Source organism: Camelina sativa, chromosome 4 (assembly GCF_030686135.1).
Source record: "Camelina sativa cultivar CO46 ecotype springtype chromosome 4, ASM3068613v1".
In the NCBI taxonomy this organism is placed as follows: Eukaryota; Viridiplantae; Streptophyta; class Magnoliopsida; order Brassicales; family Brassicaceae; genus Camelina; species Camelina sativa.
The window spans coordinates 13,747,629-13,819,717 of record NC_141883.1 but is presented as its reverse complement, the minus strand read 5'-3'; the positions used below and the strand labels follow the sequence as shown (position 1 = coordinate 13,819,717).

Sequence of the window (72,089 nt, the reverse complement as noted above, 5' to 3'; positions counted from 1 at the left end):
GGTTCCGGTTCAGGTTTTCGAATCAGGATTTTTTGGATGTGTGTCTGTAGGCGTTGGTGTCGAACGACACTAGCCTAGAAATCATGGACAGAACCTCCGTTCAAGCTGCGAAAAACCCCTAAACCTTCACAACCATTGATTCCCTAATCAAATAAACACATAACAACACGACTTACCTGGATAATTGCTAGGAGATAGCCTCTTTGTCTCTCTCAATCGACGACCAAGTAATCACATCCTTCTCCACACACATATAGATGATGGATCTCCCATCTCCTTCTCTTAACCCACCTCAACGCACTCTTTTCTCTCAGCGTCAAAATCACCGTTTCTCCAGAAGCGACGACAACCCCCCCTCCAGAAAAGAGGTTGTCGAGCCTTTAAAAGACATAGGGTTTTCTCTCCAACCTAAACCAAGTTAAACCGAGTAATTTCTAAAAAAACCGAACAACCCCACTTTAGTGGTGTCGACCGACACCCTCCTTGGTGTTGATCGACACCCGCCCTAAATTTGGGTTTGGGATGTTACAATTCTCTCCCACTAACAAAGATTCATCCTCGAATCCCGCAATAACATCCATCTGCCAAAGACCTCCGTGCAACCGTCACCACGACCCGCATATCCTCCGACTACACTGAACACCGTCAACCATGGTTCTCCGTAACCAGGACACCACTGGTCCAAACCACCCTGACCCCACTGGTCATTCCATCCCGTGCTCATCGATCAATACCATTCCGACCCAACCGGTCCACACCATCCCGACCCCATTAGTCCACACAATCCTGACCCCACCAGTCAAACAAAGTCCTGATCCCATCGGTCAAACAAAGTTCTGATCCCACTGGTCAACACTATCCTGACCCCACTGGTCAAACAAAGTCCTAAAACCATTGGTCAACACTAAACCCCAGGATTGAACCACCATCAACCCCGTCATCTACATTTGGTCACTCTGCTTATTCACACGTCCTAGACATTATTTGCTCCCAACTCATCCACTCTCAGGTCAAAACCTTGAGTTATACGGATATGACTCTCGGACCACCGTCCTCGAGCCATACCATCTCACTCTAGGGTCGTCACCCTCAAGATCTCGGTACCAGGGGAACCACCATCCTCTCCGGAGAACCTATAACATCCGCAAACCAGAATCCCGGTTTAGAGGGTTCATCGATTGATGCACTATTTGCATCGGTTGATACAAGGTCGGTTTTGTGCGGACGAGTTTAAGTTAAACGTCGCATTTTGGGGTTAGGTAAACCCTAAAACCGCTTATAAAAGGGTTTTGTCGTGTTGTGGCCGAGGTTTTGGCCGCTTTTGAGAGATTAGAAAGGGAGAAAAAGGTTATTGAGCGTTCTTGTGGATTTTGGGAGGTTGGAAGCGTTTCTGTAGAGATCTGTAGATGGAATCGTTGTAGGAGCTTCCTAGGAGCGTGTTCTTGCTTGTTTGTGGTTCAAAATCTTCTGTGGCAAAGGTAAGTGAATGACCATGGCTTATCTAAGCTGGAGATTTCTCTGATATGCTTGGTTATGTGTTGTGTGGCTTGTTAGAATAATATTTGGACTTTGTGAGGATTTCTTGTGGCTTGGGATCAAGTTTTGATGTTTGTAGGAACAAAGATCCGACGAGAAGCTTCGGGGAAATCGATGCTCGGCAGGTGCGTCGGTCGATGCACTTTATGTGATGGTCGATGCAATGCGAGGACGGCGCGGATTGACCTAGGAGCATCGGTGATGCCATGTGGAGGCGTCGGTTGATGCAATTAGGGATTTCGCGTAATGTCGAGCATGCGTGGTCGATGTAGTGTGAATGTCGGTCGATGCAAGTGAACCTTGTGTCGGTCGATGCAACCCCAATAGGTGGCAGTCCATGCATGGTTGGTGTCGGTCGATGCAGAGTATTGGTTTGTTGTTGTTTGGTTATTGATTGTTGGTTGATGGTTATAGATGTCTCTATTGCTTGTGTGTATAGCCTAGTAGATGGGAGGATTGCTTTACTCCTAGTAGATGGGAGGATTGCCTTACTAAGTGTTTATTAAATACTCATACATTGTAATTTGTGTTTGTGGTGCAGGTAAATGCAAAATGTGAATGTGGAATCAAGGAAATGAAGAGGAGGATGTTCTAGTGACTCACTTGGTTGTTGTCTGGCTTGCTAGGTTGCTAGAGTTGAGTCATTAGAACATTGTTTAGGATTGCGGGTTCTTTGATTCTTGATGTTTGGATATTTATTATGTTTAATATTGATTGTTGATTATTGGTTAATTATTAAATATTGGTTGAGTTGGTTGTTCCGCTGTTGGTTGTTGTCGTTAGGTGGCTAGTGGGTATGGGATGACTAGTGTAGTTCACTATTATTATGACTATAATTATTATTTATTATTTATTAAAAACAACGGGTCGGGTCATTTTATAACCACCGTCTCCCAGGAGAACCACCATCTCCTCTGCCGCTCTCAGGGTCCACCACCCCTCAAGCTATCGGTATACAGGGGAACCACCATCCCCTCAGGAGAACCACCATCTCCTTATGATTTGTTCAGGTCTTGACGTCTCCATGCATTTTGCGACTAGAATCACCTCCCGTGGTCCGCGTAAAACATCGCAATGTCATACTAACCACCATATACTCCTTCCTGAGTACCACCATGACCACCACCAGGTCACACTGGAAACATCCCAAGCATTCGGGTGTTTACACACGTCCTTCCCAAAAATAGACAAGTCCTAACTATTCATAGAAATTTCTATTTGTTTGCAACCGCACTTTCCATAAATAGGCAAGCTTTAACTATTCATAAAACTCCCATTTTTAGAATCCGCATATTCTCTTAGCACTGTGACATCACCAATCAAAAATCCTTGAGAACTGATCATCTCATCTGTGACCACTCTTCAGGTCAACATCTAAACATTCCCGCCACTCCGGGCATCTCCATTGCCCTATCCAAAAATAGACAAGTTCTAACTATTCATAGAACTTTGCATTTTTATAACTTTTTATTTATGGAAACTTTTTATTTATGGAAACTTTCCATTTTTAGAACTTTCTATTTGTGGAAACTTTCCAATTTTAGAACTTTCTATTTATGGAAACTTTCCATTTTAAAAATCGCATAAACATTCAACCATTACGCATCAAGACACCATAAGAACTAGCATCTTATTAAATCCTCTCCCACCAGCATTGTAAAAATATATTTGCAATACGGTCCATTGGGCATGAGCAACCTGCTGCCACTCACAACACCTGTTGAAGTGGCATCCACACTAACCACACTCTCATACCCCTCTTGACCTGCATGCAAATTCCTGAATTGTTATCCTGTGGTACCCCAAGCCACTCCGATGAAGTAAGTTCCCAACTTAACTTCTCGAACACCAAACAATTTCTTTCCTTATTGACTCAAATATCTCAACAACACCTCTGTGTTCATTTTTTTCCGTAGCACTTATCACATCTAAACAACCTAGACAAGTTTATAACCATTATAGAGTTTGTCCTATAACCGTATACTCTATGATACCAAATTGAAACGACCGCACCCGGATTCCTAATCCTCACATATGATCCATGGGAAACGATCTCATTGGAACCCCATAATTCCAACGAGACAACCGGCGTAAAAATCGCTCCTTACAAACACTCTCACAAACATACCAAACCCCACCTCATCTAGTTACTGAGTCACACAACCAACCACCCCTAGAGACCGAGTAACAAGAGAGGTGGGATGGAATATTTGATTCCGTCCAGCCACGGACAATATTTCCCCACAAATACTCCAATTCACTATCAACTCCTCTAGTACCCCCGATGCCCACGACATCACTTCAGTCAATCTATTATCATTCAAACCTAACTCCAGCTATCCTCCTATGATCCAAACACATAACAACATGTTGGTGTCGACCGATACCATCTCGAACCACTCCTTGATGTGTGTCTGTAGGCGTTGGTGTGGACCGATACCACAGTGGTGTCGAACGACACTAGCCAAAAAATCACGAACAGAACCTCCGTTCAAGCTCTCTTTCGTGACAAACCCCTCAAAACCATTGATTCCCTAATCAAATAAACACCAAACAACACGACTTACCTGGATAATATCTAGGAGAGAGCCTCTTTGTCTCTCTCAATCCGCCACCAAGTAATCACATCCTTCTCCACACACATATAGATGTTGGATCTCTCATCTCCTTCTCTTAACCCACCTCAAGGCTCTGTTTGCTCTCAGCATCAAACTCACTATTTCTCCTTCTCTCTAGAAGCAACGACAACCCCCCTCTAGAAAAGAGGCTGTCGAGCCTTTAAAAGACATAAGGTTTTCTCTCCAAACCTAAACCAATTTAAACCGAACAATTTCAAAACAAACCGAACGACCCCAATTTAGTGGTGTCGATCGACACCCACCCTAAATTTGGGTTTGGGATGTTACACAGAGAGTATTTATCAATTGAGCTATCGACGCTTGGTAAGACAAGTGATATTAATAGAACTTTCACACCAAATCTCAAGAAAAGAGCTAAAACAAGTGATAGTAATTGAACAATATTGCAAATATAGATTTAAACATGGATGAGGCGAGTTCATCGATTGAAAAAAGCAGAATCCAAAACCTTATAAATGATCTACCAAAAGGATGATCAGCTGTCATTATAGCATTATGAAGACTCAATAAAACGTAAAATCTCTACTCCTTTGCTTAGTCTCTTCAAGGAGATCTCCGCACACAAAATCTCAAGACATCAATTAAAATCAAGGAATTATTAATTGGTTAACAAGAAGTAGTTACGATACAACCTCAAAACCAAGAAGAAACAATAGTGGAAGAAACAGAGATAAAATCTGAGGAAGAGGATCTGAGTGACTATCAATTGGTCAGAGATAAGAGGAAGAGAGCTATCAAGGTAAACAGAAAGTATCATGAATCTCATATGGTGGGTTTGGCTTACTACACTGAAGATGGAGGTAAAACAGAGCCATGGTCGTATAGAGAAGCTTTGTCAGATCCTGATTGGGAAAAATGGAATGCTGCTATGGGAGAGGAGATATTGTCCATGAAGAAGAACCATACATGGGATTTAGGAGATAAGCCTGCGAATGCAAAAGTGATAGGTTGTCGTTGGATTTACACTCGAAAACCAGATATTCCTGGAGTTGAGGCTCCCAGGTTTAAGGCGAGATTAGTTGCAAAGGGGTATTCTCAGAAATAGGGAATTGATTACTCTGAGATATTTTGCTCCTGTAGTAAAGCATGTATCTATCATGTATCTTCTTTCAATGGTAGTACATTTTGATATGGAGCTTCAACAGATGGATGTGACGACAGCTTTTCTACATGTTTTTGGATGAAGAGATAGTAATGGTACAACCAAAAGGGTTTGAAGATAAGAATCATCCTAACAAGGTATGTTTTCTGAAGAGGTCTTTGTATGGCCTTAAGCAATCTCCTAGTCAGTGGAATTTACGGTTTGATGTGTTCATAAACAAGATAGGTTATAACTAAAGTGCTTATGATAGTTGTGTATATTGGAGGAAACTTGAGGATGGTACTTACGTATATTTGTTGCTATATGGTGATGATATGTTGATTGCATCTACCAGTAAGTCTCATTTTCGAGAATTAAAGACGTTATTGAGTCAGGAGTTTGAGATGAAGGATATAGGTGATGCTAAAAAGATTTTGGGCATGGAGATTACTCGAGATCGAGTTGGGACTTTGGTTTTATCTCAAGTAAGTAATGTGAAGAATATTCTAAAGAAATTTCATATGGATCAATCGAAAGCAGCTGCAACTCCTTTGGGAGCTCACTTCAAGATAAGAGCACTACTGACCAAGAGTATGAAGAACAGTTTCATAGGATGAAGACAATTCCTTATGCGAACACTGTAGGGAGTATTATGTACGCAATGATAGGCACTCAGCCTGACCTTACTTATCTGGTTGGATTGATTAGTAGGTTCATGGGTAAGCCACTCAAAAGTCATTGGGAGGCGGCCAAGTGGATCTTGAGGTACATGAGAGGTTTTGAGAGAAGAAGCCTTTGTTATAAGAAGAATGATGATTTCTTGCTACGGGGATATTGTGATTCTGATTATGCAGGAGATGGAGATTCAAGGCGTTCAATCTCAGGTTATGTGTTTACAATGGGAGGCAATGCTATTAGTTGGAAGTCAAAACTATAGAAGGTTGTTGCCTTCTCATCAACTGAAGCAAAAAGTATATGGCTCTGACTGAAGTTGTTAAAGAAGTCGTTTGGCTTAAAGGTTTGGATGGGGAGCTTGGTCATTCTTAGAAGTACATGGAGGTTCATTCAGACTCGCAAAGTGCTATAGCATTGGCAAAAAAATCAGTTCACCACGAGAGGACCAAGCATATCGACATCAGACTACACTTTATCAGAGACATAATAAATGAAGGTGTGGTAAAAGTACTTAAGATTACAAGTGAATGCAATCCAGCTGATATTTTTACAAAAGTATTTCCAGTTGACAAGTTGAGTGGAGCACTGGAGATGCTCCGATTTACTGAACACTGAGTGCTGAAGCTCAGGGACCAGATGGAGTAATTCAAAGACTAGAACAGGAACATGCAAAAGATGAGAATCGGAGTCAAGGTGGAGAATTGAAGTTGTATGAATCAGATTCTACATAAGAGATGCCTAATTGTTGAGAAGACTCTCGGTGAATGAGGGGGTATACTTAAAAGCTCAAGTTCCAAGCACGTGAGGGCTGTTTAACGGATTTGATCAAGCTCGAGGTAGTTAGGATCGGGTTGATTTAATCTTCACTTGGATCCTATCTTCTAAGAAGGGGGTTTAGAGGTTGTTAGATCTTAATCGAATAAGGTAGAGAGAGGAGAGATTTGATCTAGAGTGAGAGAGAGGATTCAAGCTTTGTAACAGATTTTATTCTTCATAGTTCTAGTGGATTACCAAACTATTAACTCCGGCGAGACGTAAAGTTCCCGGTTTGGGACGTGAACTCGTTAAATTGCTTGTGTTCTTTCTCTATGCTTTTCGTATTTTGTTTGATATGAGGAATTTACAATAAGGATATGTTTCCAAGCTCGTTCACAGCTTCTTTCAGACAATCTAAACTTTATCCTCACTGATAAAGTTTTACTCAGTTATTCAAGAGTTGTTTCGTCGTTTAGGGAGGTACTTACGAGTTACGAAGACCCATAGAAATTAAGGTTAGAGTGAAGCTAGTTGTTGTACAGAAAGCTATTAGGTTTTACTTAAGAGTTTCTGTTTATGGAGACTTCTTTTCCCTTGAGTAGTAGTGTCGTTAGATTTACTGATATTGTTAGTAAAATCTGTTTCCCGGGGACATTTGTTCGAGTAGACACCGCTTGATCAATGGCATTATTACTGCAGTTTCTAGGCTTGTTTTTGTTTCCTCTTCTTCTTAGTTGAGTAAGCTATTATAGTGATCACAAAGCTTGCAACAGATCAAGACTTCTACGTTAAATGATGTATCAGATGGTTATGATCGAACGTCAGACTTGGAATAATATGGAACAACTTGGAGGAAACTTTGAGCCTCCCAAACAACACAAGTTCATCTCTCATGTTTGAGTATCTCAAGAGATGGGTGTTCAACATCAGAGATTACAAAGCCCCTCCTCCACATGGAGGTAGTAGTGATCTAGTGAGACAAGTTTTTGACAAGGAAATCGATAACCACTGTAGAGAGAAGCTTCTGTTCTTGCAGTTATGTTGTTACCATATACAGAAACTACCTATAACATTCGCGAACCAGAATCGCGGTTTAGGGGATGCATCGGTCGATGCACTATGTGCATCGGTCGATGCAAGGTTGGTTATGTGGGGACGAGTTTAAGTTAAACGTCGTGTTTTGGGGTTAGGGAAAACCCTGAGAATGTGTATAAAAGGGATTTGTCGCGTTGTGGCTGAGGTTTGGCCGTTTCTGAAGGGAAAGAAAGAGAGAAGGAGTTTGTGAGTGTACTTGAGAAGTTCTTGGAGTTTGAGGAGGTTTCTGTAGAGATCTGTAGCTGGGATCGTTGTAGGAGGTTCCTAGGAGCGTTTTCCTTCTTGTTTGTGGTTCAGAATCGTCTTGGCAAAGATAAGTACAGGACCATGGCTTATCTAAACTGGAGATTTCTCTGATCTGCTTGTTTATGTGTTGTGTGGCTTGTTAGAATGTTATTTGAGGCTTTTTGAGGCTTTCTTGTGGCTTGGGATCGAGTGTTATGGTTGTAGGAATGAAGATCCGGCGAGAAGCTTTGGGGGGAAGCGATGCTCGGCATGTGCGTAGGTCGATGCAATGGGAGGACGGCGCGGATTGACGTAGGAGCATTGGTCAATGCCATGTGGAGGCGTCGGTCGATGCAATTAGGGATTTCGCGTAATGTCGAGCATGCGTCGGACGATAGGGATTTTGTGTAATGTCGAGCATGCGTCGGTTGATGAAGTGTGAGTGTCGGTCGATGCAAGTGAACCTTGCGTCGGTCGATGCAAGCCTGTGTCGGTCGATGCAATCCCTGTTGGTGTCGGTCGATGCATGGGTCAGTGTTGGTCGATGCAGTGTCATGGTTTGTTGTTTGGTTATTGTTTGTTGGTTGATGGTTAGAGATGTCTCTATTGCTTGTGTGTATAGCCCAGTAGATGTGAGGACTGCTTTACTGAATGTTTATAAAATACTCATGCATCTCAATTTGTGTTTGTAGTGCAGGTAAAGACAAAGTGTGATCGTGGAATCAAGACAATGAAGAGGAGGATGTTCTAGTGATTCACTTGGTTGTTATCTGGCTTGTTAGGTTGCTAGAGTTGAGTCATTAGAACATTGTTTAAGATTGTTGGTTCTTTGATTCATGTTTTTTGGATATTTATTATGATTTAATATTGGTTATTGGTTATTGGTATTTGTTATGTTATCCGCTGTTGAGTGTTGTGGTTAGGTGACTAGTGAATGAGAAAATACTAATATAGTTTATTATTAATACTATTATTATATTTATTATTTATTACAAAAAATGGATCCGATTGTTTCAGTACCAAAACAAAGACTCGTCCTCGATACCACTACTCGGCTGAATGTGTATAATTCGTATATTTTTGTGCTTCTCCGAAACAAGATTATGACACTTGGGACGAAATTTGGGTCTACAGATTTTACTAGCGGCCGTTAGCATGCATTAAGCTTAGTAAATAAACACATAAGTTAACTTGTACAATGTGTATCATAGAGTTAAAACATTGTACTCTTGATATATACAAAAATACAGTGGTATATAATAATACTATGAGAGTTTCCCGCACTCTTGTGCGGGCAAAATATTTTTTTAAAACAATTATTGTCTAAATTTTTTTGTGGTCAAATATATCACTAATTTAATTCTTTTATTTGCTTGTGTGGCCAAATCTATTTTTAAATAATAATTCAATTAATTTAACAAACCAAAAAGTAAATTAATTTTAAGATTAAAAAGGATTTCAACAAAAATGTAGAAGGAAAACAATTAACCAAAAGAGAAACTATAATTTAATCTTCAATAATAAGTAACGAAAATTAATTTTCTTATCTAAACATAAAGTAACATAGTTAGGGGAGTTACCAGCGAGCATACGCAACCAAATGTTTAAGCTTAACAAATATGACTTCTAATGTTGTGATTGAGTGCTTCTATATTGATAGATTAGTATCCAAGTCAAACCTTTTTAATTATCTGTAGAAATTTAACATTTCTAACAATAAAATTTTCTCAAAAAAAATACTTACAAAATATTTTAGTATTTATTTTCCATTTTTTAATAGTTTTAAATGGGATACTATTATTTTTCCGATTTTTTCTAATTTTTGTTTAGAAAGAAAATAATTTGTTTTTAAAAAACTTTATTTTGAAAAGTGAAAGAAAAATTATTCTTTAAAATTGCTCGTTTTATTTTCAATATATATACATTATTAACTGTTTTATTTTTTTCATTCTCCTAATTATAATTGTCAGGACCTTTTGTCTTATTTAGAGTATTTGTTCCTCCTTTTAGTGATAGAGTATTCAGCCGGAAAAACATAGTTTTTCTGGAGATTTGCAGCAACCCTATGAAATTTTGTCGGGATCACAAAAGATTGTGCCATCTTCAAATTAAATGGATATTAGTAGTATATTCTCTTGAGATTTTCAGTTCCTTCTATCCAAATCAAACCGTCATAATTATCTATAGAAATTTAACATTTTAGAAATAGAAGTTTTCTTGTAACAAATATTTACAGTAGATTCTAGTATTTATTTTCTAATTTTTATAAAAATAAATGGGATATTAAAATTCGATTTCCTTTTTTAATTTTCGTTTAAAAAAAATTAAAGTGAAACAAATAGCATGTAGAAATTTAATATTTTTAAAAACAGGGTTATTCTCAAAGAAATAGGGGGATTTGCAATATATTCTAGTATTATATCTTCTATTACTTTTAAAGTTTAAATGAGATTTTAAATTTAGATTTCTGATTTTTTTATTAAACAAAATGGAAAATTTACAATTTATTATATATTATTTATCCATCTAAAGTAATTTCAAATAAAAAATAATTGTAAATTGTTAAAAAAAACTCTTCCTAATTTTCCATAATCTCTTTCTTTCTTGAGAAACCTTTGAGATATTGTAACATCCGTGAACCAATTATTGGTTTCTGGGATGGGTGTCGATCGACACCAGGTTGGTGTCGGTCGACACCAATGTTTTCTGGTTCGACCAGTTCGATTTATATATCGATTTTTGGTCGGTTTGGTTTGGAAGAACCATTAAACCGTGATATTTAAGTGGGAGAACGACCTAGGTTGTGCTGTGTTGTTGTCTAGCCGCTGAAAACAAAGAGAAAGAGGAGAAAATATTGTTCTTGAGTTTTTGGGAGTTTTTGTGAGATTTCAAGGTTTTGTGGGTGAGATTTTGCTGTGGGAGTGAGGATTCAAGGCTAGGATCGTGTGGGAAGCTTGTTGGGAGTGTGGATTCGTCCATTGTTGGTCAGAAACTTCTTGCTAAGAGGTGAGTGCATGATCATGGCTAATCTAAGCCCTTGATTTCAAGGCTTTTTCTTGCTTGTTTGTTGTTGTTTTGTGTGTTTTCTTGCTGGGGATTGGATTATATAGGTTCCTAATGATGTTTTCGGCATGGGTTTTGAGTATTGGATGGTTTGGAGGAGATTGGGAAGCGAGATTCGACTCTCGGCTTCGTGCGGATCGCAGTTGCAGGTGGAGTGTCGATCGACACCACTTGGTGTCGGTCAACACCAGCAAAATGGGCATCGATCGACACTGTGGGGTAGTGTCGGTCGACACCAATGCCAGTGGGTTTGTGTTTTTTGTTTGTTGATTGTTTGGAACATTGGAATCACTGTTGCTTGTGTGTATAGCCCAGTAGATGGGAGGATTGCCTCACTGATTGTTTATCAAATACTCATGCATCTCAATTTGTGTTTGTGGTGCAGGTAAAGGCAAAGTGTGATCGTGGAATCAAGGCAATGAAGAGGAGGATGTTCTAGGGACTCGATTGGTTGTTGTCTGACATTATTAGGTTGCTAGAGTTGGGTCTTTAGAACTTGCTAGATTGTCGGTTCCATGTTTCTTGTTGTTTGACATTGGAATGGTTATGTTTGGGATATTGGTTATTTATTATTATTGGATATTTATTGGATATTGGTATTTGTTATTCCGATGTTGGTTGTGATTGTGGTTAGGTGGCTAGTGGGTATGGGACCACTAGTTGTAGTTATTTATTACTTATTATTATTTATTTTATTATTTAAAAAAAAAAATGGGTCAGGTCGTTTCAGATATGTAGTCCTGAATTTAATTCATATTCATTTCTTCTTCTTTCTATCAATTTGAGAGAAACAAATACCAGTTACAATTATTCTATTTTTTTTTAAAAAAAAAGAATTATAATTGAAATTTCATCTTCTTTCTATTTATTCAAGAGGGGTAAATAATTTATTATGCACAAAGATTATATTATTATTCAAAAAACAGAATTATAATTTAAATCTATTTGTAAATAGAAAGAAATCCAATTTTTTAGAAAATTACTATAAATTTTTCATGAATAGAATCCACTATAATTTTTCTGCAACTATAACATTAGAAAAAAAACATTAGCATCAATATTAATTTTAAAAAATTAAGGATTCGGGTTAACAAAGTTTAATACCTGAATTTCATTTTATTCAGTTTCATAGATCTACAAGTATGATCATCCATGAATTTACCTGAAAAAAAAAAAAGATTATGATTTTATTTCAAATTACCAAAGAATAAAATAAAATATAGAAAACAACAAAACATACATGTTTTAAAAGATGGATAAATTGCTTGATCTTACAATTATGATCATCCATGAATTTACCTGAAACAAAATAAAAGATTATGAGTTTATTTCAAATTGCCAAACTATAAAACAAAATTTAGAGATCAACACAACATACATGTTTTAAAAGGTGGAGAAATTGTTTGATCTTGATTGCCAAACAACCACTACAAAAAGAACAAAAAGAGAAAATGAAAAATTAGAATACGATGAATCATAAAAAGGACCAAAATTATTATACAAAAAAAATTCGAGAACATGATAATAGTTTAGGATTATTTCTCTTGTTTTTGAGTTATGGAGTATGGTTAGGGTATCTAGTATTTATAATAATAAACAACCTACAATTTTAGGGTTTTGACTGAGACGGTGTATTCTTGACAGATTTTTTTTAATATAAAAACCCATTTAGATTTTTTGCTATTTTTATATAAATTTTGACTTTTAATTCCTATATTTTTGTAATTATTTTTTTTAATAATTTTTAAAATTATAAAAAGTGGAAAAAGTTTCAGAATGGATTTTCATTAATGGCAAAAGAGTAATCTCAAGTCTGAGAATAAATGTGGTGCGTTTCTGCAATTCAAATAGGGGAGAAAAGCTTCCGATTTTTCAAAAGGATATTTTTCATTAAAGGTAAAAGAAGTCAAATTTTGTGAGGATTAATGTGAGGTCTTTCGACTTTTCCTTTAATATATTAGATTTGATTTGACTACAATTGTTATGACATAAAAATATAATTTAAGAAACATATAAAATAGAAACATTAATGAATGCGTGCTAAAATATGAATTGGTTAACAATCACATTGGCATTCGAAGTAGATGAGTGTGATAAGTTATGGGTTAAAAGCATCACCAACTTATTTCTCTATTTGTTTACTCTTCAAAATAGATTAACTATATTTTGGATTTAGAGTAAAAGAAGTAAAAATCTCCAAATTGTAAAATAGAAATGGAGGTCTCCAAATATAAAGATCCTCATATAAAAAACAAATGTTGATTTATAGTGGTTTTTGGTCATTTAATTCCCTTGTGTCACTACGACTTACAAAGAACATGATTTATGTATCCATAACCATAATCCTTTCTTTACACTATACTTTTTTTTATCAAGAATAGTATAGTGTAAATTTCCTTTTTTAATTATATCGTTTTATGTAACCATTGATTATGTCGTTTTTTTGGTTTGTTTATGGATTTTAATAATTTCTTTGCAAACTCACTTTAAAAGTAATTAATGAAAGAGACGATATAAAGAGATTTTTTCATTTTTATAATTTTGAAACTTTTTCTATTACAAAATAAGAAACTTTTGTTATCATTCACATTTTAAATTTTTTTTTATTTATAATATTTGCTATCGTAATAGGATGAATTTCAATTGTTTAGTTTATTATCTAAGTAAAAATCATAAATATTAGAAGTTTAGAGTTTAGAAAAAGTTGCTAGTACTATCCTTCAAAATAATGATGAAGTCGAAGAAGATATTGCGATACCTTTAGAACCAGTTACTAAAGAAGCAATTATCGAATCTAAGACTTTCCATAATTTTTTTATGCGATTTGAAAAGACAACAAAGAAAAAGATTAGAGATGATCTCTAACAAGAAATGTAAATTAAAGAATAGCCAAACAACAATATAATCATATTTCACTATCTTTTTTTAGATATATATATTAGTTAATTTAATTGTTAATTTATGATATTGATGGGATCATATTTTTACATAGGATTTTCAAAAAAAAAATTATTTTATTATTTTATCGAAATGAATCATTTTTTACATCGGCCTAACTCGGGACCAGAAAAATTTATTAATTTATAGCGAGTATTAATTTATAGAGGTTCTACCGTACGAATCACACCTTCTTTCTCTTTCTAACCCTACTTCAAATCTTGGGTGTAAAGTTCTGTAACGAACCAACTTATTTAGTAAATGATTTGATGGGTTTTATGGTTAAACATAGATTCGCTATATCTGTTTAAGGGTTATTCTTAAATCTTAATGGTAGGTCAAGCTATATAGGGCAAGTCAGTAGAGAGAGTGAGAAACTAACAGAAAACTAAAAAAAAAAAAAAAAAATGGTTTGTTTACAATTGACACGTTTTTTTAAGTGAAGGGCAGAAAAAAAGTGTTTAGGATTGAAATGAACTAGACATGCGACTAGAAAAGGGTTATAGTAAGTCCTTGTTTATGTTGGATCGGAACTCGACTTTGGTCCAACTTGATTAGTATTTTTGGGTTTGTCATAAATCGTTTATGTTGTCAATCCAACTTGGTTTTGAATTATCTTTATATATTATGTGCTTAACTCGACTAGTATTTTTGGGTTTGTCATAAACCGGTTATGTTGTAATCCAAAGACTCTGATTTTAATGATAAATGTTATCAATCCAATTTGGTTTTGAATTGTCTTTATATATTTTTGCATCTATACTATTAAAAGGGAAACATTTTTAATAAAAAGACATAGAATTTGAAATTATTACAATACAATGCCACTGAATAAAGATATATATATAGATAAATCAGAGCCAAACAAATATTATATGTGATAAATTTAGCCAAAAAATCGGAACCAAACAAACTGATATTTAAGTGTATTATCTGTATCCAAACATATACTCCAATAGTTGGGATTTGCGTATAGGGATAACATAAAACTGAAAAAATAATTTAAGGAAGACAAAATTAATTTTCACTGAACACAAAAATAGGAACTACTATCTACACTATTAACAATGACAAGAGAATCCCTTAATCGGCGCCAACAATTTTAATGTGATTTTGTAAAGGTAACCATATATGGATACAATTTTATTTTATGAATCTATCATAAACTTTAAATTAAAAAAAAAACAATAATTAATTATATATTCTGCATATTTAGTATTTACCATAACAATAACAACTATAATGATATGTAATTCCCTAAATCTTTCATATCATATACTACGATTTTAAAAATCTAATCATATATAAAACCATTGAAATATTAATCACAAAGTCAAAATTCCAAACTTTAAAGAATATTAACTAATATGCATATCAAGATTGTATCATAATTCATATATACTTCGAATAACTTTATGAGATTCCTATTTTTGCTAAATCTATTAATTACTAATACGTTAATATCTAAAATTTGAAATTTTAAAATTGAGAAACTCTCCAAAGTAGTAATATTCAAATCATCGTAAATTTAGGAACTTACAAAATCTTTTTGTTAAGAATTTTATTCAGAAAATATATAGTTTCATTTTATAGAAAATTAGGTGAATGAATTTCAATGAATATTCTGGAACCGAAGAACCTATTCTATAAATATATTTATCGTGTGAGTTAATGATCTATATCACTCTCAGTTCACCAAAAACTATCATATCCCAATATCTCCAGAACCAAACAAGTACTCACAATAAAGATTTAATATAAAAAATAAAGTACCAATAACGAGCAGTAAAGTCGTCAAACATTTCAATACGTCCTCACGCGTTACAATAAAGATCCTCGATATGTAGAAACAATACACTACACAGTTAGGAGAACCCCTTCTACATTGTTCTTGATGATGAAACTGTAAGTCTCTATATATGATAAATTTTATTATCAATTGTATCTTTCTTATAACTTACTAGCGTTATATGTTTAAATGTTGTTTTTTATAGAGAACAAAAGTGAATAAGACAATTGAGTACAGCTTCTGAAGGTTACATTTATGCAATATCTTGCGAACCACCAAAAGATTTTTTGTTTTTTTTCATTATTCTTGTGATTTTAATTAGTTTTTGTTCTTTGTGTTTAGTTTATAACTCATCCATCATCATCGTTTTTGTTCATGGAACAAACTTTTCTATTTTGTTCTATTAAAAATTATAATTGGTTGTAAATTTTATATACTTATCATGTATAGGTCATGTAACTTAATTAGTGTCTATGGTAAGTCCTCAAAACATACAGATGAACAAAAAAAAAAGTTTAATATATGAAATATGGGTACTTTCTTGAATCATTAGACTGTTTTGGCATCATTCGAGATTAGGATTGATTGCTCAATCTTTTGGATAAACACTCCTTATTATAACTTAATCATGTCATATGATGTGTTTAAATCGGTGTCTCTCTTTTACGTGTAATATGTATGATATAATTTTCTGTATATAGCAATCCCAACTGTGGTAACAATATCTGAGATCTTGAAGAACAATCGATTGATGGACTCGCATCAGAAAAGAGTAAGTCAATTTACTCAATTCTCTCTTCTTAATTACCATCAATCTTTATGTAAACCATTTTATCTTTCTTTTTAAATCAAGAATTTGTTTCCTTTTTGGTGTTAAACAATAGAGGTGTTAACATCAACCGTTGCAATGAAAATTAAACCAACGGAAGGATGGTTTAATAGGTAAACGCAAGTTTTGTTATTTTAACATGAGGTTTCATTAAATCATATAAGTGACACCAAAGACCAACGACAAGACTCTGGAGAAGGAAGCTAATGAGGCACAAAGAGTTGTTGCCACCGAGGTCTAAGATGCAGCCGGTTCCTAGAGACCCGATGCCAATGAAGAAGAAAACGAATTCTCCTTTACTCTGTTTGGTTTTTTTTTGTTTGTGACATATCAAACATAATACTCTTAAATATGAAAGTAACTGTTTGTTTAGCTAAAAATAGAATTTTTCACTTTTGCACCATTTAGTAAGTTTGTGTGTTTTGAATCTCTTACATATTCCCATATCATTTTTTTGGACAAAATATATTTTCTTTATCTATTGGACTAAAATCTAGAATCTCAAATAGATAAATCTATACTATTAAAAGAGAAGCATTTTCAACTATATAGGCATAAAGTTATCTATTATTACATGTAATACCATTGAATATAGTTTTAGGAAAAAATTACAAAACGGCATTTTGTTCAATACAAAAAAAAACATAGCACAACCATTACGAGGCAAGTCTATCAATGTGGGTTTGCCACGCTATACAATTTAGGTCATCAAATTTAGGAATTTTAATCATTATGGCAGATTTTATCCAATTTGATAGATAATTTTGAGAAAAATAAAGAAAATTTGTATAATGCCACTAATTTGTAAAAATTACATATTCAAACAAAAAGTACATGAAATACGAGTATCCTATCTAAGTCTTCTACCTATTTCTTTATCTATTGGACTAAAATATACAATCTCAAATGGATAAAGTATTATTAAAATTACGGTCATGAAATAGAATAAACATGACATATATGGGACGTGACGGGTTTTTTTCCAGATATAAACATTCTATTTTTGTCTATTTTTTTTAATTATAGTTGTTTATATTGTTCGTCTAAAAAAACAAAACCTTATCAAATGCTATACTGATACGAGTTTGGATTAGAAATTTTACTAATATTCGTTAAAATATGTTTATAAACATTACCCCTCACATACGTACTATATTGCAAACCTGATAATAACCTTAATTTTTGAAATTAATCCTGCACGTACGTGCGGGTCCGAATCTAGTATATGTATAATGTATATTGAAGTGGATATGGTTAAATGGGGTAATGTATATTTAAGTGGGTATAGTTAAATGAGTTTCAAATATATATTAGTTTAAATGAATTTGAACTTAAATGGGATGGGGTTAAAATGGGATGGGTTAAAATGAGGTGGGTTTACCCAAATTAACATTTCTAGCTGAAGTATTAAGTTGACGGAGTCCAGATAGCGAAAGAGAGAACAAAATGTTTAGAGTTGGATGAAAAATCGATTTAAATGTTTATGCTTTTTATACATTTTGCAACATATGTTTTTCCAATTCGATATTAGCGTTAAATTACATCACCGTCGTTTTGTTTTGTGTTTGGCTACCGTCACTGTCATTTTGTGCTCTCGCATACAGTCACGAAGACAGGTAAAAAAAAAACCCCGTACAAAATGCAAAACCTTTTTTTTTTTATGAAACCTAACTTTTAGAATATAGATTATTAAACCAAAGAAAACTATGTATTTTTTATTATAAAATCTAGATCTCAGTTCGTAATCTCGAGTGATTTTGATTTTTTTGGTCGGTATTGAGGATTTTTTCTTTAGTTTCCGTTATCATGATTAACTATTATTATAAACAAGTGCTCAAGACTACTAAATAGTGAATACTGATAGGCCAAGGGGCCAAGGGGCCAAGAGACAATAGATAAATAGTAGAATAGGTGGATTTGGTTGTTTGCAACTTTGCACCCCTTTTCTTGAGCTAAGCATCTCATTTTAAGTGTTTTAATATTGTATAAATATTCCTATAATTATTGTTTTAACAGAAGATTCAAGATTTGGGTTGTGGCCAAAATCGGGCCATGTGATGTGCTGAAAAAGTTGTGGTCTACTGTTTACTCTTATTATAATCATTCTTTTTATTTACTTTCTAATTCGATCCATTGATAGAATGCTGTGTTTTTGAAATATTTTATAAAACTTTGTTCCAAACATAATGTTGATATCGTGGTATATACTATACGAATGTCTTCTATTCTTTTTTTAGGAAGCATCGATGTTTGGTAGGGGACACAAACAATAACAACAAACAACCCTCAAACAAGTTTTACATTATTAGTAATATGTTTCTTGAAAAAAGTATTTGAAGACTTAGAATTTCTCAAAATTTGGTCTAAACTTTATGTTACCATTATTTTCGGAAGAAAATAAAACTACTTATTATAATAACCGGTTAGTATCATATGATTTTGAGATTATAATGTTTTAATAGAATTACTTTTAAGCATGTTTTGTCAAAATGATTTATGCTTATGAATAATTAAAAATCATGGAGAAGTAGCTCTAGAAGTTCGCATTGACTCATGGACCTAGCTCTAATTACAAAAAGTTAAATTATAATGAAATTGTATGCAAACTTTTTTAAAATTCCACATAATTTAAATTATTAGGAAGATAATTTTAGTATGCTGTAAAAATATTATATATATATATATATATATATATATATCCATACAATAATATATATGCAAGTAAACCTTATATTTTAAGTTTGGGTTTCAGAACTGTTTTAAGATTTGTTTTTCATCGTCAAAAAAAGAAAACAGAAGAACTTTTTTAGTCAATTATGACAAAACCTTTCTTTACGCCGAACCTAACATGAGATTTTTAACAATCTAACAATATTTTTTTGAAGGCATTGCCTAGTTTGATGACTTTTGAGAGATTGTATCTTTATCGTAGACACCACTGTATTTGTTGTTAAAGGTATTTAAAACTCTGCAAAAGTAACTTTTGACCATATAATTCTTCTATATATACACCTCATTAGAGACCGATAATTATCACATTTCACAAATAAAACTGATTAGAATGGGAGTGAGTACATGAATTATAAAAGTTAATTCAACCAACTCATAAAACATGTTTGCAAATTATCATTGTTTGCCTTTAAATGGGTGTTGTAGGGTCCAAGATTAGTTACTTTTGCTTTGAAACAATTATAGTTAATTAGTTTGTCTTGGTGCCGTTGTCACATTTGAAATACACTCTTTATAATATCCAAAAATTTTAAACTTTAATCAAACATATCTCCATTATGCAAAAAAAAACTCTTATCTTATGCTATATTTTATTCGACACTTTCCCGTAATATTAGGACCGACGACCATAATTTTTTCTTAATTAGATAGATGTACTTCAAATTATATTTAATATGTGAGATAACATATACATCATAGATCATGATAATAATTTATTGAGTTAATAATATATGTATGATCTCATTGTTTAGATGGTAATGTGCTAATTTTATTGTACTAGACAAAGTAGAACACTAAGTTATTAACAACAAAAAGGGTTTATTATTTTTAATATAAAACTTATAAGTTTGGATGATTATGATCCAATGTACACTCATATGTTGCCTTGTGATTTGTGTGAAGCATCTTACCGATTTGTTTTTACTCGAAAACGAATGGGAAAAGAAGAGTAGCCAAGATTGCGTTGTGCCTACTACTTTGTTAAATTGGAAGTCACATGCAACTTTTCCTTCTCACCCTCTAGCCTTTCTTTTTCTCGAGTCGCCTCTCTTCAATCCCCTTTGTCAACTTCTTTTATCAGTTTATGGTTTGTTTCTATTTGAACATTACACTGATTGATCTCTGCATTATTTTTGTCGATATCCTAAACATGAGCAACATAAATTAGGACACACTTAACTGTGAGATCACTAACAGCAGCATGCTAAGAGAGAAAAAAAAGCAAACTTAAGAGTATGAAACTTCTCAACCTTCGCCATTTCGTGCTTTAAATTTTTCACCACCAGCGTTCTCTATGTTGGTTTAAAGCTCTGAAGCCTAACATAAGAAACCTCATCAATTTATATGCAGCAGTTCTATATTACAGGGTAAAAAAAAAACAAAGGAACAACACTAAACATGGCTGGTTAGACCAAAAACATATTGCCACATTTCAAAACAAAAACATAATTACTGATGCTACGCACATTATTCTAACGCCCATGTCCCGGATAATATTATTATAAAAAACAATTTACTTTCTCAGTTGCTTTTTAATCCATTTTTTAGTAAAAATATTTCAAAAATGTAGTTTTAAATTATCTACGCATTTTTTTACTAGTAGCTGATAATGAATTGCAAATTCAGAAAATAATACTTTTTATTGGTTTAGAGTTATAGAAAATTGTAAATCGTAAAAATGATATATTTAAAATCAAAATTTAATATGCTTTTTTTAACATGTATGAAAATTCAAGAATCTCACCAAGAATGATGGAATGTTCAGTAATTGTCTCTCTACTAAGAAAGACAAAAACATGTTTATTATTAAGGATAAAAACCAGATGATATTTTCGGATGTATATGATGTTTTCAGTACTAGATTCTCTTTGGAGCCATTGGAAAAAAACAATAAAGTTCAAGACCCAAAATCAAGTGAAGCAAATGTATTACCGTGATGGGAACATGTTGAGAAACGCTATCTAGAGACGTTTCCGCGTAAAGGGTCTAGAAGTGAAGTGATTTTTTTATTTTGGTAGATTGATGTGAAGTGTTTATCCAATGTAAATCGGACACTTTTTAACTCTTTTTTTTTAGCTAGCACTTGTTTATCAATTTGATTAGATTTTTTTTCTTTCACAATTTTACGACCCCTTCAACTGTCATATTAAAGATGACGGTACTGTCTGTGTTGATTGGACTGAATTCATGACCACCCTCTCTGTCATCAACGCATTGTTCATCAACTTCACCAACCTCGAAAATTATGAATCAGATCTATTAGAGAGAGATCAATCTCTCTTTGATTGATTTGATGATTTGGTGAAAAAATTTCTTACTCTGGTTTTGATAAGTTTAGTTGTTGAACAATAATATCATACTAGTGGAGTTACAACAAATTCAAATGATTTCCAAAATTAAAACATGGTTTGGAGAACTTGTATGACTTGAACGATGTTGAAGAAAAAAAATTGTTTTCGGATTTAATTGCGCTTAATAATGAAGAGGAACCATAAGAATGTGCATGACATGTCCAAAGTTATTTGATGCCTAAAGCAAATAAACAATTTTTTACCCATAACAAAATAACAGTATTTTTGTAACTGAGTTTGTTACCACGAGTTGAAGAAAAAAAATCAATGAGATATTAAAGAGTGAAGATAGAAGAGACATTTATTTTGTTTGAGAATACTAATTACTTTAGAATATTATAGTATTTTAATTTGTTTGATGTATATTACAGTTTATATTGTTTTGTTGGTTGTATTTGCATCATTATTTTTGTGGAATATTTAAAATATTAATTATAATATTGTAATTGTGAACAAATAAATTTTATTAATTTATCAACCGCATAAATTTAGTTTTACTAGCCCGCTGATGGGGAACATTAAAACACATATATTTTTCTTCATAGGTTCAGTAATAAAATTTCGTTTTAATAAATTCAAATCACAACACATGCAGAAAAAACTACTTATTTATTAATCATATGTATTATATGATAATTCAAAAAAATTGTAAATGAAATTAAAAAAAGATGATAGGAGAATCATAATTTAAAATTATTTAACAAAATCTTCCAAATATAGTTATTAAAAATAATCAAATTGTATACTTCGATATAAAATCTTACTTTTTAAAATTCTGAATGTTTTACAATTTCTTAAAATTAATTAGTAATTTTTTTCCATAATTAATTAGAGAGATAAAATATCTTTTTTTAATGGAAAATAATAATATTAAAAATATTTTATTAGTCTAATATTTAAATTACATTTTTATCCTTACTGAAAAATTAAACATTTACTTTAAATCTAATGGCCTGAAAATGTAATTTTTTACACTTTATAAGGTTATTCAATGTTTGTTTGACTTGTAAAATCCAGTTTGACTATGTACTACAATAGGAGAATTCGAATTTGATTTTTCAAATGAGCACAATTATATATATATATATAAAATCCTAATCACTAGAACTCAAGACCACATGTTCTTCTTCTACACTCTCATAGTCATAGACTCTCTAAAGTCTAATCTAAAGAATTAATCAAATCATAACTCGAAGATACATAAGTTTTCATCCTAACACAAAAGTGTAATTAACTCAAATTCTCAAATAGCTTTCTTACTTTCTTACTCTATAATTCTTGAGAGAAAAAAAAAAAAAAACCTTAAACGAAGATATGAGCCAATACTTTATAAGCCCATTAAAACTAAGCCCAGTTTTGTTTCAATTTTGTAACGGTTAGATTAATTTAGCTCTATAATTCGGCTTTAAAGTTTGATGTTTTCTTCAAAACCCAACGGAAAGGGACTACAGAACACATTATATGATTGTGTTTGTCCGGTTTCTAACTTGAGAAATTTGTCCCCTCGGAATTAGTGAAAGAAAAGGTTACTCCAAAACAGTGATCGGGCGATGTATGAACCCAAGGAGGCAGGATATGAAGGCGCTTCTTGTTATGTTTCCTCGTATTTGGCATCTAGAGGGGCGTGTTGTTGGTGCAGACCTCAGGATGGGGAAGTTCCAATTCGATTTTGATGAGGAATCAGACATCCCTGAGGTTATGAAGATGGCTCCATTTCATTTTGACCATTGGATGGTCTCTATAGTTCGTTGGAGTCCGACGGTGGACCCATCCTATCCGTTGTCTTTGACTTTCTGGGTTCGAGTTATGGGCCTGCCGTTTCAGTTCTGGGCTATTCCAACATTCAGGAGCATTGGGGAGGCATTGGGAACCGTTCAAGATATGGATATGGACGACGGGAGAGTTCAAGTAACGCTGAATGGTTTCAAGTGTCTATCATTTGAGACAGAAGTGGAGTTTTTTAACGGTGAGGAAACTATTGTTTTTCTCCGTTATGAAAGGTTTTTTGGTTTCTATGAGAAGTGCTTCAGTTTGTGCCACGATGAGGATCATTGTCCTCCACCGGAGGAGCCTACTGTGGAGCCAATAGTTTTGTCAAAGGAGGATGCTGATCGACGTCACCAGAGTTATAAAGGTGTGGTCCGATCGGAGAGGCAGCGAGGCTCTGGTTCGGAGGGTGGTGCTAAAGGAGGGTATCGAGGTAAACAAAGTGGTGAGGGGTCTCAGGCTGATGGGAAGAGGTCTTCTGAGGGGAAGGGTGATAAAGGTTTGAAGGGGCGGTCGACTCTTCCAGTTGGGGAGCCGGTGAAAAAGCATCGCTGTTATCAAACGTAAGTGCAATATAATGAAGACAGATATCGTCAGGAAGCAGCAAGAGACGCCAGGGCTCAACCTGAGATTACGGTGGAGAATGCTGGTGTTGCGGATTTAGTGGATGGTCCTCGTCCTAATAAGGTGGTTCGCAAGGCTTTGTTCCAGGAAAAAGCTTCGTCGGACGATGTGGATGGGGTGTTACCTTCTTCACATGCGGTTGAGGAGGAGAATGTTTCTGGTATTCTGTTGGGTTCAGAGGGATCTGCTATGGAGTCGCATATTGCAAGCACAGAGCTTCAAGGAGGCGTGTTTCAGTCTCAATCAAGTGGAGACGTTGGTACTGCGGTTGTGCAGGAGTTTGCTGCGCAGGATAATGCTGTGCAAGAATCTGTTTTGGAGGTTGCTATGGTTACAGGAATTGCTCAAGAGGTAGACGATACTGTTCCTGCAGTGGAGGAGACACTAGCTATGCAGGTTGATGCTACTTTGGCATTAGAGGAAGGGACTGAAGATCACGGTGCTATTGGTACAGAGGAGGAGTCCTCTGCAAGTGAGGAACTCCCTACCGCAGGAACTCTCTCTCTTGCTGCAGGGGAGCCGAATCAGTTGGGAGATACGGGCCCTTCCATGGTAACCGAGAGATCACACAAGGGGAAAGGACAAATGGGTGTACAGGGTCTGGGTTCCAGGAAGCTGAATGTGTATGTGCGCACCCCGCGCAAACGTCCTGCAATCAAGAGTTCTGGTTCGGTTGGAGTCACTATTGCCCGGAAGCCTCAGGAGATGGAGAAGGGTGCTGCTGGTGGGGCTAAGCCACCAATACGGAAGATCATTAAATGAAGATTTTAAGTTAGAACTGCCAGGAGCTGGGCAATAAAGCTACTATTGGGTATCTCAGAGACCTCTGGGGGAAGCATAGGCCAGATTTTCTGTTTTTGTCTGAAACAAGACAACCTTTTTCTTTTTTGGAACCTTTTGTTGATCATTTTGGTTATTCAGCTTTAAAAACAGTTGAACCAATTGGATGTAGTGGTGGATTGGCATTATTCTACAATAATAATAATAATAATAATTCTGCTTCTTTTATTTTTGAGTCAAACAGATTACTTGATGTGGAAATTACTTATAAAGGGCAATTGATATATTTGTCATTTGTGTATTGGGATCCGGTTCCAAAGAACCGCGATCTAGTTTGGGAACGTTTAACTCGTATTGGGTTGGGTAGAGACCAACCATGGTTTCTAATTTAATGAAATTAAAGGTAACCATGAGAAGCGGGGTGGTCGCTTGCATCATGCCTCTTCCTTTGTTCCTTTTAATACAATTATTCGACATTGCGGATTACTTAAGTTTCCATCTTTGGGGGATACTCTTTCTTGGCGGGGTTGGCGGGATAAGAAACCTATCCGGTGTAGGTTGGACCGGGCCTTAGCAAATGAAAAGTGGCATGCTTTGTTTACTGACTCCTTTTCGGAGTATTTACCAAGGATTGCCTCGGATCACATGCCGGTGATAGCGGTAATTAAGGACAAAATTCGTCGGGGAAAAAGTAGTTTTCGCTTTGATCGGCGTTGGCTTGATAAGGAGGGTTTCTTTGGAGCCATTGCGGAGGGGTGGGATTTGGGCGGTAGTTTAGCATCTCCCTCTCTCTTGGATAAAATTACTACTTGTCACCGGGCCATTTCTCAGTGGCGAAAGTCTCAGGTTTCGTACAGACGGGAGACAATCGAGGATTTGAAATCTAAATTAGCGTTTGCGCAAGAGGATGACGGTACATCGGTAGATGAGATAGCGGACCTTACTTGGCGATTACGGGAGGCTTACCGGGACAAAGAGGATTATTGGTATCAGAAAAGTAGAAGTCGGTGGATGAGATTCGGGGATCATAACACCGGTTATTTTCATGCCCAGACAAAGCAGCATCGGGTTAGGAACCGAATTGTCGGTCTTCATGATCAGCATGGTACTTGGTCAACAGAGGAAAGTGTGATCCAACATACTGCAATATTGTATTTTCAGGAGCTTTTCACTTCGTCGAACCCGTCAGATTTTGAGGAGAGTCTTGCCGAGATTAGTACCTCGGTTGACCAGGCTACAAATGATTCTTTAACGAGGGAAGTCTCTGAGTCGAAGATTAAGGAGGTGTTGTTTATGATGCATCCGGATAAAGCTCCGGGACCAGATGGTATGACGGCATTATTTTATCAGAAAGCTTAGACTACGGTTAAGGCAGATTTGGGTCTTATGGTTAACTCCTTTTTTCAGGAGGGAGTGTTTGATAAACGGTTAAATGAGACAAATATTTGTCTTATTCCGAAGGTGGATACACCGACCAGGATGTCAGAGTTACGTCCTATCAGTTTGTGCAATGTGGGGTATAAAATTATTTCCAAGGTTTTATGTCAGAGGCTCCGCACTTTTCTCCCGTCATTAGTCTCTGAAATGCAGTCGGCATTTGTGGAAGGTCGCTATATTTCGGATAATATCTTGATTGCACAGGAAATGTTCCATGGGCTTCGTACTAACCCCTCGTGCAAAGGTAAATTTATGGCCATCAAGACGGATATGAGTAAGGCTTACGTTAGGGTGGAATGGCCTTTTGTTAAGAATTTGCTCAGGAAATTTGGTTTTTGTGAAAAATGGATATCTTGGACCATGTGGTGTGTGAAATCAGTCCAGTATAGGGTCTTAATTAATGGTCATCCTCATGGGGCTATTGTACCTCATCGAGGCTTGAGACAGGGTGACCCTTTGTCGCCTTATCTTTTTATTTTATGCACAGAGGTACTTATTGCTCATTTTCGGAAAGCCGAACAAGCAAAGCTTCTTACCGGCATAAGGGTTTCAACTGCTAGTCCTCCTATCTCTCACCTTTTATTTGCGGATGATAGTTTGTTCTTTTGTCGGGCTACAAAGGAGCAGTGTGAGGTGGTGTTGAGGATCCTTAAGCAGTATGAACGGGTTTCGGGTCAGCACATCAATTTTCAAAAATCGTCTGTTCAATTTGGACACACAGTGGATGTTAATATTAGAGAGGACCTAAAAGGATTTTTGGGAATAACAAATTTGGGTGGGATGAGCTCCTATTTAGGTATCCCGGAGAGTTTGGGTGGCTCTAAGACGAAATTGTTTTCGTTTGTCCAGGATAAGTTGCAAGCACGGGCTAGTGGGTGGCCCACTCAGTTGCTATCGAGAGGGGGTAAGGAGGTGATGATTAAGTCCATAGCGACGGCGGTTCCAACCTTTGTGATGTCGTGTTTCCGTCTTCCAAAGACGATAACGAGGAAGCTGACCAGTGCCAGTTCGAATTTTTGGTGGAGTTCCTCTGGGCAATCAAGTGGTCTCCATTGGATAGCTTGGGATAGGCTGTGTTGTAGCAAAGAGGAAGGGGGCTTGGGGTTTAGGTACTTGGACAATTTTAACACGGCTCTGCTAGCCAAACAGCTTTGGCGGCTGATTTCTGATCCAGATTCTTTTTTTGCACGGGTATTTAAAGGCCGCTATTATCAGCATTCTGATCCTTTGGATCCAATTAAGTCTTACTCGCCGTCTTATGGATGGCGGAGTATAGTCTCTGCTCGCTCTCTGGTTAATAAATGACTGATTACATAAGTAGGATCTGGTGCTTCCATTTCAGTATGGACAGACCCATGGATCCCTGCTCAATCCCCGAGACCAGCACTGAGCATAGGGTCACCTTCTGACCCTTTTCTACGAGTTTCAAACTTTATTGATAGGAATTCTAACTCCTGGGACATGGCTCAGCTTACGGCTACCTTTGTACCGGAAGATGTTGCTATAATTTCTGCCTTATCGTTGCGACAACCGGATAAACCGGATTTGTTGGGTTGGCATGTTACTAAGTCTGGTAAATATACGGTTAAATCAGGGTATCATACTCTCCGCTCCAATGTGACGGCTATACATTCGTTCCAAGTATTTGGGCCAAGCATTGTACCTTTTCAGGCCTCTGTTTGGAAACTCCGGTGCTCTCCGAAATTACGTCATTTTATGTGGCAAGTGCTTTTGGGTTGTGTAGCCGTGACGGCTAGTCTACGGAAACGCAGTATCAGTGATGATGCCACGTGTGGTCTTTGCGGTTTTCGGGAGGAGACAATTAATCATGCACTCTTTGAATTCCCGCCAGCCAGACAGGTTTGGGCTTTGTCGCAATTTCCGACAACCTTGGGTGTGTTCCCATCAGAGTCCATTTTTACTAACATGGATTTCCTCTTTTGGCGATGTACCAATATGTTCCATCTCAGGAAATATATCCATGGATTTTGTGGTATATTTGGAAAGCGCGCAATGACAAAATTTTTAGTAACCTGGATTCAAATCCCCTGGCTATTTTACGGATAGCGGAGGATGAAGCAAGGGCATGGGCTCTGGCCCAGACAGAGGGTACAGTTTTAGATTTGATGGATAATACTTTGGTTGAACCTAATAGGATTGGGAGATTAGGAGTTTCCAGGTCTTTTTCCAGTTATATTTGTTTTGTGGATGGTTCTTGGAAAGCAATGGATAGTTATGCGGGTCGAGGATGGTTTTGCACGTCACCTTTAGGTTATGCTCCTACTATGGGCGCTGCCAACCTTTGCCGCAGTCTCTCCCCTCTTCATGTCGAGGTTGAAGCCCTTATTTGGGCGATGCGTTGTATGATTGGGGCCGACAATCAATATGTAATCTTTCTTACCGACTGCTCTGACTTAGTGAAGATGGTGTCTTCACCTTCCGAGTGGCCAGCCTTTACGCCATATTTGGAGGATATACAAGCGGATAGAGAGGAGTTTGTCTCGTTTTCTTTAGTCTACGTCCCTCGCTCTCAGAATGGTAAAGCGGATAATTTGGTGCGGTGAGTTCGTACAGTTCCGCACTTAATTACCTATTTAAACAATGTTCCCTTGTATTGGCTTGTTTGAGTCAATTTGTATGCTGTTGTCAAAAAAAAAAAAAAAAAAAAAAAAAAAAAAAAAAAAAAAAAAAATCTTGTTAATACAATCTCTACTATCTTGCTGGGGCTGGGACAGAGATAACTTTAGTATATCTTACCACTTGCAATCCACTTCACATAAATCTTAAGTACCATTTGTATTCAAATTTTTGAAATTTTGTATGTCTTTCTTCAGATTGTATATTGTCTTTGGCCTAACCAATTTTATGACTTTGTTTGCAGAAAACATAATATAAATTGGAAATTCGACCCCTTTTCAAGCATGTAAGTATATGAATTCTTGAATCCAATTATACTTGCAAGTTTTAATTTCAAAGACTCTTAATCCTTCATCTGATATGTTTTTTAGAATAAGGCATTTTTGGTGGTAAGTGTTGTGTATATGAATGATCTGATCTTAGGTAAATGTTAGTTTTCTCTTTTCAATATTATAGTGGTGTTGCTTCTGTTTTGATTGTTGTAGTAGAGACGGTGTCTGATTTTGATCAGGTAATTTTTTTACCCCTTAATCAAAGCTTTAAATTCATATGTTATATAGGCTGTAAAAGTTGAGAAGATCTCATGATTTGTCAACATCCTATGGTTTTTTTTTTGTCTTTAATATATTGACTTAGTGTTTATATCAACAACAACATCGAACTACTGACTGTGTCATCTAAAACTTGAGCTGTATACAACAACATTTTGAGGTCTCAACATTTAGATATGAATTTATTTTATCGGAGCATAATTGGATTTTTTGGAGCCTCTCTGGTGCACGTCGTCTTCAACACTCCTCTTTCCAAGTAAGTCCATGTATGTATTAATTCGATTCCTATGGTTTTGGAAAAGCAAAGATTTGGTTCGTTCTCTTTTGGCTTTCAGTTTTAGTATTTGAATTTGTTTAACTTTGTGATAGATCGCATGATTTAGTATAAGGTTTTGACAATGAGTTTTTGTTTTTGTTTCTCATCAGGTGGATTGTTTGCTTTTAGGATTAAATAAAACCTCAACTAAACTGTTCCCAGTTCCCACATCTCTAATGCTAACATACAAACATAGATTTATGTTTCGGTGAGACCCATCAAAGATCGTATCTTGTAGAGATCAGAGGAAGCTACTAGAGAGCGATACCTCTTGGAGGTGACTGATAAGGCTGCTCGGTCTGATTTGGAGGTTAAAGCTATACACTTGAGAGCTATATCATCTGGTAGAGACGATAAACGAAACGATGACGACGGAGACTCTTCCATCTTCCTCTTCTTCTGCGGTCGCGACTCTTCGGAATTTGACATTCACAGACTTCAAATTTCAAAAGGTTTGGTTTTTTTACTTTTGGGTTTCACAGAGAGACCAAAGGAGAAAGTGGTCTCTTTATACTGTATTAGCGAAAAAAAAAAAAAAAAAGAAAGGAAAAGTAAAAAAAAAAAGAGCATTTTTTTCCTACAGCTTAACACATTCTAGAACCTCTCTGTCTTTTTCAATTTCTCAAAAATTAAAACTTGTTCCTTGACGTAGCCGACGACATTGAAGGACCTCTCTATCTGAAGCTCGTTGATCATCTACGATTACAATACCACCAAAAGGGTACAACAAATTTCATTTTTTTTTTTTTTTTTTTTTTTTTTTTTTTTTTGTCGTCATACAAATTTCAAGTTTCAAAAATGTCTTCAAAGTGGCGAGCTTTGCAACATCGTCACCGTTACACTTATAAGGGTGTGTTTCCAAGCTCGTTCGCACCTTCTTTGAGCCAATCTAAGCTTACCTCAGTGTTGTTGTCCCCAGTTTTACTCCGACATTCAAGAGTTGTTTCGTCGTTTACGGGAAGCTATTAGGTTTTACTTAAGAGTTTCTGTTTATGTAGACTTCTTTGCCTTTACATTATTGGTAGCTGAAACTTGTAACTTTCATTCTTCGTTCGTGTTTAGGGAGCTTTGGGATGGAGTATGGTGGTTGTAAGATTGTGGGCAACGATTCTGTCTGTCTAGACTGGCTTTATCAGTGATGGTTTTGCCAAAAGTGGAACACTTGGGTTATGTAATTGAAGATTGCGCAGTTTTGGTGGGTTATGATGTTCTTTTCGGCTTGAATGGTTATTTGTCTTAGAGACTGAAGCTTGTGTTAGGCCCCTTACTGTTATGGAACAATGCCAAGAGGTTTTTTCTGTACTCATATTACTTTTTTTTTAAGCAGTTTCCGGCTAAATTTAAGGGTTTAATTGAGGATGATGCGAGTTCAATAGAGATGTCAAGGAAACATCTTAAAACCGGTGGTGTTTTCTTCGGACCGTTATGTGGATATTTGCTGCTTTACAGGCGTGTCTCGAAGTAGAAGAGCTATGGTGTGAGTTTATGTGCTACTTTACATGTCTGTTCTGAAGATGAAGAGCTTGGATTGTTCATAGCGCAAGGTATGCTTTGCTGGAGTAGTAGTGTCATTAGATGTACTGATATTGTTGGTAAAATCTGTTTCCCTGGATCATTTGTTCTGAGATTTGAAGTATTTTATCGTTGAGTAGACTCTATGGCATTCTTACTGCAATTTCTAGGGGTGTTTTTGTTTCCTCTTTTGCTTAGTTGAGTAACTGTGATTGTGATCACAAAACTATTCTGTATGACGCGATTTTTTCCCGAACTTTATGATTTATCGAAGAGCCCATTGATAGTTATTTTAATCTCTACGCACCAACTGTGATGCTGATTTGCTTGCAACAGATCAAGACGTCTATGTTATCAGATGATTATCATCGAATGGTAGACGTAGAATAATATGGAACAGCATGGAGGACTCTTTGAGACAGCCAAACAAACAAGTTCGTCTCCAGTATCTCACGGGATGGGTCTTCAACACCGGAAATTTACACATCCCCGCCACAGTTAGGTAGTAGTGGTCTAGTGAGACAAGTATACAATCAAATCGATAAAACTTGAATTATAAGAAACACTCTTCTTATTGATTTAGAAACTTCACAAAACTAAATCTCTCTCAAGCTCTTATGGAACAACTCTCCATAGACTTGTATTTATATGTAGAGATAAGACAACACCTTATTCTACTTGTATTAGGAAAACCTTACACAAATCCTTATTTGTGATTATCTCTTTAGACAACATTCTAGAAGAGATATCTTGTTTCCTAAGATACTTTGGAATTATCCAACATTCACCCCCTTAATTCCAACTTGAACTTGGGGAGACTTGATTTCTTGAACTCCGATTAACTCTCGCATTTCCTTGAACTTGATCCTTGCTAACGCTTTAGTAAGGATGTCCGCTTTCTGTTCCTTCCCAGGTACGTGCTCCACCACAACTTGCTCCTCTTCTACACATTCACGAATGAAATGGTATCTCAAGAGTATATGCTTACTCCTTCCGTGAAATACCGGATTCTTGGTGAGTGCAATGGCCGACTTATTGTCAATCCTTAGTAAGATCTTCTCATCTAGACTTAGGATTTCATTTAACAGCTCCTTAAGCCAAATGGCTTGCTTCGCCGCTTCCGTTGCCGCCATAAACTCCGCCTCACACGACGACAATGCGACTGAGGAGAGTTTTTGTGAAGTCCATGTTATTAGTGATGACCCAAAGTAGAACATATGTCCGCCTGTACTTTTCTCGTCATCAATATCGGCGTTGTGACTAGAGTCACTGTAACCTACAACTTTTCTTGACCCATCTCTCTTAAAGAATAGTCCAAAGTTGGTGGTTCCTTTCACATACCTCAGAACTTGTTTAAGTGCTTGCCCATGTGATTCTCTCGGACTTTGCATGTACCGACTTAGAACACTCACGGCAAACGTTAAATCGGGTCTTGTGTGAACGAGATACCTTAGACAACCTATGGTTCTTCGATATCGTGTGGCATCGATCTCAGGTTCCTCTTCAGCCTTTGAGATCTTGACGTTAGGATCCATTGGCACAAGGGCCAAATTGCAATCGTCCATCTTTATATCTTCAAGTATTCCTCGAGCATAGCCTTCTTGTTTTCTTTGAATTCCATCAGCCCCTTGAATTACTTCTATACCAAGATAGTAAGTTAACTTCCCAAGATCCGACATCTCAAATTTCTTTGACATATCTTTCTTGAATTGTTCAATGACATCTCGAGAAGTACATGTTACAAACAAATCGTCAACATAAATTGCCACAATTAAGAAACTCTCCTTGTTTCTCTTTAGGTATACCGATGGTTCCTTCCTACACTTCTTGAAGCCCATCCCTTTAAAAACACTATCGAGTTTTATGTTCCAAGCTCTTGGAGCTTGTCGTAGCCCATACAACGCTTTATGGAGCTTATATACTCGATTTTCTTCTCCTTTCTTAACAAAACCCTCCGGTTGAGTAACATAAACCAGCTCATTTAGTTCTCCGTTCAAGAAAGCAGTCTTGACGTCTAGATGGTGTATCTCCCAGCCGCTTGTTGCCGCAATAGCTATGAGTAGCCTCATAGTCTCAATTCTAGCTACGGGTGCAAAGACTTCATCAAAGTCTATACCCTTTTGTTGAACATAGCCTTTTGCCACAAGTCTCGCCTTAAACTTGTTTATCGATCCGTCCGCAAGCTTCTTGACTTTGTAAACCCACTTCACTCCTATGGGTTTAACACCATCTGGTTTATCGACTAACTCCCATGTCTTGTTTCTTACGATTGAGTCTAACTCAGCCTCCATTGCCTTTACCCATTCCTTTAAGCTCATTGCCTCTGTTAAGCTTTCGGGTTCTCCATCTAGAGTAAATAAAAGTTTTTCAACTTCTAGGTCAGCAAGTAAGACGTAATCATTGAGATATCTTGGTCTGTTAATAACACGACCTAATCTTGTCACTATCGGTTGATTTTCAGCTCCCACATCTCCATCTACAGCTTCTACGTTTTCATCATGGTGAATAGGCTTGTGGTAAGGATCATGATTATCATTGTCAACATGTTCGTGATCTTCATCATCGTATCCAGCACCATCTTCTATCTCACCTCTATACGTTAGCTTAAACCTTCCAGGTTCTCCTTGGTTTTCAGATTCCTTTGTCAAAGCTGACCAGTCCCACATCTTCTTCTCATCAAACACCACATCTCTACTCACAAGTACCTTCTTTGTGATTGGGTCGTAAAGCCGGTAAGCTTTCGAACCCGGTTCAGTCCCAAGATTAATCACCATTCTCGACCTATCATCTAGCTTCTTTAGATGTGGTTCGGTGATTTTTGCGTATGCGACGCAACCAAACACTCTTAAGTGTTCAAGGTTTGGTTTTCTTAACGTGAGACATTCATACGGGTCTGATTTTGTAATGCCTTTGTTGGGACTCGGTTGATCAAATACGTTGAATGATGTACGGCTTCACCCCACATATCATTCGGTATCTTCATGGCTTTAAGCAAACTTCTTGTCATCTCCATGAGAGTTCGATTTCTCCTTTCTACAACACCGTTTTGTTGTGGTGTGTAAGGTGCGGTTAGGTGTCTTGTAACACCGTTTTCTTCACAGAACGTGTTGAAGTCATTCGAGGTAAATTCTCCTCCTCTATCGGTTCGAAAGGTTTGAAGCTTCTTTCCGGTTCTGTTCTCTACCATCTCTTTAAACCTTTTGAAACGATCGAATGCCTCGCTCTTTTCCCTTAACAACATAACCCACATATATCTTGAGAAATCATCAATTAGAACAAACACATATCTGTTCTTTGCTGGTGTCGCTGGTGTAATTGGTCCACACAAGTCGCCGTGTACTAACTCCAAAGCTTGAGTTGCACGGTAGGTTGCTTTAACCGGGAATGGATTTCTGATTTGCTTTCCGGTTAAGCAGGCGCTACACACACTCTTCTCGTGTGATGTTTGTGGCATCCCAACAACCATCTCTTTCTTCACCATGTTGTTCATAACACCAATACTAACATGTCCCAGTCTCGCATGCCATATTTCTGTAGTGTTATCATCTTGTGACAGTAAACACTTAGGATATTCAATCTTCAATGGAGTCTTGTAGAGACGATTGGAAGATCTTTTAACTTGCAAGAGTAGTCTTCCAGCTGGATCCTTTAGTGTCAACGTATCACCTTTCATATTAACTTCACATCCATTCTCGGTTGCTTGACCAAGACTTATGATGTTGTGTTTTAATTCTGGTATGTAGTAAATCTCTTTGAGTGATCTTCTCTCACCCGTCTTAGCTACAAACGTTATGGAACCCTTTCCCATAATGTTGACGAACGAGCCATCGCCAAATTTTACGCTACCTGTGATAGACTCATCGATGCTTGTGAAGAATTCCTTGTTCCCGGACATATGGTTACTCGCTCCATTGTCTAGATACCAAACGCTTTTGTTATTGGTGTCATAGTTCGAGGGAGATCTAATAACCAAAACCAGAGCCAAGGAGGAGAAGTCTCAGAGAAAGATCAAAAGAAGAGGGATCTTTCTAAGATTACTTGTTGGCGATGCGACAAAACAGGGCACTACGCAACGAAGTGTCCAGATAAACCAATACAACAAGAATACCACTTCATGAACATATAGTGCATCAGCTTCATGAGTCTCGTTTAGGTTTGTTTCTTGTTGTATTGGTTTATCTGGACACTTCGTTGCGTAGTGCCCTGTTTTGTCGCATCGCCAACAAGTAATCTTAGAAAGATCCCTCTTCTTTTGATCTTTCTCTGAGACTTCTCCTCCTTGGCTCTGGTTTTGGTTATTAGATCTCCCTCGACCTCTACCTCTACCTCTTCCGCCCCTTCCTCTAGGGCCTCCTCGGGAGTTACCATAACCTCCACGGTTATTGGTGTTGGCGAACATTAGTTTTCCTTGGTCTTCACTTGCAGAATTCTTCTTTACTCGTTCTTCATAAGCTTTGATCCTCCCTACTATGTCTTCAAAGCCAGTAGTTTTTAAATCAAGCACTTGTTCAAGAGATGCTACTATGTGAATGAATTTCTCTGGAAGTGCTGACAAAAACATCTTCACAAGTTTTGTTTCATCAAGGGTTTCCCCTAGAGAGGTCGCTTGGGCTGCTAAACCTGACATCTTCCCTGCAAATTCATCCACCGTCTCTGAATTTCCCATTGTTAACCGATCAAGTTCAGCTTTTAGGGTTTGGAGTCTCGCTTCCTTCACCCGGTCTGCTCCCTGGTGACGAGACTTGATTGCATCCCATATGCTTTTCGCTAGATTCTGCTCTCCTATTTGTAAGATGAGTGCCTCGGGGATGGATTGGAATATCAGCGCTGTCGCGACGTCGTTTCTCTTTTGATCCTCGTCTCCTGGATCAATTGTCCCCCATACATCACTTACACAGAGTAAAACCTTCATCCGCATCGCCCAAACTGTGTAGTTTGACGTTGTTAACATCGGACATTGTATCGTCGGAGCTCCAACGTCCTTTGTTCGTGGTGGAGGATTCTGCACATCCGTCATGGTTGATCACACACAGATCTCGATCTCAAAGCTTCAACACAAGCTTTGATACCAATTCAAATCGATAAAACTTGAATTATAAGAAACACTCTTCTTATTGATTTAGAAACTTCACAAAACTAAATCTCTCCCAAGCTCTTATGGAACAACTCTCCATAGACTTGTATTTATATGTAGAGATAAGACAACACCTTATTCTACTTGTATTAGGAAAACCTTACACAAATCCTTATTTGTGATTATCTCTTTAGACAACATTCTAGAAGAGATATCTTGTTTCCTAAGATACTTTGGAATTATCCAACATACAAGTGTTTGACTTGTAAATCGATAACCACCATAGAAAGAAGCTTCTTCTTGCAGTTACCATCTACAGAAACTACCAAACAAGGACTTGTCCCGGGCACAAGACAACTACTCGACTGAATGGGTAAATTCCACAATCATTTGCTTTCTTTCGAACCAAAGACCATGTCGGTAAACAAAGAGAGTGTTTTAATAACTCACCAATAAGGGAAAGGAAAAAAAAAATGTCCTAGATAAAGAAAAATGGAAAAAAGCCTTTTTTCTGTATGCCAAAAAAAAAAACACTTTTGATTTCCTTTTGGGTCATATATATATTTGATTCAATTTAGGGTTAAAGTTGTGTGTTTTGTCTCTATTTGATTTGGTTTCTAGGTTTTTGATTCGGATTTGGTGATGGCGGACTTGGGAGGTGGTGCGGAAGCAGATGACGACAGAGCCGGTTATATTATGGTGCCAACCGGTATGCGTCATGATACATATGATCCTGATCCGTGGTACTCTGGTGTTGGTATGGGAAGGCCTCAGGAGTTGGAGGATAAGGTTAGAGAGTCTAGGAAGAAGAAGGAACGTGACGTTGTAGATGATGATACTGTTAATGTTCCGCAAAGCAAGAAGCGTCGTGTTAGGGCTGATACTGATGATGACGCGGTTTATCATCCCAAGACTAAGGAGACGAGGGCTGCTTATGAGGCCATGCTTAGTTTTATTCAGCTGCGGTTGGGTGGGCCACCTCTGAATGTTGTTATTGGTGCGGCAGATGAGATTTTGGCTCTTCTCAAGAACGAAACATTTGGAAACTCTGAGAAAAAGATGGAGATTGACAAGTTGTTGAACTATATTGTCGGTCACCATTTCGATCAGCTTGTTTCCATTGGAAAGTTGATCACCGACTTTCTAGAGACTGGTGATTCTTCTGGTGGTGGTGGTAAAGCTAATTATGATGAAGGGTTTGATGATGGTTTGGGCGTGGCTGTTGAATTTGAGGAGAAGGGAGTAGATGATGAGGAGAGTGATCCTGCTGATATGGTTCAAGAGGAAGATGATGAGGAGGATGAAGAGACTACCAGAACTGGAGGTATGCGGGTTGGTGCAGGGATAAATGACGGGATGCAGGACATTCAAATGACGGCACAGATCTTAATGTTCATGACATTGATGCAATTTGGCTCCAGAGAAAGATATCTCATGCATATGAACAGCAGATTGATCCACAACAATGCCAGGTACTTGCAGAAGAGCTGCTTAAGATACTCGCTGAAGGGGATGATATGGATGTTGAGAAAAAGCTGCTTGTGCACCTTCAGTTTGAAAATTTTGGCCTTGTTAAATTTCTTCTGCGGAACCGTCTTAAGGTTGTGTGGTGCACTCGTTTGGCTAGGGCAGAAGATCAGGAAGAGAGGAATCGAATTGAGGAGACAATGAGGGGGTTGGCCGCCCCAGAGTTGACAACAATTGTGGAGCAGTTGCATGCAACAAGAGCAGCAGCGAAGGAGAGGGAGGAGAACCTGCAAAACAGTATTCATGAAGAAATCCGACATTTTAAGCATGAAACTGGTGAAGATGGATGCAGAGGCAGGAGAGCTGTTGCTGATAGAGATTTAGAGACTGGTTGGATGAAGGGTCAGCGTCAGATGCTGGACCTGGAGAGCTTGGCTTTTGACCAGGGTGGTCTCCTGATGGGGGAGAAGAAGTGTGACCTTCCCCCTGGCTCTTACATAAGTCATGGTAAGGGATATGATGAAGTTCATGTGCCATGGGTTTCTAAAAAGGTGGATAGCAATGAGAAGCTTGTGAAAATTACTGAAATGCCTGATTGAGCCCAACCAGCTTTTAAGGGAATGCAACAGTTGAACAGTGTTCAGAGCAAAGTGTATGACACTGCACTTTTTAAGGCAGAGAACATTCTTCTTTGTGCTCCAACTGGTGCTGGGAAAACTAATGTCGCTATGCTCACCATACTGCAGCAACTTGAATTGAATAGGAAAGAAGATGGAACTTATAACCATGGAGATTACAAAGTTGTCTATGTTGCACCCATGAAAGCCCTTGTTACTGAAGTTGTAGGTAATTTGTCTAATCGTCTGAAAGATTATGGAGTTACTGTGAGAGAACTCAGTGGGGATCAGTCACTAACTGGGAGAGAAATTAAAGAGACTCAGATAATTGTTACAACACCAGAGAAATGGGATATCATCACTAGGAAGTCTGGAGATCGAACTTATACACAGCTTGTGAGACTTCTTATAATCGATGAAATTCATCTCCTTCTGATAGTCGAGGGCCTGTGCTTGAAAGCATTGTCGCTAGGACTCTTAGGCAAATTGAAACCACGAAAGAGAATATTCGGCTGGTGGGTTTATCTGCTACAGTGCCAAATTATGAAGACGTTCTTATTTTTGCGGGGTGATCTTAAGAAAGGTTTGTTTAAATTTGACAGCAGCTACAGACCTGTGTCTCTCCATCAGCAGTATATTGGAATCAGTGTGAAGAAACCGTTGCAGAGGTTCCAATTGATGAATGATCTATGTTATCAGAAAGTATTGGCGGGCGCTGGAAAGCACCAGGTCCTTATTTTTGTTCATTCGAGGAAGGAAACAGCAAAAACTGCAAAAGCAATACGGGACAGTGCAATGGCGAATGATACAGTCAGCAGACTCGTGGAGGAAGATAGTGTAAGTCGTGAAGTTCTTCTTTGTCACATGGACATTGTTAAAAATCGTGACCTGCAAGACATTCTACCATACGATTTTGCAATTCATCATGCTGGGTTAACAAGGAGTGATCGTGAGATTGTTGAGTATCTTTTTGCTCAAGGGCATTTGAAAGTCTTGGTTTCCACAGCAACTCTCGCATGGGGTGTGAATCTGCCTGCACATACCGTTATTATAAAAGGAACCCAGGTGTATAATCCTGAAAAAGGGGCGTGGGTGGAGCTGAGTCCTCTAGATGTTATGCAGATGCTTGGTCGTGCTGGAAGACCTCAGTATGATCAACATGGGGAGGGTATAATTATCACTGGCCACAGCGAGCTGCAATATTATCTTTCTTTGATGAATGAGCAACTACCTATTGAAAGCCATTTTATTTCCAGACTTGCTGATCAGCTTAATGCTGAAATAGTGCTTGGAACCGTTCAGAATGCTAGAGAGGCTTGCCACTGGCTTATACATATTTATATATCCGTATGGTTCGTAATCCAACGTTGTATGGCTTAGCGCCTGATGCCCTTGCAAAAGACTTAGTGTTGGAGGAGAGAAGAGCTGACCTGATACGCTCGGCTGCTACTATCTTGGACAAAAACAATTTGGTTAAGTATGACAGGAAAAGTGGATACTTCGAAGCTACAGAATTGGGACGCATTGCTAGCTACTATTACATAACCCATGGGACTATAGCTACATACAATGAGCATTTGAAGCCAACAATGGGTGATATAGATCTTTATCGTCTGTTCTCATTGAGTGAGGAGTTCAAGTATGTGACTGTTCGGCAAGATGAGAAGATGGAACAGGCAAAACTTTTGGTTCAGGTCCCGATTCCAATCAAGGAAACTTTGGAGGATCCCAGTGCAAAGATAAATGTATTGCTACAGGCATATATTTCACGGCTAACGCTTGAGGGTTTTTCTTTGACATCTGACATGGTTTACATTACTCAGACTGCTGGACGTCTTCTGCGAGCTCTTTATGAAATTGTATTGAAGCGGGGATGGGCTCAACTGGCAGAGAAAGCTCTGAGGTTGTCTAAAATGGTTGATAAGCGGATGTGGAGTGTCCAGACACCCCTTCGTCAGTTTCACGGAATTCCCAATGAGATTTTGATGAGGTTGGATCGAAAGGATTTGGTGTGGGAGAGATATTGTGATCTATCGTCACAGGATTTAGGAGAGCTTTTCCGTAAACCTAAGTTGGGCAGGCCGCTTTACAAGCTCATCCACCAGGTCCCAAAAATGATTCTTTTTGCACATGTTCTGCCTATTACTCGATCTGTTCTACGGGTGGAGCTCACAGTTACACCTGATTTCCAGTGGGACGACAAAATTCATAAATATGTTGAGCCGTTTTGGATAATTGTGGAAGACAATGATGGTGAAAATATCCTTCATCACGAGTATTTTCTTTTGAAGAAGCAGTGTTTTGATGAGGATCACACTTTGAACTTCACTGTTCCAATCTTTGAACCGCTGCCAGCTCAGTATTTTGTCCGTATGGTTTCAGACAAGTGGCTTGGCTCGCAGACTGTGTTGCCTGTATCTTTCAGACATCTTATTCTTCCAGAAAAGTATCCACCTCCAACGGAGCTACTGGACTTGCAGCCCCTCCCAGTGACGGCGCTAAGGAATCCAAATTATGAGAGACTATATCAGGATTTCAAGCATTTCAACCCAGTGCAGACTCAGGTCTTTACTGTTTTGTATAACATGAACGACAATGTGTTGGTCTCTGCTCCAACGGGAAGTGGGAAAACTATTTGTGCGGAGTTTGCTATTCTGAGGAATCATCAAGAAGGTCATGATGCTGTAATGCGTGTTGTTTATATTGCACCGCTTGAGGCTATTGCTGAGAAGCAGTTTCGTATCTGGGAGAGGAAGTTTGGGAAGGGTCTTGGTTTACGGGTTGTTAAGCTAACTGGGGAGTCAACGTTGGATCTTAAGCTGCTTGAGAAAGGTCAGATAATCATCAGTACTCCTGATAAATGGGATGCTCTTTCCCGCAGGTGGAAAAAGAGAATCTACGTTCAACAGGTTAGTCTTTTCATCATTGACGAACTCCATCTAATTAGAGGTCAGGGTGGTCCAGTGTTGGAGGTAATCGTCTCCAGAATGAGATATATCTCAAGTAAGGTCAATAACAAGATCAGGATTGTCGCGCTATCTACTTCCCTTGCAAATGCGAAAGATCTTGGGGAATGGATTGGGGCCAGTTCCCACAGTCTTTTCAACTTCCCTCCCGGAGTCCGTCCTGTTCCACTGGAGATTCACATTCAGGGAGTTGATATATCCAGTTTTGAAGCCATGATGCAGGCGATGACCAAGCCAACCTACACCGCCATAGTCCGGCATGCCAAGAACAAGAAGCTGGCTATTGTTTTTGTCCCTAGCTGTAAACATGTTCTCTTGACTGCTGTGGACCTGATGGCTTATTCTCACATGGATAATCCACAGAGTCCTGAATTCTTGATAGGGAAACTGGAAGAAGTCGACCCTTTTATTAGCCAAATCCGTGAGGAAACACTGAAGGAGACACTGCGCCATGGTATTGGGTACATGCACGAGGGTTTAAGCAGTCTAGATCAGGAGATTGTGATACAGCTCTTTGAAGCTGGACGGATTCAGGCTTGTGTGATGAGCAATTCATTGTGTTGGGGCACTCCATTAACTGCGCATTTGGTAGTCATAATGGGGACACAGTATCACGATGTGATGGAAAATTCACATTCTGATTATCCCGTCTCCGATCTGTTTCAGATGATGGGGCTTGCTAGCCGACCGCTTCTTGACAATTCCGGGAAGTGTGTGATCTTTTGTCATGCACCACGAAGAGAGTATTACAAGAAGTTTCTGTACGAAGCCTTACCTGTGGAAAGTCATCTCCAGTATTTCTTGCATGATAATTTCAATTCAGAAGTGGTTGCTGGGGTTATAGAGAACAAGCAAGATGCTGTGGATTATCTTACGTGGACTTTCATGTACAGGAGGCTTCTCCAGAACCCTAACTACTACAATCTCCAAGGTGTTAGCCACAAGCATTTGTCTGATCACTTAACAGAGCTGGTTGAGAATACCTTGTCTGATCTTGAAGCCAGTAAATGCATTGAGATAGAAGATGAGACGGAACTCTCTCCTCTCAACCTTGGTATGATTGCTTCTTATTATTACATCAGTTGTACCACCGTTAAGCGCTTCAGTTCTCTGTTGTCTTCTAAAACCAAGATGAAGGGTCTTCTTGAGATCTTAACATCAGCTTCGGAGTATGACTTGATCCCTATACGTCCTGGGGAAGAGGACACAGTTCGGAGACTAATCAATCACCAGAGGTTCTCTTTTGAAAACCAAAACTGCACAGATCCTCATGTGAAGGCAAACGTGCTTCTTCAAGCGCATTTCTCAAGGCAAAAACATTGGCGGGAACTTGGTAATGGATCAATGTGATGTCCTTATATCTGCAACCAGACTTCTTCAAGCGATGGTTGATGTGATATCAAGCAATGGCTGGCTGAATCTTGCTCTGTTAGCTATGGAAGTAAGCCGTATGGTAACTCAAGGCATGTGGGAGCAGGACTCCATGCTTCTGCAGCTCCCTCACTTCACAAAGGACTTGGCCAGGAGGTGTCAAGAGAATCCGGGGAAAAATATTGAAACCGTTTTCGATCTTGTGGAGATGGAGGACGTAGAATGCCAAGAGCTTCTCAAGATGCAAAACGCTCAGCTTCTAGACATTGCAAGATTCTGCAACCGCTTTCCAAACATCGAGCTTACTTATGAGGTTGTGGGCAGTGAAGAGGTGACCCCAGGGAAAGTGATTACACTGCAAGTGATGCTTGAGAGAGACATGGAGGGGAGGACAGAAGTGGGACCCGTGGATTCACTCAGGTATCCCAAGACCAAAGAAGAAGGATGGTGGCTGGTTGTGGGAGACACCAAGACTAACCAGTTGCAGGCTATCAAGCGTGTCTCATTGCAATGGAAAGCGAAGGTGAATCTGGATTTCACAGTACCGAGTGAACCGGGAGAAAAGTCATACACATTATACTTCATGTGCGACTCTTACAAGGGCTGTGACCAAGAGTACTCTTTTTCGGTTGATGTCAAAGGATCTTGCGCTGGTAATCACATGGAAGAATGATATTATACAGGCCATATGCTGATTCTGGGGAATGGTAGCTTGTCTTCCTAATAGTCTTCATACTGTTTGGATCTGCAATCTCAACTTTTCTGAGAATAATTATTAAGGTGTAATCGTTTTTATGGTCTTAAACTATCCCTCTGTTTCACCTTTAGGGAATACTACGATTAGTCCAGTGCTACAAAAACCGTTTAGATTACTCATTTGTACATCATGCATTGGACCAAACTCGACAGAGGAGCCAATGTCAAAACTAATTTGAGTTTATTATGACTTTGAAAGCTGAGATTGCTTAAGAGATTACATAACAGCAGTGTTCAATTTGTTAAAGAGGTAAGGGAAAAAAACTTTTGTCTAAATCTATTTTGAGTTTCACTCCAAAACCTCTATCTTTCAATTTTGCCTCAACGGAGCCGCCATTGAAGGACCTCCGTCCAAAGCTTCTTGACCCTCTAAATAAACCAAAAAAGGGCTTGTCTTGCTTGTAATTGTATTACTTGTTCCAGCGGTTTCTGGCTTTAGTTGAGGACGATGTTAGTTTAATGGAGAGGGTTTAGCTGGTCAAGTAAGTATTCTAAGGACGTGGCTTTTTCGAGGGACTGTTATGTGGCTACTGGCGTGAGTTTGTGAGCTGCTCTACAAGTCTGTCTCGAAGAAGAAGAGCTTGGATTGTTTATATATCAAGGTATGCTTTGCTGGAGTAGTAGTGTCGTTAGATTTACAGATATTGATACTGTTGGTAAAATCCATTTCCCAGGGACATTTTTTCTGAGATTTGAAGTTTTTCATCATTGAGTAGACTCTGCTTGATCTATGGTATTCATGCTGCAGTAGTTTCTAGGGGTGTTTTTGTTTCCTCTTTAGCTTAGTTGAGTAACTGTGCTTTGTAATCACAAAACTAGTGATAGTTATTTAATTTTCTATGCAGATTTGCTTGGAGGATAATATGGAACAGCTTGGAGGACAGACAAACAAACAAGTTCATCTCTCATGTTTGAGTCGTACTAGACATTTACGCCACCGTTCAGCAAGCCAGATGAGAAAGTGGGAATAAGGGAACCTTTGCTGAAGGCATTTTATGTTGGTTTGTTGAATTATGATTCGGTGTTTCAATTTGGGAGCAGGCTGACTTCTTTATATGAGAGAGCACAAGACATTGTAAAAAACCTGAGGTATACTCATGTGTTGTCGATGGATTTGTGTGAAGCAATCTCGCAGGTTTGTTTTTCCATAAGAAAATGAATCTGAAAACAAAGAGGAGGCAAGATTAGGTTGTGTAATTGAGTGATTGTGTCTCTTACTTTTGTTAACTTGATCAAACAGAAAAGTTCATCATTCGAGCAAGTGAATGTTCACAATGCATCTATAGATGCTATTGTAGCATCAGGTATACTGGAACAAGTGAAGCTCAATGGTGCTCTTCTCTCAGATCACCAAATTATCTCTGAAACTACACCAAGAGGATAACAAAGCAATGAAGTTTTTTTGTTCTCGCTGTGTTTGGGGGTTGTTAAACCACTATTCAGAAAAACTTGCTAATAAAATATCTGAAACGCTATTTTAAAAAAACTTGATAATAAATATCTGAAACGCAAACGCTTCATTACCGTATGGAATAATGGAAAAAATCCAAAGGATTATGTTTCTTATTTTTGTGTAATCATTAGTAATTAGTAGTAAATAGTAATTGCTATTTACGAGGTAAGGCAACAATGATAATACTACTGATAAGACAAAAGAGTACGAAATTGGATGTATTTGCTGCAGAGGAAAACTTGTATTACCATATTTACCCTTTTTCTCGTAAGCAAAAAACTGGCTTATTGAACACGAAACAGAGGGTAATAAAGTCATTTCCCACTGCTCTGGGTGCTACTCTACTCTACTGCTACATCCACGTCACTGCTATAAATCGGAAATAATAACAAACGCGGGCATTTTTTCCCTCTTCCTTTTTCTTCTTCTTCTTCTTCTCTCTTCTCTCTCTCTCTCTGTCTGTCATCAGAAAAAAAAAAAAATCAGTTCATCGGAAAAAAAATAATGCTCTCCTTTCCGTTTGCTCCGATCAAAATATCTTGAAACAAATCCACTATTCCTACTCCATTTTCTCAGATTTCTCGCGTTTTCCGTTTGCAGATTGAAGCATAGACCTTAAATCTAGGGTTTCGAAGATGGAACTGGTGCGAAGATTCTCGAACCACGAACTTTTTTTTTTCCCTCTTTTGCTTTGAAACGAAGATGATTTAGTACCTTTGCGCTGTGATGGATTCGTTATTGTGTTAGAAATTTCCTAATTTCGTCTTGAGTTTCTCTGAAACGGAGCTTAAAATCTTCGATTTCTCTCCATTTTACAGGAGGATTCTATGAGTTTCGATTTCACTGAGATTTTGGACTCTTACTCTCGTTATCCCACCGGAAAGTTATCTGTATCTCCGGTTGGTTCTTACGCCGCCGATGTCGTCGACGAGAATACCAGAGACAACTACGCGTTTATGGATTCCCTTTTGAAAGACAACAAATCTGAGTTTGTTCTCCACGCGAAACGTCTCTTAGCTGGAGAAGACGCAGAGTCCGAGAGAATCGAAGCGTTGAAGCTTCTTAGCGCTTGTTGTAGTTACGATTCGATTAACTGTGCTTCTTCAATCATCAACGGAGATGTTGGATCGGTTCCGTACATCAACGATGTGAGTGACGATACAGGACTCTCGCCTCTTCACACGGCGGCTGAGTCTCACGCGCTACGGTGTGTTGAGATGCTTCTGAAACGACGTGCTCGTACTGATATGAGAAGCAAAGATGAACGCGCTTTGATTCCTCTGGAGCTGTCTCTCTCCAATGGCAGGTAGAATCCACATTTGACTTTTTTTGTCTCAGGTTGATAGATTTGGGAATAATGCTTTAATCATGTCTTTGAATCATGAAGCTTGAACATGTGTAACTCTACCATTTTTGGCAAAATCTTTAAATCTGGCTTGATTATACTGTATAGTGATTATTTTGTTTCTATGTCAATTTTGCAGCATAGATGTGACATGGAATCCCACTAGTGACTCGATTAGAGACTTGATCCTTTTGCTTGGTGACAAGGTTAAACACTCATTCCTTTTACGCGTGATTTGGTTGCTAGGAGAAACTATGTTGATTATGGAATGTAAGGGAGTCAGATATCTGTAGGAAGAAATTTTGGGGACTTTGAAAGTAGATTTGTGCCTTTTATTATATAGGACTTGACGGTAGGTGAAATTACTTGCCTAGAGAAAATATTTTGTTGATTAGTGGAATGTAAGAGATTTTGCAAAGCTTAGTCATGTAAAGTTGAGTAATTTCGTATGTATATAGGACTTGACGGTCGTGAAACTGCTTGCTGAGAAGACAAAGGAAGTAGACGCTGTGGCTTTTGCATATGCCACAGCTGGTGAGATAGTTTCTTTGACTTCATTGCTGATTGTAGCACCTGAGAAGATTAGAGAAGCAGTTATAGCATTACGGGATGATAATAATTCTAAGCGAAAGCCGAAAAGAAAAACGATCTATGAGGCTGTTATCCAAGAAGCACTGCGAAGTAATAGCTCCATGCAAAGTGTATGCAGTGACAAAAGAATTGTTTTGCTTAGAGAGATTGAGCTCCTTCAGCTCTTTGGTGCTGCAATTTTTGTGGATGAGCAAACCTCACCGCTTATCTCTATTGTACAGGTGAGACTCGGTCTACTTCATTAGCATTATTATGTGAACTACACATGTGAATTTATCGAGGGTTGTAATGTAATTCTGTAGGAAGGGGATGAAGCTGTTCTTGAACTGGTTTTAAACACCAACATCGATGTTAACGAAATAGATGCAGAGGGTAATACTGTTATTCAATGCAGCCTGAAGGGATCGTCTGTGCCACATAAGCAGCAAACCAGGTATGATTTCTCCGAATTACCTTTGTTATATGGTTGCATATGATTACTTCCCAACTTGAGAATAGGAACATTTGTGTATCCAGAATCATGCAGCTACTTATTGCACACGGTGCCCGAGTTAGCCAAAAGAACAAGTTGGGTTTATCTGCAGTACATTTTGCTGCTGCAAATGGAAATTTATCTGCACTTGAGGTATAAATTTTCTAGTCTTTCTTGTTTTTGTTTCTCATCCTAAGCTGAAACAAGATTATGAGACTTGCGATGAATTTGAGCCTACAGATGCTATTATCGGCCAACCCTGACTTGGTTCACATCAAGACAGTTATCAAAGAGACGCCACTATTCTTTGCAGTGAAGAATAATCATCTTGACTGTGTTGAGTTGCTTCTTCGATTCGGAGCAAGTACAGAGATTCATAATCTACGGTGAGGCAATACTCAAAACCATTTTTTTTACCATTCATCCTCGCTAATGAACCCCTCTGTGATCACCTGAATCTGATGTTTCATTCATCTTGTGCAGAAAGCAGAGACCAATAGAGCTGACACAGTCACAAGATATACGTTTCCTCCTTAACCCAACAAATATCAGTTGCTGTAAGAAATTGTTCTTCTATTTGGCCAAACACATAAAAGCATTGTTGTGCTTTTCTTCTTACATAACTGTGAATTGTGCAGTTAGCAAAGAAACGGAACTTGCACAGTCACAGCGTGCAATTTCAATAAAAGCAGATGACGAAGAAACTCTTAGATTCCTCGCAAAATCCGTGCCACCATGGCTCATAAAGTTTGTAAAATGGCTTCCAGGGTACCTCCGAGATACATCAGAGAACTGGAGAGGAGCTGGATATCCGCTCTCATCACTTAAAGGTGATTTCCGTGCTATTTTTGGCCAGGATATCGATCACAGCTCTATTGGTTTCCCCAAGCTCAGCGACTTCATCAAATCATTTCCAAAACTCTGTGAAATGAAAGTCGTCCCCATACGTAAACTTGGAGATGCAACACATTGGGTGATGTTACCTGTTAAGTCCAAGTGCTCTCAGCTCAAAGGAAGACCTCCTGAGCCACTCATTATCAACAATAATGACTCTGTTGCTTCTCCCAACAAACCAAAAGCCTTATCAGTTCCTCCAGGTTTTAAATTCACACAAGAAGCACATGACTCTAGAACCTTCAATGAAGCACCAGAACCGAAACCTCAAGCACCAGAACCTCAACCTCAACCTCAACCTCAACCTCCTACATTGGTTTCTTCTAACAACAACCGTTCTCAAATAAAACATCCGGTTCTGGAGACACTTACAAAGATCAGAAACAGCACTTCCGTATTCTTTCTTCGTGAGTTCGACTTTTATCAAGTAAGCAATCAAATCCCACTCTCTCTCTCTCTGCTCTCTCGTGTTTTACAATATTTGTTTCTCACTTGGTGAGACGTACATATTTGCAGAGTTATGAGACATGTTTAGAGGAAGGAATGTGTTTCTGGTGTAACAAGAATATGCTTCTATGGGCAAACTTCCCATGCCGACACAAACTTTGGTGCAGCTCTTGTAAACAACAGGTTACTCAATCTACTTCAGGAGAAAAGAGCCTTGAGGAAGACCATCATAGGTGTGTGATCTGTGATGCAAAAGTGGAACGTTTCGTCTTGTCTCCACCCTCTGAATCCGATCAGCATAGGCTTTCAAGTGGTCTCCCTAACAACCCTGAATTAGCCACTTCATTCCTTCAATTCCTCAGCATAAGGAAGTAATAATAATAATGTTCTCAACCTTATCTTCTATGTCACTAACTACATTTGTTTAATTAAAAACTTCTTCTAAACTCTTGTTTTCTTTTACTCTTTTTTGCATTGCCTTGATGCAGTTCCATGAACAAGATGATGATACATCGGGGGATATAGGGAGGAAAGGAACTTACCCAATAACTTCGTATGTGGTAAGTGTATTTTGCTCAATTTGTAAATAAAAATGATCATGCTGGGGTTATGAAAGCTCTGCTTAATAACATTTAAAGTACATATGGTACATTTAGAGGTCCAAACAGTTCACATATTATGGAAATCTAAAATCTTTAACGGAATACGAGTTTTTGTTTTTTCTTCCTCTTCAAATCCATGCACCAAAAAATTGTCTTTCTTCCACAATTTACAAAATCGAATTTTATAATTCCGCATGTTATACGAATCCTAAAAAACTACAAAGATAACAAAACACTATTACGACAGCAATGTAACTGCAGAGGATTATAGGGAAAACCCACCATAACAAGAGGTAAACAGTGACTTTTGTGCAACTATAGCCAAGCACTATCATCAGATAATACTTCCTTAACCGTCCATTGATGTTAACCCATGGGACGTATTCAATTGCATCCAGAAGCAACCCCATAATCATGTGAAACCAAAAGTAATTAGGCAAATGTTCTTTTTTCACCATCCACATGAACCCTAAGCAGCAATAAACCATCAACAACTTGTTTTGCAATCTTCTTTCTGCTATTGGGCTCATCGAGTTTTCGCCGTCGTTACAAGCTCTTACTGTAAGCAGACTTTGATAATCTTCTTCCGTCATGAACAAAGATACGGTTCAATGATGATGACGATAATGCAAAGTCCACACGTGGATTTGCTGCAAAATTGGAGAAACTCACTCTTGTTGGTTTCAAGTGGTTCTTTAGATATGGACTCTGATTCCTGCAAGTAATATAAATGCAAAACACATCAATCTATGTAAACGGTAAACCCCATATCTGCTGATCTGCATATTCAATAATTACAAAAGCTATGATTTAACTAAAGAAACGAATACAACGATATAAAAAAAGAAAATGTAATGACAAAGAAAATATAATGATAAGAGGTGAATAAAAACCTAGGAGTAAGGTATGTAAGAGAGACACGGTCCGTGGTTGTCGCCATCATTGTCTTGCCGGCTAGAGCTTTCGAGACTTTTTGGGGTTTAGAATACAAAACGTCGACAACTACAACTTTTTTAACGAGGTAGCTCAGATTTTAGGGCAAAAATAAATAATTTATTGGGCTTTCTTATGCATTTTTAGGCTTTCTTTAAAAGCCCTAATAATATCACAAAACAAAGCCGGTTTGCATTAAACCGATAACGAATTGGCTAATCAATTAGTTGTCCTTCAGTAGTAATCCAGTAGGAGTGTGTATGATAAATTGATTGAGAAAAAATCCGAAAAATACGTCATCTATTTTTTTTGGAAGTTTAATACATGTAGTTATTAAATTGGAAGATTAATACCTAGTTTAATTTCCATTGTTATAAAACCATCGTTTAATTTATGAAATAAGATCGATACGTACCACTTAACGACTGTTAAATGTAATAACGAAATCGTTAACCATAGTTAAAAGATAATTCCATGTGCTTAATTAGAGAGAACTAAAGGACCATATTGCCCTCTTCTTCCCTTAAATCGATTTCACAAGTCTAAGAACCATATGGGTTAATCTTTTAACCATGGTTAACGATTCTGTCATTACATTTAACAGTCGTTAAGTAGTACATATCGATCTTCCTTCATAAATTAAACGATGGTTTTTAATAAGAATGGAAATTAAACCAGGTATTAATCTTCCAATTTAGTAACTACATATATTAAACTTCAAAAAAAAATAGATGGCGTATTTCCAAGTTTTTTTCCCTAAATTGATAACGGATGAGTAGTTTGCAAAAAGGAAAAAAGTACTATATATGAAACCAAGTTACACGTGTACAAATTACAATGTATTATGCGAAAAAAAAAAATATGGTCTTGCTACATTACTCGTTGGACACTTCAGATCTTCCGCTACTTCGTCATTAGGACCTTAACTATTATTATCTTGTAAAGCTCTCCAAACTCTTTACTGTCAATGGGTTTTCGAGTATTATGTTCATAACTTGTTTAATTCCTTCGTTCATAAACTCTTATTCTTGATTAGCTAGAAAATGGTACGACGATGGACGAAATATACCAAATAAAGTAACCAATGAACACAAACAGAGACACTTCAAGAGAGTAAAATCTGAGTGGAGAACAAAAACTGAACCCCAGGTATCATGAAGAACAAATATAGCTTTTTCAATCCCTACAACATAGTTCCTCATCACTCTCTTAAAACGTATTGTAAACTCCAAAAAGGTTTTATTTTCTTCTTCTAATTCTTTGGTGCAGTCTTCTCCTTTGCCTTTTGAAGCTTCAAAACCTTCTTCACAATCTTCTGCTCTTCCACCAAGAAGGCCCTGACGATCCTGCAACAGATAAAAGTGCAAGATTAGTTGCAATGCTCTAAAAAATCAACTTTTTAAAAGGAAATCTGTGAAATACACTTACCTCTCCCTAACAGCTACTCCAGATAGAACGCCACCATATGCACGATTCACTGTCCTCTCGTTCCTTGACAACCTCGACCTTTTGTACTCAGCAGGTCTCAAATGTGGAATCTGCAGTTACATATATTGAAAGTATAAGAAATCATGCTAATAACACCGCAAGGGAGCTTTGTTTTGCTGATTTTGAGTTTTACGTTCTTATTAGATTAATCACAAGTGTAACCAACACTTAGTAATTCAAGAAGAACCAAAGACTAGATGCAAGAAATTACCAACTCATTATATACAGTACTAAGTATTTCCACAATCACAAGAGAAAAAAACAGAGAAAGCCCAATGATGCTTATCTTAAAGCAGGTTATCAAGTTAAGATAGGAAATGACATAAATGAATATGAAGTCCTAGCTCTACTAAGATGATTCCATATCAACAGCCAAAAAGTATCAAAGTTTCCACTATATTACCAAAGCTTAGCAAACCAGAAACAAACAAGTTCGAGAATTCAACACCTAAAGTGTCTACGTTTTGAGTTGTAGTTCCGGATTTTGCCTCAATTCCAAAACAAGTTGTTATGAATATAATCCAGCCAAAACTGAGACACATTGTCCACTACATAAACATGAACCTTATCACCAAAATTTAGAAACTTTTTCCCAAATTAGTTGAGATGAGAAACTATCTAACACACATGGATAGACAAGAACCGAATCTGAAACAGATAAGAAATGAAATTGAATAGAAGGTAAAGTTCAAAATAAAGAAAAGTTTACCCCTTATATGGTCCGTATCTCAAGAGCATGCTATCAAGTCAGGTAAGAAATGGCTGAAATGGATATGAAGTGTACACTACTAAGACGAGTCTAGATCAATGGCAAAGAAGCATGAAGCTTTTCACTATCTTATCAAAAGCTAAACCAAACACTTTTTTTATCCCTTAAGTGTCTAAATTCTAAGTCTAGTTGCAGATTTAGTCCCAAACCAATGGCCAAATGAATCAGAACACAAATAGCCAAAACTCAAGCCACGTTTGTTCACTACAATGTAGCTAACACACAACACGAACCCTTTCACCAAAAAATTCACAAACTTTCTTGAAACATATAATCTAAAACAGATCAGAGAACGAGATTGAATAGAGAAGCTTACTCCTTGGATCCTCTTGCCAGTTACAGGGCACTTAGGTCCACTAGCTCTCTTGTTCGTTGTCTGGTAAGTCAATTTCCCACCTTTAAGCAAAACCCACAAGTTCAGACAAACCCCTTAGAGCCTCCCCAAGTTCAATCACATTTCAAGAATCACTACTAAGCGAGAGAGACATTAGAGAGCTTGGTACGTTACCAGGAGTCTTGACAATGCGGTGCTGGTTGGACTTGGTGGCGTAAGAGTGACGCGACAGGTAAACAAGGCGTTGAACCATTTTCGCTAAGCTTTGAGCTAGTAAGGAGATACGAAAATGAATCAGTAGAGGAACGGCCAAAGGAGGAGAATGAGTTTGATGTGAGTTTATATATTGGGATGATCTATTAAGCCCTAGATCCAACGGATGTGGAGCTTACAACTCGACGGTTCGGATTGATCCTATTATTTATTTTCCTTTTGTTTCTCTTTTATTTTTTAGATTTGAACCGAAAACATTGGTTTAACAAATTTGGTTAGGATTTTATTTGAAATCTTGTAAATTTTGGGTAGGTTTTGTTTGGAAGTTGTAATCTCGGTTCGCCTTTTAGTTACATCTAATTGTTATTTTTAAAATACATTTTTATTAGAAATTTTTAATTTGTTAAATATTATTTGGATCTTAAAAATTAATTCAATAAAATTGTATTTTTCCAATAAAATTAATTCAAGGATGGACTCTTATTTGGGTATCCCAAGTTTAAGCGTTTTAAAGAAAAATCTGCAACTATGTCAAAAGGGAAGGATCATTTGCAATAATAAGATATTATTATGAGTCTATGACTTTTGTTTAATGTTTTGGTTATCATTTGTTATCTTGGTTTGGTTATCAAAATAGATGTGTAAGAAGGAAATTTTCGTGACCAAATGTTTTCAACACATTGAAAACCATGTTTGAAGTGATAAACGGTATGGTAACACTAATTAATGGTTCTCATTGGTTACCACGTTTAAACGAGGCGGTTAGAAAATTTTGAACGATCGAAAAGAAAGCGGTTAAAAAGAGAGCGGTTAAAGATAGCGGATATAAAAGATAGTATGGTAGAAAAGAGTAGTTGAATATTTTGCTTGATTGATAGCATTATAGCGGTTGAATAATATATATTATATTAAATTATAAAAAAAAATAATTTAATTCAATAATAAAATATGAAAGAACATATTATATTTTATAACATGAAAACTTAATACCTAATAAATTATAATTAAAAATCGTATGTAATAATAAATATATTTTAAAATTCCTAATTTGTAATATTAATGGTTGTTGTGATGATTATCTAAAACATTTCAAACATATAATTGTAATTTAGTTCCACAATTAGGCTAATTATAAGTTCTTACAAGTGAATCTGTCGTTAAATTAAAATTGTGTATATATTTTTAAAGCCTAAATTAATAACAAAACATAAAAGTTTATCGGGATAATTTGAAAATCCAATCAAATGTAACTTCTTCACATGTATTACTTCAGACAAATTAATATTTTCCACTTTTCTAAAAAATCATCATTATGAACAAATATTTAATGCAAAAAAAAATGTTTAATTTTCTTCGTTTGTAACTGAAGTTGCCAAACACCTATATTTTTTTGTGGTTAGTTTTCATCTTTTCAACCGCTCAAAATCACTTTCAACCACTCACTCCTTCCATCAACTCTAACCGCTCATTCCAAATATGATCTCTAACCGACATAATAATTGGTAGTCATTTGAACATCTCGTTTCCAAAAGAGGCGATTGAGTGCTACCAATCAAAACAATATGTTTTGATTAAGCCACTTTATTTTACCAAGTCTCAGAGAATCAGAAACCATTAATGAATCTAAGCACAACAAATATTTTTTTAAGAATCATAGACTTATATATAGTATACAATACATACAAATATAGTAACAAACACACATACTTTAATAAAATGTGTATATGAAACGAAAGTGATGAGAAAGACGGGAGTTTTAAAAGGTAGAATAAAGGCACGACTAACAAGTGACGACCAATCGCATATCAAAAATTTAGAAATCGTTATTTAATCACCATTGCTAGATAGTCTTAGATCCACAACTCTGTAGAATTGAAACAACACCGAGTAATCCAAATTTTGGACAAGCACAAGATGGACATAATTTATTCTCACTGACTTATTATTCTTGAGGCGAAGAACGAAACTGGTAGCACTATGTCTTCTCTGCCGTCGGCTCTTTTCTAATTTTACAATTAGGATTACATTACCTTCAAAGATTAATATTGATTACAGTTTTACTTTCATTTATAACTAAGTTACAGAAGCTACGTGTGGATAGAGTTTATTAAAGTTGTGATTAGTAGTAACCCGCACCGTATTTGCTGTAACTAATTATCACAAAAATAATTTCAAAAGTGATACCAAAAAACTATATCAGCTCTATATCCACTACTTTGTACCGTTTTAACTATTTACGTCTCACTAACTTGTCTTTTTTACTGATGCAAATTTTGCACTTACACATGTGTACCTCTAAACCATTTTTTCTAAAGATTAATATAGCAATCAACCATTTAAAAGCACTGTTAGTTCCTCTTTTAAGTTTTACTTCTCAATTTACTTTGGAAGTTATACTTCCACCAAACAAAAATGTACTTTGTCTACTATGCAAATTCTCATATCATGTTTTCATGACGTTACCATTTCAACTAATTAACCGACAAGATAGAATTAGATGACAAACAAAAAGTTAGCTTTCAATTTATTTTGCCAACGGCCAAGTCTTAATACCACCAAACCATTGCCAAACAAAGCAAACATCTGAGGAGTGAGGACTTGACCTCAAAAAGTTAACTCAATGGGGTCCAGTTCATATAGCTAGGCCCAACAATTCAATCACGAGGCCCAACGATTCAATAGTCATAATAGTAATTAACAACCTCATTAAACCAAACCAAACCGGTTATCAATTGAGGTTTGGTTAAGAAATTTATACCCGATCGCATGCACTGTCCTGATGATAAATACGTTCTGAAAACTCTGCATTTGTTCTTATGTATCAACTGCATGTGCGCTTGCAGTGCTTTTATTTCTCTTCATTGACAAATTTAAATATTTTATCCTTTTTTTGGTGGAAAAATTAGTACATAATATTTATTTTAATATTAATGTTTATGTTTTCTCACTTTTTATTTATTTATCTAATTAAATTTAAAATATGTATTTTTACGCTGGAAAATGTGTTTGTCCCGTCCCTACATCACAAGCACCATCCATACATCACACATGCATTCCATGTTATTAAGACGTTGTCATTTAATATAAATCATAATCGCAAATCATTTAAATTTGTATTTTTTCAAGAATATTATGCCTCTTTATATTCCACCTCCACCATACTTATTATTATGATGATGATGATTCATATCTCTCGACACACTTGAATGCGTTATGTGATATATTATTATGTAGTAAAAGAAAATACCAAATCTACAATATATTTTTAAAGTATTGATCTCTCTCATTTTAGTGGCCGTTGAATTTTCGTATTACATTAAAAAGATTTTGGATTCGCAACTTGTACTAAATTATTATGGCATGGACTGATAATTCAATGAAATGATGAAATTCGAGAGAAAAGATAACATTTTTCGAATGTAATATAAAAATATTTGAATGATGTTTAATTGTTTTTCTTACATTCCAAACTAGTGGTATGAAATAACATCATAGTTAAAACTTAAAAACGGTAAAAAATAATAATAAAGAAATAGTAGTATAGCTAAAAATATGTATATGGTGGTGTTGTGAATTGTGATACAACGTTATTACTAATCAAAACCATTTTGTTTTCGGGTTTTATGTTAAACAAATACTGTACTAATTATACAGCCTGTTAACACAAATTTTATTATCTAACGTAAATCCGAAACTTTCCACAAAGTGAGAACTTCACACTTGTACAATATTATCATTCAAAATTCCTACCTATATACATAAATAGATATAGCACAACATTGACAAAATAGAAGAAATTAAAGTAGTCCCGTGTCTCTTCTTCTTCCTTTTCTTCCGGCCTCGTGAAAACCAAATTGCATTTCATCTTTTTATTTGTTTGACATTTACACACATACACATGTTCACAGAAATAGATATATCATAATTGATACTGTATATGGTTTTATGACTTGTGTCTATCAAACCCAAAATATCTTCATTTATCTTATATGCCAAATTCTCATTCAAATATCTCTTAATCTCTTTTCGATAATGATATATATAAACATATATAAACGTTCAATTAATTTCATCTACAACTCTAAATGTGGTTGTATGACTTGTGTCTACCGAATCCAAATATCTTCATTTTCTTGTATACCAAATTCTCATACAAATATATCTAAATCTTTTTTTTGCACCACCTACGATAAGGACATATGCGTAACGTACAATTAATCTCATCTAAAACTATGTTTACTAAAAACTCCAGATGTGGTCCACCAACACTAATCGCGAACCTTACCCGAATAAAACATTCAACATCATATATTCATATATGTTGCTGTATTCATCTAGAGGCATATGTATATATATAAATGCATAGAGAAGTCGCTAGCATCATGAATGACGTAGACCATCATGTAGTTTGACAATGGCCAAAGACCCACTGGTTCAATCCAAAACAGCAATTTATTCTTTCTTTTTTTCCTTTCTATATCTTTTTTAAAAAAGTTATTATTCGTTTTGATAAGAAAACCGAAACAGCAAATCATGACGCAGAGAAAATCTCTCGTTCGTCAAAAGACCCTTTCATCGATTTCTATTATTAACAAAGCCTATGCATTACACATAAATGCAATAGCCACTATTCCATTCTTAAAATTATCGTAGCAATTAATCAAAAGTGAGAGAGGGAAAAATCATATTATCATGTTATCATGCATGTCCCCATTATTCTTTAATTTTTTAATAACATAAACAATAAATTATTAAACCTAATAATTTATATATCTTTGTCATATACATTAGGGTTTTTGAAAGAAGCAAGCCCACATTGAATGCCACGCGGTTTTGTATGGAGGGGTAGAGACTTTTCCTTTTGCCACACAGCTGACTTTGGAGGCTTTACCTCCACTTTTGTAGTTAATGCTTTACACATTTATTTATATTTAATTTTTATTTATTGAATATACAATTTGACAGACCCAAGAGTCCAAGACCAAGAGGGGTCAGCAATTTTCTCTTTATATATATATATATATAGAAGAAGAGGTGGACATAGACCTTTGTCGCCAAGCTTAACCATTAGATCCATAAAAAGCTAAAGCGTATACTAATTAGTGAACTAAGGGTAGTGACTCATTACCAACTAAGGTTGTTTCAATTTTCTTCTATTTTTCTTTGGCAAAGAGTTTATCGTGGGAAATAAAGAGAGGCAAATTAAAAGGGAGTGATTAAACAATTAATTAGTGGTTAATTAAGGGAGATCAAGATCATAATGGTGAGGCCTCCTTGTTGTGACAAAGGAGGAGTGAAGAAAGGGCCATGGACTCCTGAAGAAGATATCATTTTAGTTACTTACATCCAAGAACATGGTCCTGGTAACTGGAGAGCTGTTCCCACCAATACTGGTATGTTATCATTTCTCTGTCTCATTTCTCAAAATTTGTATGTAGATCTTATTTGCGTCGCCAAGAGAGTGAGAGATAGACAAGGAATCAGAATATTATGGATTGATCTTGGTTGATAAATACGGTGTTTTCCAAATGGGTTTTGGTTTCATATGTTTAAGATTGTGGATTTAGCTTAATGAAATTCATATTTTGAAATTAGGGTTTTGTTTATTGAACTTGAATTAAGATCTAATGCATGAGATCTTGTTATTATATATATATTAATTAATCTTAGATATATTTCTCAATGGTTTGTTCTTGTAAACTTTCAGGGTTGCTTAGATGCAGCAAGAGTTGTAGACTTAGATGGACAAACTATTTAAGGCCAGGAATCAAAAGAGGCAACTTCACAGAACATGAAGAAAAGATGATTGTACATCTCCAAGCCCTCTTAGGAAATAGGTAAAAACTAATTAATTACCCCCTTAAAGTAACTAATTTCTCTGATTTGTCTTGTCAAATTTTTTGAAATTATTATTAGTTTTTTATTTATTTATAAAGGGCATTTAATATTTGGTGTAGATGGGCTGCAATTGCGTCATATCTTCCACAAAGGACAGACAATGACATTAAGAACTATTGGAACACTCATTTGAAGAAGAAACTTAACAAAGTCAATCAAGATTCTCATCAAGAACTTGACCGTTCCTCACTATCATCTTCACCGTCCTCGTCTTCTGCTAATTCCAACTTAAACATCTCAAGAGGCCAATGGGAAAGGCGACTTCAAACGGACATCCATTTGGCGAAAAAGGCTCTCTCTGAGGCTTTATCTCCTGCCGTAGCACCAATCGTCACTTCTACAGTGACAACAACATCTTCTGCTGAATCAAGACGCTCTACTTCCTCAGCTTCCGGGTTTCTTAGGACGCAAGAAACATCTACCACTTATGCCTCGAGCACTGAGAACATAGCAAAATTGCTCAAAGGGTGGGTGAAAAACTCGCCGAAGACTCATAACTCCGCGGATCAAATAACATGTTCAGACTCTGAGGTAAAGGTAGTGATCAAGAGTGATGGTGTGAAAGACTGTACAGGAGCCTTACAGTCATTTTCTGAGTTTGATCACTCATATCAACAGGCTAGAGTTTCACCTGATCATGAGACCAAACCAGACATAACTGGATGCAGTAACCAAAGTCAATGGTCTTTGTTTGAGAAGTGGTTGTTTGAGGATTCTGGTGGACAGATTGGTGATATTCTATTGGATGAAAACACTAATTTCTTCTGAAGAGTTTGTTTAATCAAATGGTTCTAATTTTAGGATCTTCAACTCTATTTTTTTTTTTTTGGGTTTTCCGAATTAACTTGCTTAGATTACCGTGAGATAAATCATTAATAATTTTATTTATTTTCCCTCGTTAGTTGTAATTAACGATGGGGTTGTTTTACTAATGGTCAGTGAAGTCCCAAGGGGCCTTATGTATGTCCACCCAATGATTTTAGTGTTGGTGTAAAATACTATATCTATTTTATTTATTAAAATGTTATTAGTGTTTGATTTTGTTTTGCTTTGTAAGTATGTTATATTTGAGATGTTAATCTAACTAATGTATCCGTTGCAAATTAAACTTAGACCTAAACACTGACAAAATAAAGAGACTTATTGCAATGACCAATAAATAGAACTTACCACTTGTTAGTTACTGTGAAATGATTGACAATAACATCAGGATTAATTAGTCTAAATATTGTTGTAGAAAAATAATTAATACTAGTAGTACTTACAAGTTACAAGTTACTACTTGCCTTTATTTTTAATTTATTTTCCTTATATTAATCGTTAACTCACTAAGAAAAACACTACATTTATTTTAGAGTTTCAAATGGCGCCGCTCAATAAAAGAAATCTTAGATTTAAAGATAGCCTTACTATTGGTGAATTTCAAAGACCTACTAATAAAGTAAATACTAGTACTATAGAAGAAAACTAAACGAAATATTTATTGCATGAAGTAAATAGGCCCGACAAGGTTTAAAGAACCTAATTGTAAAAAGGATAAATAAAAACCGAGATGGCACAATAAATATTGAAAGTGATAAAGAATTTAAAGTTTGACTTTCTTTCTTGTGACCGTGTGAGTTGTGTGACGTACATCACATAGTTTACCAAGTATGAAAAAAAGGATTAAGGGGAGGTATTGGTTTAGGATTTAGAAAGAATTTTAATGACTTTAAAAGTTAGGTAAATATGTTGTTATTCAATCAAGATTTTTTAAAACTCTTTAAAAATTTGGTGTTATTGGTTGTGGATTTGTAAAAAGTTATCTAAAATCTTGATAAATCTAGTGTTATTGGATTAAGAGTTTTATAAAGTCATTAAAAGTTTTATGTTATTCAAGTAAAACAAAAGAATTTTGGATTGTTAATGAATTCAAATTTTATGTTATTGGTTTAGGATTTTATATCATTTCCTTCATAACAAAAGTCATGAAAACCCTTTCATCAAATAGAAAGATTTTACAAGATTAGAAAAAAAAAATCAGCAAGATTTTAAAAAACTTCCTAAACAATCTCTTAGAATCTTTCATTTTTAACTTTCAATTTTCTATGATTCTAAAAATCAGCAAGAACATAAAGTCATTAAAATTCTTTCTAAATCCTAAACCAGTACCTCCCCCTAATTATAGAATTAGCCTTTATTTCTCAGAATCTTATTGATTCAGGACTTATTAAAAAGATAGGATGTTAAAACACACATATTAAAATATAATTATTTATAAAAAGTTTAACCAATCATAAATAAGACTACATAATATAAAATATAAAATTAATCTAAAAGTTGCATAAAAAGTTAAAAATATCCTATATTATGAAACAAAAATACTTTTCTAAACATCCTATAATATGAAACAGTGGGAGTATTTTATTTCAATTAAAAAGATAAAATTATCCTTACTTCTCCCACAAACGCTCAATTCTTGTTTCATTTTTCTCCGCCAACTGTTCAGTTTTTTTCTTTAGACTCTCAAATCTCTCCACTCTTCTGTGAATTAAAGAGAGATGCCGTCATGAATTCTTAGATCTCTCTGGATGGTTTGCATCTTTCTGATGACCGCCGACAATTTCGATGGCTGAAAAAAAGAACCCTAATCCGTCTTCTGAAGCTTTGTCTACCGTAAAGCCATTAAGATCTCATGTGGTTGGATCTCCTCTCATATATGAACTATGGTGATCAATCACAAACATGTAAATTTTAGATGTAGATTAGATTTAAAGATGAATTGGAAGTTTTAATTCAATTGGTGTTTATGATTTGAACCCTTGGATTCCGTAGATACTATCCTCTTAGGGTTTAGCATCCTTTATACAAACCAAATTTCTTTTAATTCATTGAGTTCAAGATGGTGTTGGTGGTGAAGAACTTTCGTGATGGTGTCGGTGTTGGCCGGAAAAAGAAGCAAGAGATACAAAGAATGAGGGATAAAATTGTCAAAAAATGTTTTAATTAAGAAAGGCCTAATCTCTTAAGCATGGACAAAAAATCCCAATTTCTAATATTTAACTCAACAAATTCCTATTTCTATAATAATCCCATGAAAAAAATTCACCATTAATTTAGCTTCTCCTTTGGTTTTAGGATTATGATGCTAGTTGTTATTCGATGGTTAAAGCTTGAATTTCAACCGAGATAATAGTGAATAGAACTATTTATGCTAGTGAGTCTTGGGCACATTAACCGAACTAAATGAACCGAACTGATATTCATTTGGTCATCCAAATAAAACCAAACTCATATTAAAACTTTGGCAGAGCTTCGAATCCAAGTACTTTCTACACCGAATTAAAAATAACCAAACTAAATCCGAATTGAAATGGTAAACTAACTGAATGGATGCTAAACTTCTATATCCGAAATATCTTAAAACAAATTAATATATCCGGAAACGAACTGAATATCCGAATACATAACCATTATTATGCAGTATAACCGGATTTAATATGGTAATATTTTTGTACAAACTATACAAACTATGTTATATTAAATACGTTAATTTGTTTTAAGATATATCCGGAAACGAACTGATTTAACTAACTGCAGTACTTTATACAAACTATGTTATATTAAATACGTTAACTTTTTTTTTGCATATTTACATATATTTGCAGATAACCGGATTTTCGGATATCTAAAATTCCCAGATACGGATTATAAACTACCGATACAAATATAAATATCCCAAAATATGGATATCCACTCAGTTAACATGCCTACTTGTGACTAAATTACTTTTATTAATATGTAAAACAAATTTTAGATCTCTTTTAGAAGAGAACAAGTAGAAAAACATACAAAAACGAATGAAAATGATTAAAAGAAGAATTTTTTTTCATTTTGTCAAGAATACATTGATTTTAGATCGACTACATTTATTTTAAAATAAGATGTAGTCAAAGGTATTCCATGATGAGTTATTTCAATCCACCAATGTTGTAATCCTTAAGTCTCCAAATTTTGGCAATTAGCTTATTCTTCTCATCTTTGACTACGTAGATGTTGCGGAGACGCAAGTCCCTGTGCACTATACCTATAAAATGCAAGTGAACAATACCTTTGATGAAATCCTTATATAAAGTTTATAAAACATCGTTTATAAATATATAAGAAATAGTTGACCTTATAAATTTATAAAATAAAGCAATTAGGTTAATGATTAGGGCTGACCTGATATGTTGTACGTTGAATATTATTCATATATATCGGCCATGATTTGCTCGGATCCACTGCTTGTCCATCCCATTAACTTATGAACTTATTAGAATTACATGTATATCTTTTTACACATGACTAAAAATAATCATCCTCTTGGATACAACACTGATGCTACATATTGTAATATCATTGCTACATATTTGTATCAGCTAACAACATCACTTCAATATCGTTCTCAATCATCTCATAACCATTATTATCATTGCAATATACTTGTACTACAGAAATTGTGCTTTTCAAAATCACCATAGAACGGCCTCTCAAAATCTTCCCTTTTATTTTACAAAAAACATTATCCTTCTTCAATATGTTAATTATTGTTACTACTTAAAGCATCATCCTTTGATAATTTCTCATTAGCATCCTCATCAACCTTCTAAACATATTGATTAACATCATCTAGAGGCTAAAATTGATCTATTTAGAAGACAGTGGTAAAGCTTATATGAAACGGTTATTCTAAAGGCTAATGATCAGTCCATATATTTTCTGATTTTTGTTTACCAAATTTTTTTTATCCACATACTGCTTTCATACTAGGATTGACTGGGCGGTATACCACAAGATAATGTTTGATGTATTTATACATATAATTATAAAATAATTGATATTTGTTATTTTTAATAAAATATTAAAGTTTTATTGTATTGTATTTGCAAATGTTTACCATATCAGTTATTAAATGAAACGATCTGACCCGTTTTTCTAAAATTTGCTCATACAACTCAATCTCAGATAAACTCATGGTCACGCACTCACCTCAACTAGGTGATTCACGAATAACAAATAAAAACCCAAAAGAGAGGTTCTCCACTTTCCAGCAACAGTCAGAATCGCTCCTACAACCAAACAAAACAACAAACCACCTTTAAAACCGAACTGTCAGGAAAACAGAAAACAAACATCTCAAATATGAAACCACAGAACAAAAACAAACAGTTAACTTTCCAATCCCTTCGGTGAAAAGCATTGTCTAGACGTTCGGAAGCTTGCCACAAAATCTCGTAACGATCAGATATCAGACTAACCCTAGATCAACCCTCCAACATCCCTTCGTCTAATTCGCGACTGAAAGAACGTGTCCCACAAAACTGCTAATAATTCACAGAGTTTAAATCCAAATCCACTTCTGTAAAAAGGAGAACCATGATGAAAGACATGGGTATAACTCAACTAAATTTCGTTACATTTGAAATGATTTGATACGTCATAATAGTTTCCTCCCAAACCCTAACGATCTGCTTCTTTTGCTTTAAACACCAAAACCAAGTTTGATCTCCTTCTCACAAGTGAATGAGCACTTCTTCTCTTTTCTTTCTTTCAGCAGTTCACAAAAACAAGAGAAAGGAGGCGTCCTCTCAATAATAGGTAGGTTTTTTGGTTTAATTAGATTAAACAAGGCTTTAATTACACCACAATTAATTAAAATCCACTCTTTTGGTTTATTCAACACATCCCAAATTCTAATCCCGGAACACGGTTGTTACAATTCTTCCTCACCAACATAGATTCATCCTCAAATGTCGAACAACCATCAGCCAAGGACTCTCGTGCAACCGTCTCCATGGCCCGCACTTTCTTCGATGGATCTACTAAGGTTACCTCTAGACGATAGACTCATGTTTCAAACATTATTTTCTCTCGACATTTGGACATTCCTTACTCCTAGAACTCAACCTTGAGGTTTTATTGGCTCCTCATTAGGCCTTAAGCATGTATGCCATAATATATACATGAAGTCCAATCTTCGTCTCTCGGGTTGCCACCCTACAACATGCTCCCAAATCATCATTCAAACTCGATATACCAGTCATACCCTCAAGCCACAAAGTCTCAGAATATGAAGGTACTAGGAGAACTAAAGTTCCCCAAAGAGTCGTTCAGAACCAATTGTCCTTAGAGAAAACAATTCTGAACACGTCTGACCTAATCAGGTCTTCCTCCCGTGGCCTGCATAAAACATCACAATGTCCTACCAGCCACATTTTCCCTCACTGGAAAGTGGAATACCTCATGACCACACAAGGATCATCAACATGCCACAAGGGCCACCGTTAAGGCCAAACAAATGTCCTGAACAGGACCGCCACCAAGGCCACACAAATGTCTAACCACACCGCCACCAAGATCAAACAAATGTCTAAAAAACATAACCACCATCAAGGCCACACAAATGTATTCAAAAAGACTGCCACCAAGGCCACACATCCCGAAGGATCGCCACAAAGGCCATACATCCCGAAGGACCGCCACAAAGGCCATGTATCCCGAAAGACCACCACAAAGGCTACACATCTCGAAGGACGGCCTAAGCAGGAAATATTGGCTAAATAGCCTGCCACAAAGGCCACACAATTGGATAAAAAGCCCGCCACAAAGGCCATATAACTGACACAAAAGTCCGCCACGAAGGCCACATAAACTCCACTAAAGCTCACAAACACTAAAAATAGACAAATTCTAACTCGCATAAAATTTTCCATTTTTAGTAACTTTGCACTTTTGGAAAACCACCACACCAATATTTTTTTTCTCATGCAACGCAAGTCAGGTCCAAGAAAAATATTCATCTTATTAGTCATTAAATGTTCATAATCGTTACAACTTCCTTCATGTTCAGCTTCAAAATCCAAATATTCTCCAAGGTATCTTGAGCAAAAACTACACCATATATGCTTCTCTTTCCCACCTGAGTCCAACATAATGGTGTATGGCACGAACTCCCATACAACACCTCATAAGGAGCCATCCCAATTATCGTGTGGTAACTGTTGATCCACCCAATGACCACCCTAGTCCAACACACATCCTCAGCAAATCCTCCAAAGTTTGGATCGTCCTCTCCAACTGTCCATTTGTCTGAGGATGATAGGTTGTATTCATATGCACCTTAGTGCCCATCTCTGCTTGAAATGCCCTCCAAAACACTGAAGTAAACATGGAATCTCTGTCAAACACAATACTCGCAGGTACACTATGCAATCTGACTATCTCCTTCACATACTTCTTAGCCAAAACCGCTGCTCCACTGCTTTTCTTAATAGCCAGAAACCGTGCTGACTTAGTCAACTGGTCCACAATGACCCAAATTGTATCAAAAGTTTGAGTCAATAGCAACCCTACCACGTAGTCCATCCTGATCATGTTTTATTTTCACTCTAGAATGGGTAAACTCTGCAACATGCCATTCGGAACCTTATGCTCAGCCTTCACTAGTTGGCAGCCATCGCACTCTGCGACTCAACTAGCTACATATTTCTTTATTATGACCCAATGATAATACCGTTTGAGGTCATGGTACATCTTAGTCGCTCCTAAATGAGTAGAGAACATGCTCGTATGAGCTTTCTTAAGAATCTTCCGCCTTAACTCCTCATCATTGGGCACACAGATCCGACCATGCAAAAGAATGGTACCATTGGCAGAGACCTGATATTTCGAATCAACATCACTAGAGGCATTCAACAGCCCCTTATCCTTCTTCTGAGCTAATCAAACTCTACTCAGAAGATCTGTCCGATCAGGCGCCTCCAAACTCAAAGGCTCCTGTGAAATAACAAACAACCTCAATGCACTAATCTTACCCACCTGAGTAAGCCTGGGAATAATACTCGGATCCGAAACCCGAACCGATCAAGAAAACCTGAACTGAACCCATATACGAAACAAGAGAATACCCGAATTGGTCTAGGATCTTTAAGCTTTGGATACCCGAACCCGATATATGAGCAACATTCGATCAAATCCGATACTATAACCCCTTAAGACATAACCCTATTACCGATTCCTCTTTCTTCCTTTGTTGATTTCACCGCTTACACCCTGTTCATCTTCCTGTTGCCCAACAAACATCAAATTTGAGACTTTATAAACCATTTACCCTAATTTCTCCCAATTTTACAAACTGGAAAACCCTAAAATCTACTCCTCTCCTCTGCCTGAGACATTATGGCAGCAATGAAAGGTGATGCATCTGTTTAAGTTTTTTTTAAAATATGTTCTTATTTGTCACTTGGGTTAGATAGATGTTGGTTTTGATTTAGCTTCATGTTTTATTTGATTTTTTTGTGTGTTTTTTCTCTTGCCTAATTGTATTGTTGATCGATGTGTTTTTGTTCTTCACTTGTCTTAGATAGATGTTGGTTTTGATAGATGCTAATGATTGATGTGTTCTTGTTCTTAACTTGTGTTAGATAGGTGTTGGTTTTGTGTTAGATAGATGTATTGTATTGTACTGTTTAATAAACATCTGAAAATCATCTGAGATTTCATAGTTTTATTTTGCGTGTTCTATCATTAATGATCTGTTTACTAAACTGTGTCTTATACAATTTGCAGATGGATTCATTATCTCCACATCAACATGACGGAGACAACGATGCAGATAGATTTGAGTTTGACGACCAAGGAGAAGGGTTTCAGACTCCAGAAGCGAATAATGGAGAAAAAGGAAACAAAAACATGAAGATGGAGATGGAGATGAACAAGCTAAACTCAGAGGATAATCACTCCAAGGTCAGATGTATGGGCTCATTTCACAAGGCTACCAAATAACCGTAATCTATGTACGTGTCACTACTACGAGAGGGAATTCAATTGTCCAACAATGTCAGACAACAAAGAGAAGACAATTGCAGCTACTCTTCTTGATTGCTAAGCTGAGTTGGGCATAGAAAAGATGTTTTCTGTGACAGTGGAAAATGCAACAGAAAATATGATTGCTTTGAGTAAGTTTGAGAATGCTTTCTCTCTCGTGTCTGATGAGTCTTTAGTGATGAAAGGAGAGTTTATGCATGTGAGATGTGCTGGTCATATCATTAATTTTACTGTGAGAGACGGGTTGGCTGAAGTAGATGAGAATGTAATTGTAATCAAGAATGCTATCTCGTATTTTAGATCCAGCACAAATAGGCAAAACATATTTGACCATAAGATAGATTCTGTTAGGATAACAAGGGGTAGTTTGCCTTTGGATGGTAAGACTACGTGGAATTCAACTCATTTGATGTTGTAGAGGGAAATTAAGTACAAGGTAGCATTTGATAAGATGGAGATAGAACAAAAGCTATACAATGATCATTTCTTGGAGATGGAATGGAAGAAAGAGAATTGGACCTCCTAGCTTGAATGATTGGTGTTCTGTTGAAAGGTTAGATAAGTTTCTGTAGATTTTTTACATCTCAACATTGACTGTGTCGGCTTATACTAGACTGAATTCGCATAAAAGCTACATGGAGATAGTCAACATATCAACAAATCTTGACATGTTGTGTTCGAGTTATGATTTTGAGTTGAAGCAAAAGGCTCAAGAAATGTATAAAAAGTTTGATAAGTATTGGGATGGCATTAGCAATGTCAATAAGATGTTGATAATAACGACTTTGTTTGATCCTAGTAAGAAGCTGCATTTTGGGAAGATTTTTTTTTGCGGAGTTGTATGGTGAAGAGACTCTGACAGCTAAAGAGACATATGACAAGGTTTATAACTTTTTGGTTGATATGTTCAAGGAGTATAGTGAAAGGTCTGCTAAATCTAAATCTCAGCCTTCTCAGTCATCTCAGTCTAAGCCTTCGCAGTCATCTCAATATCAAGACAAAATGAATGTGAGTGAAGCAGATAATGCTCCTCGGTTTTTTTAAAATTGACAAAAGGTACAAAGCGTTGCTAAATGAGATTGGAGTTAAAGAAACAAAGGATGAATTGACTACATATCTGAAAGAGGGTGTTGAGAATCCGAATATGATGACGGGGACTGACTATGATGTTCTTTCTTGGTTGAACCTTAATCTCTTTTTTGTGTTCGGTTAGTGACATCGATTTCGGTTCATTTCAGATTGATTTCGGGTACCCGAACCTAACCAAACCCAATGTATGTTTATCCAAAATCCGACCCAAACCCTACAAAAACCCAAATGGGTCTAGGACCCCTTTACCAAAATACCTGAAAATCCGATTGGGTACTCGAATGCCCAGGCCTACACCAGAGACTCTATATCATGCTCCTGAGACGAAACCACATGCTTCCAACTCATGACATTTGTTACCAAGTTAGCCGTACTAGCATGGTAAGCTATCTCTAGATCATAATCTGCCACAAAATCCATCCACTGCCTCAGCCTCAAACTCAGCTCTGGCTGAGTAAAAATGTACTTCAGACTCTTATATTTGTAAACACATGTACCTTCACGCCATAAAGATAAGATCTCCAAATCTTCAGGGCAAAAACCACAACATCCATATCCAAATCATGAGTAGGATAGTTGTCTTCATGCTTCTGCAACTGTCGTGAAGCGTAGGTAATAACCTTCCCATACTGCATCAACATACACCCAATCCAATTTTAGAAGCATATGTATAAACTATATATGGCTAATTCAGCTTTGACAATGCTAACACTAACATAGTAGTCAACATCTCCTTTAGACTTGCAAAACCCTCCTCACACTTCGGTGACCACACAAAAGGAACATCCTTCCATGTCAACCTAGTTGTTGGTCGTTCCTTGCTTGCAAATCCCCTCAAAAACCTCTTGTAGTACCCTACCAAACCAAGGAATCTTCTTTGGATCCACAAAAACTACCTTTGTAGGCACAATGTGACCCATAAATACCATCTCTTTCTATCAGAAACTGCACATACCCAGCTTAGAAAACATCTTCTGCTCCAGCAGCTTTTCCAACACTGCTTTCAAGTGTACCACATTCTCCTCATGACTCTTAGAATACACCAGAATATCATCGATGAAGATAATAACAAACACATCCAAAAACTCCTGGAACACACTGTTCATCAACCTTATGAACGTTGTTGGTGCATTGGTCAACCCAAAAGGCATCACGAGGAACTCATAATTCTCATACCTCATCCTGAAAGTTGTATTCCTAAAATCTGTCTCACCTATCGGAATATGATGATAATCCGACACCAGATCAATCTGGGAGAACCAAGTAGCACCCCTCAACTAATCCAACAACTCATCAATCCGGGGAAGAGGATACTCGTTCTTTACAACGACTCGGTTAGACCCCGAAAATCTATGCACAAGCAGAAAACTCTCGTCTTTCTTCTTAACGAACATCACATGCGCCCCTATGGTTAAACACTAGAACCAATGAATCCCTTGCTCAACAGATCCTCTAACTTCCTCTACAGCTCTGCCATCTCTGCTGGAGCCATCATGTAAGGCGCCTTAGATAATAACGTCCTTACTAACTCCAACTCAATCATGAAGGGCTCAGATCGAGATGGTGGTAACCCCTGCAAAAACTAAAACACAGTTATCCTAAAGTGACTTAAAATTTCTAAAGACGTCTACAAAGATGTACAAGAGTGTGTAAGACGTACTAGTGTAATACCCGCGAACCAATTTCTGGAATTTTGGTTAGGGTGTCGATCAACACCACTTGTGGTATCGGTCGACACCGTTTGCAGACGGTTTGATCAGTTCGATTTTAGTAGTCTGGTTTGCGTTGTTGGTTTAGGGGAACCCCTTAACTCGAGTTTTAAAGGGGAACTCGACTTATTTCGTCCTTTAGCCGTTTTTGATAGAGAAACAGAGAGAAGAATGAGAAAACGTTTTTGAGAGAGGTTTGTGAGATTCTTGGCTGTTCTTGGGAGATATGAGGCGAGGAGGGTGTTAGAAGCTTGCTAGGAGGGTTGAATTTGTTTCTCTTGGTTAGAATCTTCCTACAAAGAGGTGAGTGCATGACCATGGCTGATCTAAGCCTGAGAATCCTTTGTCTTGCTTGTCTTGTTGTTGTTTGTGTTGTATTCTTGTGTCTTTGTGGCTGGATGTGGGATTCTATGAGTTTCCACGAGTTTTGAATGAGTTTCGGACGATTTGGAGGTTTTGGGAAGCGGTTCTTCCACTTTTGACTTTGTGCGGATCGTGTTGCAGGGGCGGTGTCTATTGACACAAATTTAAATACTCATGCATCTCTATTTGTGTTTTCATTGCAGGTAAAGGCAAAAGTGTAATCATGAAATCAAGACGATGAAGAGGAGGATGATCTAGGGTCTCATTTTTGTGATCTAGCGTACTACATATCATGGTCTCATGAGGGCGCTTTGTGAGGACTTGAGGGTCCACTGCAGAGGGAGGAGTTACGCCACGAGGGCGGAGCTAGTGGAGACCGCAGCAGAGATAGAGGATGACTTGAGGTCATGGGTAGAGGTGGTTGGCCCAACAGTTCTAGCAGAGAAGGCACCAGAGAAGATTGTTCCTGTCAAAGACAACAAACCGGCGCAGGGACAAAAGAGGAAGCCAGTAGACATGTCAGGTATGCAACAAGGCGGGCGAGGGTGTTTCGGATGTGCAAGCAGGGATCACGGGTTGGCAGACTGTCCCAAGAAGGGTGACCCGCAAGAGTATCGTTAATTGTGCTATCATTGTGGGGAGGAGGGCATATCAGACATTTCTGTACTAAGTGGAGGTTGATAATGGAGGTTCTGGCGCAGCCGAAGGGAGGACCGGGTGCCCAACCTGGCGTTTAGTTTTAGCTTTTGAGTTCTCTTTCTTTCGTTTATGTATTTTCGTTTGGAGATGTGAACAATTATTGCATTTGAGGTTTTAATAAAATGGAGTTCTTTGTTTTTTTGTGATTTGTGGACCTTGTGGAAAAGGAAATCGCTTGGGAGTCCTATAAATGGAAAGTTGTCATAAATAGGAAGTTTTTAAAAATAGAAAGTTTCTATAAATGAAAGTTCTATGAATAGCTAGGACTTGTCTATTTTTAAAAGGGGGATGTGAAATGCGGGAGTCCCGGAAGGGGAGTTGCAGCATGTATGAGCCGGGAAAGGCATGTTTGCCAGATACAT

At 36.8% G+C, this 72,089-nt stretch overlaps 3 protein-coding genes, 1 long non-coding RNA gene and 1 pseudogene across 4 annotated transcripts; 3 read left to right on the top strand and 2 right to left on the bottom strand.

The window, feature by feature from the left end:
- Positions 1 to 37,015: 37,015 nt before the first annotated feature.
- LOC104783687 (DExH-box ATP-dependent RNA helicase DExH12 pseudogene) lies at positions 37,016 to 43,765 on the top strand (annotated as a pseudogene).
- A 2,096-nt stretch (positions 43,766 to 45,861) lies between these two features.
- Positions 45,862 to 49,484, top strand: LOC104783688 (uncharacterized). The gene is made up of 10 exons (XM_087509342.1): positions 45,862 to 46,340; positions 46,519 to 46,585; positions 46,838 to 47,191; positions 47,273 to 47,403; positions 47,487 to 47,595; positions 47,683 to 47,828; positions 47,926 to 47,999; positions 48,081 to 48,763; positions 48,853 to 49,154; positions 49,272 to 49,484. The coding sequence occupies exons 1-10, from the start codon at positions 45,862 to 45,864 to the stop codon at positions 49,306 to 49,308; spliced, it is 2,382 nt and encodes a 793-aa protein (XP_087365468.1). The 3' UTR covers positions 49,309 to 49,484.
- Positions 49,485 to 49,493: 9 nt separating this feature from the next.
- On the bottom strand, positions 49,494 to 50,376 carry LOC147945721 (uncharacterized). The gene is made up of 2 exons (XR_015596717.1): positions 50,279 to 50,376; positions 49,494 to 50,100 (listed from the first exon to the last, which is right to left on the bottom strand). It is a non-coding gene; the product is annotated as an uncharacterized LOC147945721 (long non-coding RNA).
- Positions 50,377 to 51,373: 997 nt separating this feature from the next.
- LOC104780123 (large ribosomal subunit protein eL34x) lies at positions 51,374 to 53,312 on the bottom strand. The gene is made up of 4 exons (XM_010504587.3): positions 53,084 to 53,312; positions 52,892 to 52,971; positions 51,747 to 51,856; positions 51,374 to 51,664 (listed from the first exon to the last, which is right to left on the bottom strand). Exons 1-4 carry the CDS (start codon positions 53,160 to 53,162, stop codon positions 51,571 to 51,573), a joined length of 363 nt encoding a protein of 120 aa, XP_010502889.1. The 5' UTR covers positions 53,163 to 53,312; the 3' UTR covers positions 51,374 to 51,570.
- A 4,610-nt stretch (positions 53,313 to 57,922) lies between these two features.
- On the top strand, positions 57,923 to 60,061 carry LOC104780124 (transcription factor MYB30-like). Its single transcript, XM_010504588.2, has 3 exons — positions 57,923 to 58,515; positions 58,830 to 58,959; positions 59,080 to 60,061. Exons 1-3 carry the CDS (start codon positions 58,383 to 58,385, stop codon positions 59,786 to 59,788), a joined length of 972 nt encoding a protein of 323 aa, XP_010502890.1. The 5' UTR covers positions 57,923 to 58,382; the 3' UTR covers positions 59,789 to 60,061.
- The last annotated feature ends 12,028 nt before the right edge of the window (positions 60,062 to 72,089 follow it).

What these genes read in the sequence shown, in the direction of transcription:
- LOC104783688 (XM_087509342.1), top strand. Translation starts at nt 45,862, where the DNA reads ATGAGTTTCGATTTCACTGAGATTTTGGACTCTTACTCTCGTTATCCC. An exon ending in ACAGAGATTCATAATCTACG is followed by an intron (nt 47,829 to 47,925) that starts GTGAGGCAATAC and finishes CATCTTGTGCAG; the next exon opens with AAAGCAGAGACCAATAGAGC. An exon ending in GTGAGTTCGACTTTTATCAA is followed by an intron (nt 48,764 to 48,852) that starts GTAAGCAATCAA and finishes ACATATTTGCAG; the next exon opens with AGTTATGAGACATGTTTAGA.
- LOC104780123 (XM_010504587.3), bottom strand. Translation starts at nt 53,162, where the DNA reads ATGGTTCAACGCCTTGTTTACCTGTCGCGTCACTCTTACGCCACCAAG. An exon ending in CCGCATTGTCAAGACTCCTG is followed by an intron (nt 52,972 to 53,083) that starts GTAACGTACCAA and finishes TTTTGCTTAAAG; the next exon opens with GTGGGAAATTGACTTACCAG. An exon ending in GGAGTAGCTGTTAGGGAGAG is followed by an intron (nt 51,665 to 51,746) that starts GTAAGTGTATTT and finishes TATCTGTTGCAG; the next exon opens with GATCGTCAGGGCCTTCTTGG.
- LOC104780124 (XM_010504588.2), top strand. Translation starts at nt 58,383, where the DNA reads ATGGTGAGGCCTCCTTGTTGTGACAAAGGAGGAGTGAAGAAAGGGCCA. An exon ending in AGCTGTTCCCACCAATACTG is followed by an intron (nt 58,516 to 58,829) that starts GTATGTTATCAT and finishes GTAAACTTTCAG; the next exon opens with GGTTGCTTAGATGCAGCAAG. An exon ending in CAAGCCCTCTTAGGAAATAG is followed by an intron (nt 58,960 to 59,079) that starts GTAAAAACTAAT and finishes TATTTGGTGTAG; the next exon opens with ATGGGCTGCAATTGCGTCAT.